The sequence below is a fragment of the Carica papaya genome, chromosome 7, assembly GCF_054855325.1.
Source record: "Carica papaya isolate Zhongbai chromosome 7, ASM5485532v1, whole genome shotgun sequence".
Lineage (NCBI taxonomy): Eukaryota > Viridiplantae > Streptophyta > Magnoliopsida > Brassicales > Caricaceae > Carica > Carica papaya.
In genome coordinates, this window is record NC_142315.1 from 25,203,335 (window position 1) to 25,267,555 (window position 64,221).

General features: G+C 37.0%; 3 protein-coding genes across 3 annotated transcripts; 1 reads left to right on the forward strand and 2 right to left on the reverse strand.

Moving 5' to 3' along the window:
* Positions 1 to 15,628: 15,628 nt before the first annotated feature.
* Positions 15,629 to 28,891, forward strand: LOC110809800 (neuronal acetylcholine receptor subunit alpha-5). Its single transcript, XM_022035728.2, has 2 exons — positions 15,629 to 15,880; positions 28,580 to 28,891. The coding sequence occupies exons 1-2, from the start codon at positions 15,713 to 15,715 to the stop codon at positions 28,625 to 28,627; spliced, it is 216 nt and encodes a 71-aa protein (XP_021891420.1). The 5' UTR covers positions 15,629 to 15,712; the 3' UTR covers positions 28,628 to 28,891.
* A 1,710-nt stretch (positions 28,892 to 30,601) lies between these two features.
* Positions 30,602 to 38,343, reverse strand: LOC148253093 (DNA-directed RNA polymerase subunit 5-like protein 1). The gene is made up of 4 exons (XM_088208534.1): positions 38,143 to 38,343; positions 34,883 to 35,062; positions 31,720 to 31,919; positions 30,602 to 30,677 (listed from the first exon to the last, which is right to left on the reverse strand). Exons 1-4 carry the CDS (start codon positions 38,341 to 38,343, stop codon positions 30,602 to 30,604), a joined length of 657 nt encoding a protein of 218 aa, XP_088064660.1.
* Positions 38,344 to 39,367: 1,024 nt separating this feature from the next.
* LOC110809819 (cation transporter HKT1;3-like) lies at positions 39,368 to 43,047 on the reverse strand. The gene is made up of 3 exons (XM_088208228.1): positions 41,622 to 43,047; positions 40,809 to 41,030; positions 39,368 to 39,830 (listed from the first exon to the last, which is right to left on the reverse strand). The coding sequence occupies exons 1-3, from the start codon at positions 42,887 to 42,889 to the stop codon at positions 39,629 to 39,631; spliced, it is 1,692 nt and encodes a 563-aa protein (XP_088064354.1). The 5' UTR covers positions 42,890 to 43,047; the 3' UTR covers positions 39,368 to 39,628.
* Between the last annotated feature and the right edge of the window lie 21,174 nt (positions 43,048 to 64,221).

The window sequence follows — 64,221 nt, forward strand, 5'->3', positions numbered from 1 at the left end:
ACACACACACACGAATACCATCGTCTCGCGTCACCAACATCGGCGACTCATGCTCAATCCTCCACCTCTCGACCTAAAAAGGCCACACACACACACAAATACCATCGTCTCGCGTCACCAACATCGACGACTCATACTCACTCCTCCATCTCTCGACCTCGTTGGGCCACGCACACACACAACATTTCCACCTCCCGTCACCACCATCCGTGACTCATGCACCCTTCTACCCCTCTCGGCCTTGCTAGGCCACACTCACATACATATCCCCTCCCTGCTCCACCAACATCGGCAACTCAACCCGCCCCTACCAACGGCCTCCAAATTCCCCCTCCCAAACCGCATGCTCCCATCTCTCCTTATACCATGCTAGTCCCAAGCATTCTAACTTGCTAACTCCTACTGACCACATTACTCCCCTTCTCCCATCCAATCCCCCTCAAATCCTGTTTCCTAGTCCCCACTGCCGTACCTTCCAGCTCCCTTCCCTCTCCCACTGCCCCCTACCCGCTACCTCCCCCATCCTCCTGCCTCCTCCCGGTTCCTATACACTTTTGCCTACCTAGGGCGATTAACCTCTCAGCTTGCACCGTTTCACACCACATACACGCTCTCACCACCGTGCATTTCGGGGAAACACATCACCGCCTATTAGCGGCTCCCTCCACATCCCCACCCACGCACACACCACGCACACACCTCTTCTGTCCTCTCGAGTTTTTATCCCACCCGCGCCCCCTAGATTATTCTCTCACATCTTCCTCACTCTGTTCTACCCGCACCACCCCCATCCTTCCCCACGGCTCCCCACACGCCTCCAACACCGCCATACTTTCTATTCCTTCCCCGATCACCTCCGTGAGCGCGCGGGACAACCCCACGCTTACGGCCTACCTTCACTGCTCCACTCCGTCGCGCCATTGCCGACGCCGCACCTTCACAAAATTCTCTACACACACACACCACACCAACAACTCAAATTTTCACCGTACCTCCCGTTTCCATCTTCCTTCTTCCTGCCGGTCGCGTCGTCCGTCCACGGCCTCCTTCCCTCTCCCTTCTCGCTCCCCTCCGCCCCGACTCTCTCCTCTCTCCTTCTGGAACTTTCCTCTTCTTCTTCGTCTCCGCTGTCCTCCTTCCCTCCTTTTCTCTTTTTCTCTTTTTCCTTTTCTTTCCCTTTTTTTTTCTTTTCTCCTTTCTTCCTTCTCCCTTTCCCGACCTCCTTTTATACTCTGCCAGCCTACCCCAAAACGACGTCGTTTTCCTACATCCCAAAACGACGTCGTTTTTCTTTCTTTCAAAACGACGTCGTTTTTCCCCTCTCTAAAACGACGTCGTTATTATTATTATTATTATTATTATTTATTTATTTATTATTATTATTTTTTTTCTACTCTTTCTACTTTCTAGTCCTTACACACCTACTCATAGCCCTCCTGCTGATTAGGATATGAATCTTGATATTCTTGATCTGAAATGGTTAATGAGGGTGAGCTATACTAACTCAATAAAAATATTACACTAATCACCGATACAAAAACTGAAGATTGGTAAAAAAAAACATAAAATGACTAATGGAACTCTTAATTTAAGTTCATTTATTATAAGAAAAACCATTTATTGGATACTTTCCGTTATTAGATTTCCAAAATCGACCTATAAAGATAATAACTCAAATAATATTATGATTTCTTATACAAGTGAGCGAGAACAACAATTTTTATTTTTATTTGCTTACTAGTACCTCTAGGGATCCATAGGAATGTCCCCCAACGCGTGAACCCAATATCTAACATTGTCAATTAACTAGTCGTTCCTATACCCTGTCTGGTATAAGTGCCAAAAATACCATCCGTCGATACCCTATCCGTTATGAGGTAACATTCATGGTAGGGTTCTCTATGTATCGGTCCATCCACCATCTCTCAGGATATACAGTAAAACAATCATTTATTAATTTACATAACCAAGCAATTTTTTATTTGTATATTAATTTCATATTTCACAAATTAACCGTAAATCACACAAAACAAACGATATATACATCAAAAAAATACAAATGAATCACTTAACTATTTCAATATATTATCATATATTTAAAGTTGTACAAATAAATAATCTATTAAATAAGATAAATAAATAACTAACCGGTTCCGACTCTATTAATGACATGTAATTATTTCTAAAAATGTTTAAATTTCACAAAATACCATATTATTGATTATTAAGCTTCAATTCTATAACAGAGAATAGGGTGATGGATTCTTACCCAAATCGGTGTCCAAAATATCGTACTTTCTACTACGTCTCCTAGCGGTCCCCAAATTTCTTGAATTTTTTTACAGAGATTAAACACGTTTCACGTACCTAAAAAATACTCTTAAAATTCAAAATCGGTGTTAAAAATTCTTTTTGGCCAATTTCAGGATTCTAGTATGGGTAGCGGTGGTTTACCTTGGTTTGGCCGTTTTCGGCCGGTTTCAGCCAACTTTACACATATCCTTGTGAAAAATATGTCAGGGAGTCTCGGTTGGTAGAAAAAATAAAAAAATTGAAACCAATTAATTGTGGGATTTCCGGGTGCCGCGGCTCTGCCGGCTCTCATTCGCGGCTGGGATTCCTCCTTTGGTCAACCTATAAAAAATAAAACGGTAAACACAACGGTAGAAAAATCGCATGAAATGAGAACCGGAAAGGGGCTCATTAGAGGAGGTTGCGGGTTTTGGGTCGCAGCGGCCCCGTTTGGCTTTGCCCGCAATTTTTGACTCACCCGCTGTTCGTTTTGCTCCGATATGGCCACATGGGTGTTTGGAATCAAATTCCAAGTCGGTAGGAGAATTTTTACATTTTTTAACGGCCAAAGATGGCTTCGGTGCGGCGACGGTCAGCTTTCTTCTTTGGCGTCTGATCCTTCTTCTCTGGCGGGGGGAGAGGGAACTAATGGCTAGGTTCGAGTTCCCTATCCTGCATTAATCTAGACTGTTTATCGCGATCGATCTCATTCGTTTGATCGCACATAAGGAGGAAACGAATATGGATCGTTCATCGCATTTGATCTTAACTGTTTGATCATACCTAAGGGAGAAACAGATCCGGACTGTCTATGCGCGCGGGATCAATTTTGAGTTGTACGATCGCGGGGCACGCGGATCACCAGTGTGGCCTCTCGTGTGGTACCGACGTCAGCATGCCTTGCCACGCAACCCGCTCTGGTTTGTTGAGGTTGCTGATTGAGTAATCTTACGTGGCCAAACTTTTTCTATTTGCACTTTAACCCTCTTGTTTCTAATTTTTCTTTTAAAAACATCCCAAAAACTCAAATTTTTACCCCTTTTTTTCAAAATTATTTTCAATCTCATTCCTAATTTATTTTTTTCTCAAATATAACAAAAATCAAATTAAATTAATTTATAAAATATTTTTTATACATTTTGAAATTATTAAAATTTATCCCGAGTCAATTTTTAGGCTTGAGTATTACAACTCTCCCCTCTTTAAGAAAAAAATTGGTATCTCAAATTTGTTACTCTCTCACTCAGTTGAACAATTAGGAGTACTGGGCCCTAAAGCTTGATTACAGTTTTCAAGTGGCCTCTTCCTGCGTATGGTTCTGCTATAAGACCTTGATCAACGAAATTTATCAGTTGCAGAATACTCTATTCTTCCGGTCTACAATGTCTACCGGTACCTCCTCATAGGATAGATCTTCTTGGAGCAAAAGGGGCTCGTGGGACAGGACGTGTGAAGGGTTCGGATTGTACTTGTATAACACAGATACGTGGTATACATTATGAATCCTGGATAGCTCTGGAGGTAGTGTTAGTCTGTAGGTAATCGTACCAATCCGGTTTAAAATCTCAAATGGTCTAATGAACTAGAGATTTAATTTTCTCCTCTTACCAAACCTAATAATCCATTTGAAAGGAGTGACCTTAAGCGGTCACTTTTCCCAAATTCCAAATCCCTCATCTGGGAGTTCGAATAGCTTTTCTGCCTGCTCTGAGTTGTTTGGATATTCTTCATGAGTTTAACTATCTTGGTTGTAGTCTCCTCTACAAGATATGTGCCGAATAATTTTCTATCACCCACATCTTCTTAACATATCGGCGATCTGCATGGTCGGTCATACAATATCTCGTACAGAGTCATGTCGATGCTTACCGAGTAGCTGTTATTATAGGCGAACTCTATCAGATGTAGGTGATCATCCCAATAGTCCCCGAAATCTAAAACACAAGCTCGAAACATATCCTTTAGTGTGCAAATCGTTATCTCTAATTGCCCATTGGTTTGAGGGTTGAATGTAGTGCTAAAGGACGGTTTCGTTCCATAACTTGCTGAAAACTAGACCAAAATCGAGAAGTGAACTTAGTGTCTCTGTCAGATACTACTGACACTAGAACTCTAAATAACATAACTATCAATCAGATATACATTTTTGCTAGCTTGTCCAAGGAGTTGATCATCTTGATAGCTAAGAAATGAGAAGACTTTGTGAGCCAGTCGACAATTACTCAAATGATATTATGTCCTGGGCGTGTTTTAGGCAACCTTGTTACGAAATTCATTATGATATATTCCTATTTCCACTCCGGGATCGGTAATGGCTAAAGTAGCCCGTCTGAATGTCGATACTCTGTCTTAACCTGTTGACATACTAGACACTTGGTAACAAAGTCAACTATTTTTTTTTATTCCACTTTACCAAAACTGGGGTTGCATACTTTGAATATATTTTAGTACTTTCAGGATTTATGGCAAACTTGGAGCTGTGAGCCTCTATCATGATGTCTCTTTTTAGTTTACTTTCATTTGGAATACACACCATGTCTTGAAACCTGAGCAATTCATCGGCAGAGACTCGAAATACTATACATACTTCCTATTCTGCATATTTCTTAAGGGCGGCTATGGTGGAATCTGTTAATTGTGCTTCTTTTATTCTCTGGATTAATTCAGATTGGACAGTCAAGTGGGCCAATCATATAACTCTCTTTAAGTCATTAAGTCGTATATGTTGTGCGGTACTTATTACCCTATATTCAGAAATTATTAGATGAGCTAACATATCTACACTGTTTTTGCTTAGTGCGTCAGTTACTACGTTACCCTTACCCAGGTGATATAAGATATTACAATTATAATTATTGAGGAGCTCTATCCAATGTCTCTGACGCATGTTTAGATCGTTATGAGTGAATATGTGATTCAAGTTCTTATAATCAGTAAAAATCTCAAAAGTTTCCTCATATAGGTAGTGGTGTCAAGTCGTCAATGTGTAGATAATGACAACAAGTTCTAAGTCATAGGTGGGGTAATTTTTCTCATGACTTTTCAATTGCCTGGACCCATAGGTTATGACATTGTCATGCTGCATCAGAGTACAACCCAACCCTAAGTAGGAAGCATCAATGTACACTGTATAACCCCATGTCCCACTCGGTAAGGCCAACACGGGTACATAGTCAATCGCTTCTTCAGTTCTGTAAAGTTCATTTCATAGTCTATGTTCCATTCAAATTTAACGTTATTCTTTGTGAGCCGGGTTGATGGAGATGCTAGACTGAAAAATCATTCAACAAACCTGCGTTAATAGCCTGCTATTCCCAGAAAGCTACGAATCTCCTTAACCAAGGTCAATTTTTTCCATCCAAGCATTGCTTCAATTTTTTTTGGGATTCATTGATACTGTATCTTTTAATATGATGTGTTCTAGAAAGGTAGTCTGCTCGATCCATAAACCATACTTACTTAATTTGGCATACAATTTCTTCCTCTTGAGAACCTGAAAAACCTAAGTCAGGTGATGAACGTGTTCCTCTATACTCTTTGAATAGATCAGGATATCATCGATAAATGTAATAACGAACTGATCCAAAAATTATCTGAAAACCCCGTTCATCAAGTCCATAAAAATGGCTGGTGCATTGGTTAGTTCAAATGGTATGACCATGAATTCATAATGTCCGTACCTGGTTCTAAAAGCTGTCTTAAGAATGTTCTTTGTGCTAATCTTTACCTGATGGTAACCCGAATACAAATCTATTTTAGAGAAGATCTGGGCACCCTGCAGCTGGTAAAAAAGATCATCAATTCTGGGGATGGGGTACTTGTTTTTGATTGTGACATTGTGACATTGTTTAATCCCCTATAGTTAATACACAATCGTAACGTTCCGTTCCCTTTTCTTATAAATATGACTCCGGCACTCCAAAGAGATACACTATATCGGATGAACCCATTGTCCTATAATTCATTGATTTATTTTCTCAGTTCTTCTATCTCGATACAGTTCATGCAGTAAGGGACCACCGAGATAGGCTAGGTGCTAGGTTGGAGATTTATGTTGAACTCATTTTTTTTATCCACCGACAGTCCGAGTAGTTTGTTAGGGAATATATCAAAGAAGTTTCGGACTACCAGAATCTCTTGAATACAGACTTCTTTTTTAGGTTTGCCTAATATAGAGAAGACGATAGAGTTAAAACACTATGAAATGAGGAAATTACATTTAAAATTTTAATTAACTTGTAAACAACTCTTCATTAGAAAGGTTGAATACAAGTTTCTTGTAGAAGCAATCTATGGTGGCTTTGTACGCTGCTAACCAGTTCATCCTCAGGATTACATCAAAGTTCCTTGTATCAATCTCTATCAGATCCACACTTAATTTCCTATTTATTATGTCTATGATACAAGCTTTATATATAACCTCCCATAGTAGTGTCATATTTCAAAGAGTAGACACAAATAACACAGAAACAAGTCTTTCTGGTGATACATTTAAATTTTATGTAAAAGTGTGTGAGACAAATGAATGTGAAATATCAGTATCAATCAAAACTTATGCAAGGTAATTACAAATAATGTATATACTCTGTATCATATCCAGGTTAGCTTCAGCATCTTGTTAAGTGAGGTTGTAAGTTCTACCATAGATAGGAAGTCTGACATGATTATGGTTCTGCAAGCACTCTCTCATGTAGTGTTAGGTACTCCCACATATGCGGCATGTATTATTGAGACGATAGTAAGGTCGGACCATATGATCCTTCCCACAGTGCTGACAAGTCCTATCGCATCCTCGTACTAGAGTTTGAGGAAGAGCTTGAGTTACTAGCCTAAGCCTCTTATTTTGTTGAGTCGGTGCAATGGGTAATGGTCTATGGTGTGAAATTGGAGGTGTGAGATTCCCCATTGCTGAAGAAAACATGTGAAAGTTCATCTCCACTAGCTGTGCCTTGGCTAGAACGGCTGAGTAGGTATTGAGCTCAAATACGTATAGCTGCTTTCTGATATCAGGGCGGAGGCCCCACTCAAACTTCTTTACATTCCTGGCTTCATTTATCATGCTCTCATGGGAATACTAGCCCAACTCTAGAAACTTTCAGGCATTTTTTGACACAATCATCTCACCCTGGACTAGGTGTTTAAACTCGATCTCTTTTAAATATCACAGGTGCTGTAGGAGGTACTCTGCATTGAAGGCCATCAGGAACTGTTCCCAAGTGACTGGAATGGGTAAGGTGGCCTGCTTAAGCCACCACCAACAACCTACATCTCCCACAACCATGTAGGTGATAAGTATAACCTTTTGTTCGGGAACCATATAGAGAGTCGCGAAGGCCTTCTCTGTCTCAGTTAACCAAAACTTGGCATCTTCAAAAGAGGATGTCCTTACAAAGATAGATGAGTTTAGTCTCTTGTACCTCTCAATGTAGTATAGGTCTATCATGGATGGAACATGGTTCTGTGGAAGAGGAACTAAATTGTGCTGGAGAGGAACTAGGTGACCATGTGGTGATGCTAGATGATATAGTAGAGGCACCAAGTTATATTGTGGTGGTACCAAAGGATGCAGTATAGGCACCATATTATATTGTGTTAGGGTCGGATAGTACGGTGGAGGAAGCAAGGTTGTACCGGAGCGACTTCGGATCTTTCTGCTGTAAGGGTGACTCAAATTATGGCAGCGAGAGAGGGTCAGATAGCTCCCTCCTTTCCTCCCAGGCCTGCTAGGCAGAGATGAGTCTCTCTAACATCTCAAAGAGTCGGTCGACATCCTCTCGAAGTGAGTCATCCTAGGCTGCTTGGTTTAGTGGTGGTCTTTCTCTCCTCATTTCTTGCACATGCATTTCATAAGAAAAGGTTGAGTGATAGTTTTGTATTTGGTATTTTTAAGTCTTTGTGTAAGGAATGGTTTCGAGGAACGCGACTCTAATACCAACTACAAAGACCCGAAACTTTGGGTAAAATAATTTTGAATTAAAGATGCAGAAGCGTATAATAACGTTAGGGTTTACATTCCTTATACATAAATTAGAATGCTCAATAGGGATACAGAAATGTCTATTTCATAGCGGTTCATAAAAAAACGAAATAAATATATAAAAATAGTATCCGGAGAACACCTACTAACAGCTCTTCTACTGATTAGGATCTGAATCTTGATATTCTTGATCTAAAATGATTAATAGAATTGAGCTACATTAGCTCAATAAAAATATCACACTACTCATCGATACAGAAACTAAAGGTTTGTAAAGAAAATATAAAACGGCTAATGAAGCTCTTAATTTAAGTAAGTTCATCTATTATAAGAAAATCATTTATTGCATACTTATTGTTACGAGATTTTTAAAATTGAGCTATAAAGACAATAACTCAAATAACATTATGATTTCTTATATAAGTGAGCAATAATAACAACTTTGATTTTTATCTGCTTACTGATACCTCTGGGGGTCTATAGGGATGTTTCCCTACGCGTGAACCCAATATCGAAACTTGTCAATTAACCAACCATCCAATACCTCATCTGATATGAGTGCTAAAAATGTCATCCCTCAATATCTCGTCCGGTATAAGGGTGAACCACATCGTCTTCATACCCTGTCTGATATAAGTGCCAAAAATACTATCTCTGGATACCCCATCTGGTATGAGATAACGTTCACGTTAGGGTTCTCTATGTACCCGGTCTATCCACTATCTCTCAGGATACACAGTAAGACAACAATTTATTAATTCACATAATCAAACAATTTTCTATTTGTATATTAATTTCATATTTCACAAATCAACAGTAAAATCATGCAAAACAAGCGATATATTCATCAACTAAACACAACTAAATCATTTAACTATTTTAATATATTATCATGTATTAAAGCTGTACAAGTAAATAATAAGTTAAACATGACAAACAAATAACTAACTGGTTCTGGTTCTATTAGTGATCTGTAATTATTTCCATAGTTTTATAAATTTCACAAAATACCATATTATTGATTTTTAAGCTTTAATTCCATAACATGGAATAAGATGAGGGATTGTTACCGAAATTAGTGTTCGAAATACCGTACTTTCTATTGCACCTCCTAGTGGTCATCGGATTTCTAGAATTTTCCTATGAAAATTAAATACGTTTCACGTACTTAAAAAATACCCCAAATTTTTAAAATTGATGTTAAAAATCATTTCCGACCAATTTCGAAATTCCAGCACGGCGGTGCCACCGTGCTACGGCGATGACATTGCTACTCATAAGGAGGTTTGCCTCGGGCTGGCCATTTTCGACCGGCTTTACACGTATTCCTGTAAAAAAATACATAAGGGAGTCTTAGTTGGTCAAAACAAATGAATGGTGATAATAATAATAATAAAGATATATATATATATATGTATGTATAGAAGATGGAGAGGGGTGAGAAGGAACCTTGCAGATTGTGAGATAGGAATGGACGACGAAGATTATTGGCAGGTGGGGTATAAATAGGATGAAGAAAAGAAAAAAAAAGAAGAAAAGGGGAAAACAGGAAAAAAAAATAGGGGATTGTCGAGAGAAGATGTGGTAGTGTGGAGGACGATGAAGACTGGAGGTATGGTGAATTTGAATTTCAAACATAGGAATGGTAAATTTGTAATGTAAACTCAAACCTTGCAAACATTGAAACAACATCTGGCATTTGATTTTATACGGTGTCGTAGAGATAGTGTATGGAATTGGAGGAGAAAATAGGTGCCTGAAGGAATATGAGAGTGAATGAAGGATTACGATTACAGGAAGGTCCGATTAGGACTGTGAGTGAAGAAGAGTAGGGGAAATCCATGGGAGGAGAAGTAAATAGGTATGGGAAGGGTGAGCCGAGAGAGAGTGATATACGTACAGGAGAGTGAAATTTAGGCGAACACCATAAGTTAAAAAAATAAGAGATGCGAGCATTAGACGGAAAGAGAGAGAGTGTGTGTGCGCTCTAGTCGGTCATCTATAAAAGGGAGAGATAGGAAAACATACCGAAATCGGATTATAGGAGGGGAAGTGAGATGCAGAGAGGGTCTGAAGAGGGTTTTGGCATGAGAAAAGAGACCGAAGGAGAGAGAGACAGAACAAAATGCAGGGAACGTGTTTTGGATGGAAGTGTGTGGGGTTACAGGGTGATTGAGGGTGATAGAGAGAAAAATGCAGTGAGGTGAGAGGAGGAAGAAACAGAGAGTAAGGGATGGTTTAGAAGAGGTGCGGGCTTGTAGGTGGTTAATAGAGGTGAGTTATTGGATGAGAGAGAAAGAGATTAAGAAGGTATAATGGAGAACAGTAACAGTGGGTGCGCGCGCGCGCGCAATACAAGTATATTTGTGTATTTAAAAATTGTATAGAGATGTTGACTACTTACAAATGTTGTAAATATAATTTAACTTGTATGTTTGATAAATATGCTTATATATGTGGTACTTGAGTATGATTGTGGAGATGATATGTTATTGGTTGTGATATTGGCTTAGAATTGGGACGCCGATATTAGTTATTGTTACTTAAAAAGGTAAGTCAATCACCGATACTAGTGACACCTGGGAGCTGCCAGACTAGTAACGAGTTGGGTCGTCGATATTGGTGACGGAAGATGTAGCGCCCGGACTGAGAAAAAAAAAAGCCACGTCAGCAGGCCCGGTCAGCAGTCCCGGCCAACCGGGACCTGCCACGTGGCAAAACCACGTCGTTCCAAAAAGAGCCACGTTGGTGATCCGCGTGGGCGCGATCGGACGGCCTAGATCAAGCGTGCGATCGGACGGCCCAGATTTAAACGCACGGACGTCCCAGATTTAATAAAAAACGGACGGCCCAGATTAAAACAAAATGGACGGCTGAGATCAAAAGGCAAGGGGTTATAAATAGAACCCCCACACCAGACCACAAACCCTAGCCGCCTGCCGCTCGCCGGAGAAGACGAACCAGAAGCCGGCCGCTGCCACCCGCAGCCGCACCGGAGGAACTTCCGACTGCCGATCGAGGTAAATTTCATACTCCCGACTCGTTTTTCCACGCTGATTCCTCCTGTGGCCAAATCGGAGCCAAAATCCCGGCCAAACGGCCGGAATGCACGGTCGAAGCCCTGCGGCGCCGCCGCGCCCTTCTCGGTTTTTGCCTCCGATGAGGCCCTTCCCGGCCTTCGTTTGATGCAATTTTTATATCACCGTGATCACCACTCTTTTCTCCACAGGTTGACTGGAGCCGAATCACCAAAACACGAACCTCGCCGGAGAGCCGCCACCGGTAAGCTCCGTTTTTCCGTGATTTTTTGGCCCCCCGAGGGCCCTAGGGTTGTTTTCTCGCAGGGACCGAAGTGAGTGTGGCCGAATTCGGCCGAAAACGGCCGAAAACAGCCAACCCGAGGCGAATCGCCGCCGCCAGCGGCGGCGCCGTCGCCGGAGCACGGCGGAGTCGCCGTGCCGGAGTTGCGATTTGGGCCGAAAGGGGCCCTGGGCCTAATTTAGGATTTTTTTGGAAACACGTGCAGGTACCAGTAGTGCGTTTCAGTTCCCCGAGAAAAATTCAGAAAAAATTAGGGACAGCCTGTAGGTGCACTGTGAAGCCGTGTTCGGACCCCAAAACGAGTAAGGACCCCTCACCCTATTTCCTATCACGGTTTTAAAGTTCAATAAATGATAAAACGGTATTTCATGAATCAACAAATGTGTGAAATTGCTTAAGGTCGCTAACGCAGCCCGAGTCTAGTATATTTGTCGGTTAACTGTTATTTGGCCTGTTTTACAGTCTTCAATGCAGCATGAGGTTCGATGTTTTCATTTTATAGTTTCGTGTGCATATTGTACTGTTTTATTGATTATGGATTGAATGACTGGGGTGTTGATACTCTATGTTGTCTGTTTGACATAAATTATCGTTTAGCTTGTTTGTATGTGATTGAAAATGCTGACTGAGGGAAAAGGCGAATGAAAGATTATGTGAATGGAAATTGTATAATGTGTTCAGCCTGACTAGATATCCTGGGAGATGGTGGACGGACCGGGTCCGTAGGGAACCCTACCGGGATTGTGGTCTCCCATACCGGATGTGGTATGGAGATCTTATGTGTTTTGGCGCCCATACCGGACGGGGTATGGGGACGACCCGTTTCACCCTCATACCGGACGGGGTAATGAGGTCTATGGTTTGGCGCCCATACCGGACGGGGTATAGGGACGGTCCTAGAATATGATCTCAAGTGTTAAGGATTAACGGGTAGCGGGACCCCTATGGATCCCCATGGATACTAGTGGGCTGGTGAATTAGGAAAATATGTTGTGAAACTATTGAATTACGAAGAGTGTGATAGGTATTATGTTATACAGTTCATATATATGTTTTCATGATGATGATGATGTTATTGCTTTCGTATATTGTTTTTATGAATTTCACCGAGGTAAGTAAATGGTAAAGGTTTTATTTTCGATAAAAGGATTTGTTGTAAATTATGCTCCATTGGTCTTTTTGTGTTTTCTACCCACATTTACCTCCGTGACGGTGAGATATCGTGATGTCTTTACTGAGCTAGTGTAGCTCATTCCTTATTTAATCATTTCAGATCAAGAGGACATCGTTCCCGAGCCGCTTCCGCAGGAGGACGACGAAGGGGACGCCTAAGGACTCCATAGTCACATTCGTAGTTTTTACTTTCAAGTTTCTCCTTTAGGTAGTTTAATCTTTTATATTTTGTGAGCACGTTTTGGTCTTAGTGTAAGGGATGTTATTCAAATTTTGACTTCGCTTCCGCATTTGACATTTATAATACAAATTCCATTATGAATTATCGAGGCTGTTACAGAAGAAAACAGTAACAGTGTGTGTGGGTAGCCAATTGGGGGTCAAATGGTGAGAAAAAGAGGTCACCGATATTGGTGACAACTGGGAGGGGGGTTTATCTTGGAGCAACAGTGTGGGTGAGTGGTCGGGTTAGGGTCGAGGGGATAGGTACATTGGTAATATTGGGAGTGGTTCAACATGGTGACTACACATAGTAAAGTTTGATAATTTTTTATTAAGAATATGTGATAATTACGGTAGAGGTAGATGTATACTGGTAGGAAAATTGGGTAGAAAAGATGGTGTGACCAATGGAACGAGGGGAAAACTAGGAGATTAGGCATTTAATTGGATTTCTATACTATATTTGCGATTTGAATTTACTGTGCTGAGTTTGTATATACTCATTTACTATCACTTATAGATGAAGTAGGACCGGCGACTAAACTAGAGTTGCGTGCTTTCAAACCTAGCGTATAGTGGAGACAAAACAGAGAGTATGACTAGTAAAACGGAATAGTTACATAGTTGGTAACAAGTAACTCATTTTTGAAATGAGAACTTGTGAATTCATAAACTACTATAATAATAGATATACAATGGAGAAATTTTAGAAATTGAATAACTTATTTCAAGTATTTTTTATGTGTATGATCGAATTTGTTTATGAAATGATGCATGTTATGTGACGTATACTAACAGGGTTGAGGTAAAGCTGCTGATGCAAAAAAAAAAGAGGGCATTATAAAAAAAATCAAGAAATTGAAACCTAATGGTGGTGGGGTTTCCAGATGCGGTGGCTCCGCCGGTTCTCTTTTGCGACTGGGATTCCTCATTCCATCAACCTACAGAAAACAGAACGATGAATACAATGGTAAAAAAATCTCACAAAACAGGAACCGAGAAGGGGCTCATCGGAGGAGGTTGCAGGTTTTGGACCGTGGCGGCTCCGCCGGGCTTTACCCGCAGTTTTTAGTTCACCTGCCATTCGTTTTGTTTTGATATGGCCACAGAGGTGCTCGAAATTGAATTCTGAGCGAGTAAGATAATTTTTACCTTTTTTTGGCGGTCGGAGGTAGCTCAAGTGCAATGACGATTGTCGGTCGGCTTCTTTTTTCGGCTCGGGGGGGGGGGGGGGGTTGAGCGGGCAAGGAGGGGCTGGCTGCTAAGGTTCGGATTCCGTGTGATGATAAATATTTATACCCATCCCACGTTAATCTGGACCGTTTATCGCGATCAATTTCGTCCATCCGATCTTGCCTAAAGAGAAAATGAATCTAAACCGTTCGATCGCGCCTGAGAGAAAAATGGATCCGGATTGTTTACGTGTACGTGATCGATTCTGGACCGTCTGATCGTAGGGCACGCGGATCGCCAGCGTGGCCTCCCATGTGGCATAGATGTCAACGTGCTTTACCACACGACTTGTTCTGCTTCGTCGAGGTTGCTGACTGGGTAGTTTTACGTAACTGAACTTTTTTTATTTGCACTTTGACTTTCTTGATTCTAATTTTTTTTTCAAAAACACCAACAAAACTCAAATTTTAATCTATTTTTTTAAAAATTATTTTCAATCTCGTTCTTAATTTATTTTTTTTTCTCAATATAACAAAAATTAAATTAAATTAAATTATAAAATATTTTTTATACATTTTTAAATTGCTAAAATTTATTCCAGATTAATTTACGAGTTCGAATATTACATGTGTTACTTATTTTATTTAGAATAATAAAAACCTAAAAAGAAAATACACACTTACAATGTTGCTTTTTAATATTTTATTTATTTTAATTAGCTGACATAGAAATGTGCGAAGATTGTCTACTACTTTTTTCTTATTTTAATTAATATATAATTATATGTAATTACTCAAATTTAGTTCATGAAGCGACATAAAGTCCCGGACAAATCAATGGTTTAGACACCGTTAATATTTTATTTTTTTAATTAAAAAACATTAGATTAAATAATTACCCGTCATCATTATTTTAATTAAAAAAATAATTATAATAATAACTCAATAATAAATGAAATAGAACTCGTGAATTTTAAATAGAAATTAAAAATTTAACCACTATGTTAATATATTAGTAATCATAATATTTTGTTAGTATTAATTCTAATAATAATTAGATATATAGATTCAATAATATTGTTATTTATTTATAGAATAAATGAACTAAATCAATAAATTAACATCTCTGACTATGCACATTTTATATTTCTACATTTCTAATAATAATAATAATAATAATAATAACAAAATATATAGTTTAAATAATATTCAGATTTATTTATTATTTTTTATATAATTTTTTAAATTATTAACTTCAATCAGTTAGTTGGTGGGTCGACCAATAATTAAGTAACTAGCCCATTTTACCAAAAATTCACATTACTGCATATCCAGCCCGCGAATCAACCTTTTGGCTGCGAGGCTCGTCTTATCAGTAAACGAAATCAGAGTAACGTATAATCCGATAAAAGGATAGTACTATATCTAGGTCCAAACAGTAAGGTTATACATAGGAGCTGCCGTTGAAACTTTTAAGCTCTACGCACACGCAGGAAAAAAGAAAATCAGCAGCAGCAGTAGCGAGAGGGAGAGATTAGTTCAAAGAGGAGAGAAAATGGGGGGAGGAATGGAAACGAATAAGAACAGATTCATTGAGGACTGGAGCACTGCGAGAGAGAACCTCGAGCACAACTTCCGATGGACTCGCCGCAATTTTGCTATCGTTGGCTTATTCGGCATCGCCATCCCGATCTTAGTCTACAAGGGCATCGTCAAAGAATTTGTATTCACATTTCCCTTTCTTCTCTATCTACGCAAGATCGAATTAATTTTGCAGTAAATTTGTTTATGGGATCTATAATTGTGCTATTTCCATTTCGTTCTGATTTGTTGAAATCTTAGGGTTTGGAGTTTAACTGCTCGCGTTGATGTTTGGGGTTTCTAATTTTATGATGTTGGGAGGGATGTGTGAGTACGTGTGTTTTATGAGCATGACCAAAATTTTGATTTCCATGTTACCTGTTTATTAATCAACATCTTAGGTTGCATTGCATTGTCGGCTATGTCTGTAGAATTAAGGACTCGTCACTGGTGCGTGAGAGTTTAAAAAATGACATAGCAGACAAGATAAGGGGAAAGATGAGGATTTATGTCTCCATGTTGAAGCGTTTCTTCTAGCTTTGAATATAAGGTCTTTCAAATAAGTTCTTCTGCGACAGGGAAGGTGGTATTGACTATTAACTACCTTCTAGGTAAAGAGTTGACAACTATCTTCTCTTTCCTGATGTTTATGAATATCAAGCAGTAACCATTAATTAGCATGTATAGTTGATTGGATAACAAATTGTCTACTGGAGGAGGAAGTGCATGAACTCCTTGTTATTTGTGTTTTATACTTGCAGACAAACGATTAATCTATTTGCTTTTTTATTCTTTATTTTGCAATAAACTTTTTGTGTCAACCATTTGTGGATTATGTTTCAAATCCGAAGTGTTTTTAGCCGACATTTCCCTTTCTGTAACTGTTTATATCGTATAGTTAGTCTATTTCCCTTTCTGCAACTGTCTTCATGTTATAGCTTTAATCGGTGCAGTGATCAATATTGTTATTTAACTTAACCCCACAAAGTAGTGAAAACATATTTCGTTATAATTATTATAGTGAATGATTGTTAGTTTAAATGGAGGAGTCGGTATTTTATATTTTAGTCTATTTTATATTGCGGGAAGTTCTCTGGAAAAAAAGGACTCTGTATTGGCCCAAGTTCGAAGTTAAGTTGATACTTAATTATTTCTTGGCATGGTCCTAGCAAGCAAACAAACAAGTCAGATCTAGGTTATTGTTTGGGAGGACAATTATATGCCAGTTTGAAGCTTTTAATTCCTCACCCAAGAGTTAAGTTACATGTTTTTCATGTAATTGGTGAGAACTTGGTTTTACATTTGGGATCCTTCTGGTGTTTGTTTATTTGAGTGCACATAATTGAAAAACCTGAGTGGTCTAGCTATTCAAAACCCAAAGACGTGTTATTAGAAACTGAAAATTTGTTCCATTGTCTGGTGGTTTGTTTTGGGGTTATGCCCAAAAATTGATCATAGTTTCAACCATGTTGCTTGAAGATGATATTTTTTAATATTTGGTTCTTCATTAATTTGTTTGAGCAATTTGGCTTCAAGTTTTTGTGTAGTTGAGCTTTTGATCTAGTTACAGGGTTAATAGAATTTCAACTTCACTGTCTGTAACTTGCAGTTATTATAAATGATGAACCTAAAGTTGGAGTTAGAGGTCAGAGAGGAATAAGGGAGACTTTCTGCTTTTCTGTTCAATTTGGTATTTGATGTCCTTAGCTATATGTCCTCAAGGACTGTTTATAAGGTTTTTGAGTGTGGTTTGCTTGTTCGGGAGGATATTATTCTCTTTTTTGCCTTGAATTGCAAATATCTTTCTTAACGTATATTGTTCTCATCGGTTTTTGTGGTTAATTTGAAGCTTATGTATTAATTTGGTAAAACTGCAAAAGCAGCTTTGCTGTTATTGCTGGGTTAACAGGGTTTACCATTTTGCATTTTTTAACCTATTAAAGCTTGCCTCTTGGGGGGTTAATCCCCATGTGAGTTCTTCTTGGAATTGTTTTTTGGTTAAGGTGTCTAAGCATCTATAGTGCTGGCAGGAAAAGGTGCTTTATTTTCTATAAGGTATTGGACCACACTTCTTCGAGTGTCTCCATCTTGTGTTCCCTTTTCTGGTCTGTATCTGTCTAGAACTTTAGAATCATGGTTTCATCTCTCTGGAGACTGGAGAAAGTTATGAGGGGTTCTTTTGGTTGTGGTAGGAGAGTCTTCTAAGGATAGATGGAGGTGTATTATCAGTTGTGAAAGGATGACATTTTTGATGTAGCATAAATTAGGGTTGATTTGCCTACTAAGAAATTCAGGAAAAGTGTCGGTATTACACCTAGGATTCTTAGGTATCACGACTAAGATTTGATTGAGCCACCCAATCAATTATGAGAAATTCTCAAATATATTATTGAATATTTGAATAATTAATAAGTGAAATTATAAAGTTATTTATAATAATCTCTAAATAGCTTTTCTTAAGTAGAATTATATTACGAAATAGTAAACTAGTAGAATTAGGGATACTAATTCTAATGAGAAACTAATACTACTAATATTCAGAATACTAATAAGAATAGAAATCCTAAATTACTAAAACTATAATAATACTTCTAAATAATATAATAGTAGACTCCTAAGTAATATAGTTGTTTTACATTTAATATAATTACAATTTCTAATTTATATAGGAAATCTAGTGCCAGCCTATTCTACATCAATTTTCCTTTTGAACCTTGTTCATGCAGAATATTTGAGCAAGTTTGTGTTCACCCAAAACTGTCAGGATGCTAAAGTTGGGTCAACCACTCCATGAAGAAATAAAAAGAAAAAGGAGGGAGAAAAAAAAGAAAGGGGAACCTGTGAGGAAGGAGAGGAAAAAACAAGGGGAGGGGTGACCAAGAGAGTTGAAGAGACTAAAATTTTCAATTAATTATGATGGTCAGAGAAAGGGGAGTAGGAGAATAGGAGGAAGTACAGTAGAAGAATAAATAATAATCGGAAAAATCATATACTGAAATGTTTGGGGAATTAATGACCGAAAGAAAAGACAAGTTATAAGGGGTTACATGAACAGGTAGCATCCTAATGTATTATGTTTGCAAGGAACAAAAATGGCGGATTTTTCGGATAAGGTGATTAGAAGCTTGTGGTGGGTTAAAGAGATTGGGTGGCAGGTCTTAGTTGCTAGGGGAATCGCGGGAGGAGTTATTGTAGTGTGGAGTGAGGAAAAATTAAGGAGGTGCCTGATTGGGAAGGTTTAAAGTAGTGTAATAAAGACAAAGCTCCAGGGCTAGATGGTTCAACATGGGATTCATTCAAGAATTTTGGCACATCATGAAGGGTGATATAATGGAGGTGTTCAAGGAATTGCATAAGAACGGAACATTTGTTAAATCACTGAATTCTTCTTTTTTGGTTCTCATAGCCAAGATGGAAGGGGCAAAAAACATGAGAGACTTCAGACCTATAAGCTTGGTTGGGTATTTATTTTTATTTTTTTTTGAAATAAAAAGTGTGAAATAATATTAACATGGTACCAAACAATCGGGGGTACCACCCTTATACAAAGCTTTACAGTGTTAGTGAATCAATGACATGCCCAAAATCCACATCACTAATCATGTCATGTTCTAATAATAAAAACCCAAAATAATGCAATCACCTATCTTTCAAACTATACAAATCATTAGCTTTACCCTCAAAAGTTCTAGAATTTCTCTCATTCCAAAGAAACCAAAACAAAGATAAAAGAATTAGATTTTTCAACTTTCTCTCAACATGCATCCCATCCCAAGCCCACAATTCCTCCCTAATAGATCCAGCCATGACCCAGTTAACATCAATCATACTAAAAATAGCATTCCACAATCCAGGGGCCACGGGACACCGCAACAGAACATGCACATAGCTTTCCTCATTAGCCATACACAAATAGCACTGGTTTGGAATGACCAACTCCCTAGTTTTAAGTTTATCAATTGTCAAGATGCATTCTCTACTTGCTTCCCATGCAAAAAAAAGCAACTCTATGGGGAACTTTCGCCTTCCAGATCTGCCTAGAGGGAAAATCAAAACTTATCATGTTGTTTTTGTCAGTTAAGTGCTTGTAATAAGATTTGACTGAAAATACAACGCTCTTATCCAACTTCCACAGCATCCTGTCCTCCCCAGCAGACAACTGTTGAGCAGCTAATAACAGTAACAAATTTTCAAATTCACTGAGTTCCCAATCCTGCAGATTTCTCGAGACATTGATCAGCCATCAGCACAACCATTATTAATCTTGTAAGTATCCTGAATCAGCATATTTTTTGTCTGAGAAATGGAAAAAATTCTGGGAAACCTCATTAAACACGTATTATCCATCCAAATATCTTTCCAAAATCTGATTTTATTGCCCCTGCCAGCCTTCCACAGCAGATTCTCCAGAAAACTGGGCCACCGCATCAAGAGTTTCCTCCATAAACTTGTACCATGGGCTCTTCTAAGCCTTGTGACCCCACTGTTGTCCCAAACGAGGTCACCCCAACGGATCCAAACAATCTGTCTCCATAATCTGTCTTCCTCAAATAAATAACGCCATAACCATTTCCCTTGGAAAGCCACATTTAAATCAACAATAGACATGATTCCTAAACCTTCACACTTGATCGGTTTTTTGATTTCCTCCCATTTAACTAGATGAAATTTATGATTCTCATCATTGTCACCCCAAGGAAATCTGCATTGTATATTTTCCATCTTTTTAACAATATGCACTGGAATCGAAATTGTAGACAAATAATAGATCGGTAAGTTAGCCATGGTGTTTTTTATTAACGTAAGTTTCCCCCCTTTGAAAAGAAATTTCCTCTTCCAACCAGCCAACCTATTCTCACACAATTCCAAAACAGGTTCCCATGGAACACTGCTTTTATACTTAGCTCCCAACGGCAAGCCAAGATATTTAATTGGTAACTTGACTTCTCTACATTCCAAAACAGCTGCAAATACTCTCCTATCCCCTTCATTGCCCAATTTAATCTATTCAGACTTTTGAAGATTAATTTTCAAACCCGACACCCCTTGAAAGCATGGTAAAATACACCTCAAATGAAGGAGGTTCCTCAAATCAGGATGACAAAAGATTAAAGTGTCATCTGCAAATAAGAGATGGGACACATCAAGGGTGCTGCTGCCACGGCCAACACAGACACCTTTAAACAGTTGTTGTTCCCGAGTCTTATTCAACAACCTGCCCAACGCTTCCATAACCAAGATAAAAAGCAAAGGAGAAAGTGGATCCCCTTGCCTTAAACCTCTAGAAGCCGTCAAGAATTCCGATGGACCCCCATCAATAAGAACAACAAAGGATGTTGTTGTCATGCAAGTATGCATCCAAAGTCTCTATTTTGGCCCAAAACCAAATCTTTCAAGCATGTAATCAACAAAACTCCAACTAACATGGTCATATGCCTTCACCATATCAAGCTTTCGAATGATTCCCTCTTTTCTATTAGTCACAATATCATCAACAATCTCATTAGCAGCCATAACAGCATCAAGGATTTTCCTTCCCTCCACAAATGCATTTTGGTTGTCACTAATAATTTCCCCAAGCACCTTAGAAAGTTTTCTAGCCTAACTTTTGCAATAATTTTGTAAACACAGCCTACCAAACTTATGGATCTGAAATCACCAAACTCCTTAACCTCCTTCTTTTTGGGAATAAGAGCAATAAGGTTAGAATTAAGAGCCCTAACAAATTTACCAGTTTTGTATAGCTCCCTAAACATCTCAATAACATCATCTTTGATCACATACTAGAATTTCTGCATAAATTTCATATTGAAACCATCCGAACCCGGAGCTTTGTCCCCATTACACAGATCCAAGCTCTCCTTAATCTCCTCAGAAAATTCTATTCAGCCTTGTTTTATTGGTCTCAGATAATCTCCTGAAATTGATATCTTCCATGGTAGGCCTTCTCAAATGTTCTTCTTGATACAACTTGGCAAAATAATCTTTGGCAGCCTTTCTAATCTCTGTATTTCCAGTGACTTTGTTACCATCAACCCAGATTTCAGGTATAAAATTGTTTCTTCTCCTATTGCTGGCCATTATATGAAAGTACTTCGTGTTACGGTCTCCTTCTTTAACCCACCTTTCTCTAGACTTTTGTTTCCAAGAAATCTCATCGGCTTTGCATAGGTTTGCTAGGTCTAACTTCAGACTCTTTCTCTTCCCAGTCATACAGTTATCCAGCACACCTTCCCCCTCCATCAGATCAATCTCATTTATTTCCTGCACTATATTATTGAATGCCTCCCCTTCCTTTAATTTTTCTTCCTTGGTCCAGACCTTGATCACATTCTTAACCTCCTTCAATTTTCTAACCGATCTAAAACTTGTGTTGCCATGAATAACAGTTTTCTTCCAAACTTTTCAATCAACAAAACAAATTTCATGTCCGATAACCATCTATTTTCAAAACAGAAAGGAACAGGCCCCTATTGGATCCCATCCGTATGAAGACAGATAGGATAATGATCAGATGTGGGCCTTTGGAGTGTCTTCTGAATAACTCTTGGTAATTGTGCCAAAAAAAGCGGGGTTAACCAGAAATCTATCAATTCTGGAACATACAGGTTGGATCCTCAAATTTGTCCAAGTCCATTTTCCACCAGAAAGAGGGAGATCAACTAATTCCAGTTTATCCACCAACTCCCTAAACTGGACAGCATCAGCCATCCTTATATTATTGTTGTTTCTGTCCTCTCCACATAGTGTCATGTTGAAATCCCCCCCAACAATCGAGAAGTCACCCCATTTCCTCCTATTATCTTCAAGTTCCTTCCTCAACTTCTCCCCCTCAATGTTGCCCCGACAGTACACACCAGTGAAAGCCCACTCACAATTTGAATGATTACTCTTAAATAAACATGATAAAGTAGTCTCCCCTTTAATCACCTCTAAACATTTCACATTTTCTTCATTCCACATGAGGATAATACCACCAACCGTACCAACCGCTGGGATACGGTGCCAACCAACCTCTTTCACCCTCCACATGCTGCAAACAGTCTCATCTAAACATCGTTCCAGTTTTGACTCCTGCAGGCAAACAATATCCAGCTTCCATTTTGCCAAACAACCTCTAATGATCAGCCTCTTGCCACGTCAATTAATACCCCTCACATTCCAAGAAATTATTTTACCAATCGCAAAATCAATAGGTTTTTTTCCCTCCCAGACTCTTCACCCTCTTCCTCTTCCCCTCATAGTTTACTGTTGATTCAAGTCTTTTTAATTCTCTTGGAGTACCCTCAACAGTTTTTTTCTTTCCTTTCGGCAGTATAAGGCTCATTTTCTTTTTTTCATTTCTTCTCTTTTCTATCTCAGAAAAAAATAGAAAAACTTGAGCTTTCATACATTCCATAGAGATCCCCGTAGCTTTACGGAACTTCTGAATATTTTGAGACACCCACAGCGAACACCTTGTCGCAATCCCGTCCTCGATTTCAATTCCATCTAAAGCTCAAAGCAAGAATTTCTTCAACTTCAGGATCCACCAATGGGACAAGCTCCATGATTTGTTCTTCGTCTTCATACAAAACCATTGCCTGACCTTGACCTTCGACCTCCTCTTCTCTGTCAGGCTCTTCCACATGGGATAGCACATTGTCGAACTTCTCTTCTTCATCTTCACTTGATTTCGCATCGCACCGCCCTGATGTTAGCACCTTCTCATCCTCCGTATCTACCACCAGCAGAGGATCTAGGGTTTCAGTCTCCGTATCTACCACCAGCATATTTTTCTCCACTTCTGTTTTCGACAATCCGGGTCCCTCACCTTTTAATTAATATAGAAAGTTTTGGTTAGGAAAATGTCCAAGGTATTGGGGTAAGTAATTGGGGAGAGTCAACATGTATTTGTGGATGGGGGGCAAATTATGGACACTGTGCTAATGGCAAATGAAGTGGTGGATGAGCTATTGTGTAGAAAGAGGAAGCGGGTTCTGTGTAAATTAGACATGGAAAAAATTTATGATCATATTTGTTAGGATTTTGTTGAGTATATGTCGAGGAGGTTGAGATTTGGTGAGAAAGGGAGATAATGGGTGCATGCTTATATGATTTCTACTTCTTTTGTCATGCTTGTAAATGGGGGTGCTTCATTTTTCTTTAGGGCAACAAGAGGGTTGAGGCTGGGGGATCCACTATTACCTTTTATTGTTCATTGTGGTTATGAAAACAGTCAATAGACTGTTACTGAGGACTTGAGAGATTGATGTAATCAAGGGAGTGATGGGGGGAAGGAATATTGATTTGACAGCAATAACCCATCTATTTTTTGTTGATGATACTCTTATCTTTTGTCAATCAGATAAGTAGATGGTACTTAATATCATGGGTATATTGTTGTGTTTTCAAGCGGTATCGGGATTGAACATCAATTTGAATAAATCAGAATTAGTGAGGTTGGGTGAAGGGAGGGATTGGGGGAGTTTGGCAAGTGTTTTGGATTGCAGAACAATGGAGCTTCTAATAAAATACCTTGGCTTTCCGTTATGTTTCTCACACAAAGATGAGAGGGTTTACAATGTTAGAGGAAGTATTTGGAGAACTGGGAAGCTGCCAGAGGAAATATCCTTACTATTGATATGTTGAAGAGGAGAGACAAGATTCTACTTAACAAATGCTATCTTTGTAGAAGTGCTGAGGAATCGTGTAATCACTTACTGAATTGCCCGACTATTTACAATATTTGGACAACTATCTATAGGATTATGACGATTAATTGAGTTATTACAGAGTCGATTGACAAGGAACTATGGACGTGGTCGCGTGTATGCAAAAAGAAAAAACTTTTATTCTTAGTTCCGCTAACCATTTTTTGGCTAGTGTGAAATAAAAGAAATATGAGAGTTTTTGAGAATATTGAAACTAATTTTGTAAAAGTTAGAAATAGATGGATTAACACTTTTTGTTCTATTTTGTTAGGTCATGACATAAAAGATTGGGAAGAGATTGGGATAGTCATCGACCACTTGACTGATATGTAATTATTTTGTATATGGGCAGTACTCCATTGGTATATTATCTATAATAATATACTTCTATTTTATTTCAAAAAAAAAAAAAGAACAAAGATGAGAGAGTTTGGGAGCTGATGATCAAGATGTTGAGAGGAGACTGACGGGGTGGAAGAGGAAGTTCTTGTCTAAAAGGGAAATATTAATACTGTTAAGGAGTACTTTACAAAATCTTCCTACTTACAATTAATCACTGTTAACAATTTTGGTGAAAGTGGCAAAAAGGTTGGAGGCAATCTAATGCAGATTCCTGTAGGGAGATGAAGAAGGGAGGAGAAAATATCGCTTGGTGAGATGAGAGGAGGTCAAAAAACCTGTTGCCTCTAGAGGGTTGTAGTTGAGATCCTTTGTTGAGTTAAATCAAGCTCTAGAAGGGTAATAGTTGTGGAGGTACTTGTGGAAAGGTAATAGGATGAGGAGAGGAGTGATTGATGCGAAGTGGGGGACTTGGGATTGGGGTGGGGTGGGGTTAATGGAGAGAGTGCTAGACCATTCAGGGCGGGGTTTTGGAGAAAGATGAGTAAGGGGAGACGAATTCTCAGGAGTGCATCCCATGGAAAGTTGGAAGAGGGAACAACATTTCGTTTTGGAAAGATGAGTGGCCCAAAGGGGGAAAGCTCAGTATTCAGTTTCCTCATATTTATGCCATTGCCCGGTGCAAAAACATCATTGTCGAGGAAGCGTACAGAGTTGGGACAACAACAGGGAATGGAACATCAGTGTTATTAGAAATCTTAATGATTGGGAAATTGAAGAATATGAGAACTTGCTTAGACTACTGGCTACCGTTTCTATGAATGAGAACAGTGATCAACCATGGTGGAAACTAAAGAAGAAAGGAAACTTCAAGGTCAAGTCCTATTATAGGCACCTGGTTAAACATAATGGAGATGTGGACAACTTTCTGGCCAGACAAATATGGAGGGTGAATGTCCCTCATAGAGTTGCATTTTTTGCTTGAGAAGCGGGTAGAGAATATGTATTGACCATTGATAAATTAATAAGGAGGGCTAAAATTCTAATGAATGGATGTTTTATGTGTAAAACGGATGCGGAGTCCTGTAATCATATTCTTTTATGGTGTTCGGTGGTCTACAATTTATGATCCATGGTTTATGGCTTTTTGGCATTAACTGGGTTATAATAGGCACCGTTTGAGATGGATTATGGGCTTGGGGAATGAATTAGTAGGGGGAGGGAATTTGTGAATCTCATTCCACTTTCTATCTTTTGGATCGTGTAGAAAGAGAGAAATCAAAGGGCTTTTGAGGGGGTTGAAGATGAATTTGACAGGATTAGGGATAGACGGCTACACTATATGAGATCTTTGTGGTTAGATCATGATATTAATAGGGAGGAGGATTTTGGGATTTTTATAGATATATTGACTGAATTATAAATAATTTTTATACATGGGTAGCATCCCTTGGTGCTATTGTATTAATATACTCGTTATACTTTTTATTTCAGAAAAAAAGTTGATAGATTCTTTCATCTATTCTGTTCAATATTGGGGAATGGTTCTTTTTTCTTTTTCTTTGTAGAAGGACCACTGACTGGGGGATCCTATCAGGAGTTCTAGACATGGACTCTGATATGTCAATGGTATTTTAGTTTTATGATTGGGATAGGTGAGAAAAGAAGTTGAGGAGATGAGAAGAGAGAGAACAGAGCTAGGTCGAGAGGAGAAAGAGAGAGAGTGTACTGTGCTATTAAGTCTGCAAAAAAAGAGTGTACTGTGCTATTAAGTCTGCAAAAATTACTTTCGATCGTCGCCTACAGCTTATTTATAGTTGACTTATTACACTTAACAACTTGCTAAATAGTCCCAACAGATCTGTTCAACTACTAACTGATGCCATTCAACTGCCATAACTGTAACAGTTTCAGCAGATTCTGTTCAACAACAAACTGATACCATTCTTCTTCCCACATTGACAGTTAACCTTTAAAATTTTACTGACAATACCCGCCCCCCAAAATTGCTGTTGGAGGAATTCAAAATCTTCCCAAGTCCGGTCTTCTGCTGTACACCTACTCCATTGAACTAAGACAATCTTTTTCCTTACCATCGTTGATAACTTGCCTGCGTTACAAGATGTGAGCAAGCTGGACAATTGTAGTTCCAGTAGAATCATAACCAGAAAGGTCTTCAAAGAAATCATGCTTTCTTGGAAATTTTTTTTTCAACAGGGATACATGAAAGACCGGATGAATCGTTGAAGTGTCTGGAAATTTCAACTTGTAGGTGACATCACCAATCTTTTGAACAACTTCAAAGGGCCCGTAGAAATATGGAGAGAGCTTGGAGTTGCGAGGACCCATAACAGAGATTGCTGAAAAGATTGGAGTTTCAATTTAGTCCTTTTCATGAAACTGTCTTTCAGTCTGATGCATATCTGCAAACTTTTTCATTCTATTCTAAGCTTCTATCAACTTCTGCCTTATCATTTGGCTCATCAGCTGCTTTTCAGCCATCAATTGCTCTACAACCTCCAAGGAAGTTGTGAATTCCATAACATATGTAAAATGAGGAGCCATATGCCCACTTGAAATGGGGTGAGTTTCAACCTAGAGTGGTTGGTAAGTTGTGTTGTACCATCATTCAGCCAAGGCCAACCATTTAGTTCAAACTTCAGGTTTTTGATGAGTCATGCACCATATATGCATGTCAATACACTAATTGAGGCGCTCAATCTAACTATCTGTTTTAGGGTGGTAAGTAGGTGAAAGATGAAGAGCAGTTCCTGTTAACTTAATAAATTTATGCCAAAAGAGACTTATAAAAATTTTGTCACGATCTGACACCAGCACTTGTGGAGTGTCATGCAGTCGACAAGCATGCTCCAAAAAGAGCCTAGCAATCCCTCGAGCTGTGAAAGGGTGGGGTGTTTTAGGCCAATAAAATTTTATCACATCTGACAGTCACTTGTTTTTTCGTGGTTAGGTGGCTTAAAGTGTTTGCTCTGGGTTGTTTTTTTTCTTCTTTTGCCATTTTTGGGTGTGCTTTGGGTTCGTCTCCCTAACCTAGATATCTTTATATCCAATACTTGGTGTGGTTTTGGGAGGAATAAGGTGCAATAAGGTGTTCTGCTGGGGTATATGTCTTAAGGTTAGAATGTAATGGTAGAGTATTCAAGCAATGAAATGATCATACTTTGGGCAAAATGTTGTCTTATTGCTTCACACAAGAACTTAGGCCACTCAAGGTTTATTTTGGGTCTGTCTTTGTCCACTTTGCAAAAAGGATCATTGTTAGTTTGTCTCAATCTCTTTATTTAGTCTCTTTTTGTTTCATTTTTGTTTCTTGAGTTTTGGCTTGTTCGTGTAACCTGGATATCTTTGTGTGGTTTTGGGAGGAAAGAGGGTAAGGTGTTGCTCTGGGATATAGGTCATAAGGTTAAAATGTAATCCTGGAATACTCAAGCAATGGTTTCATCCAATGAACATGCTGGAGAGAGTAATTTTATTTTTGCTGCCGTTTAGATTAAGGCTTTTGGTTTGTTTTTCAAGGCTGCCATTATCCACTTTGCAAAAAGGTTTTTTTATTTCTTTTGCTGGAGGATACCTTCTCTTCTGTATCTCGTTAAAAGGCTTTCTCTTATTTTAATGGTAATATTTATTCTTTTACAAAAATCAACCTTTTATACCTTGTCTTAAATTCAGTTTAAGAAAATGAGTTTCCTTTTAATTTAGTTGGGGGCCTATTATATAGGCTTCATAACGATTTTCCTTTGTTTTTATTTCCAACTTGCTAAATGAAACATTGGTTACTGTATCGACAGCATATGCAAGATGAAGATGCTGGCAGGCCATACAGGAAGTTCCTATGAGTTTTCTGCTGCCGAATGTGTACCGCAATAATTTTGAGCAAAGTGAAAGTGGGCTTTCCTTGGGACCACAAAAGTTTATCATTTTCTGCCAAATTAGGTGCTTGCTTTCATTGATCTCTAGCTTACAGTTATGTACTTTGGATTCTGCTTATTTTCTAATAATTTCGCCGTTGTTAATGTTGCAAGTTTCTGTTGCATTGCATTAGTTTGATTGTGCTAATACTTTGTTGGGTTTGCTTTCAATGAACTTCTGGAGCTTAATCACGAGTTCTTTCTCTGTGGCTGTCTGCACCTATTGACATGCAGATTTTGGTTATGTTTGGAAGAATTTCAGAATTTTTTTCAACTTATTTGTAAATATACACTCAGACTATGTCGGGAACAAAATGAAGATTTTGTGGAACCATTTGCAATTTAAGATATGGTTCAACTAATTACAAAATTGATTGATTTGTTAAGAAGTGAGATGGTAGAACTTAAAATATATTACTCTAATTTTTACTTGAATTTTCACAAGATTTCAATGGTTACCATCTTTGATCGTTTTAATTTTTATTAAGTGTAAATTTGTAAATGAAATTTATGTTCTTTTTTATTTATTTCAAACATAACCTTTAGAACAAATATGATTGAATGATCCAAGTCAGAAACTTATAGACATTGAGTTGATCCTTTTAATTTTGGGTTAAAAACTAATCTGAAGGGTTTGGTAGAATACTTAACACACAGTAGACGTTCAGAGTAGATTATGTTCATAAACTCCTGGTATGTCGCGATGACCTAATTATCTAGAACCAGAACCAGTGCTACTATTAGATTCATGTTTTTGATCAGTTCAGAATCAGCATGTGTAGATGAAGCTCTCTTTGCCTTCAATCTCCAAATGGGTGTATATTGCTGACCCATAGGATCAATGGTGTGTGTACAAAGATGTATCTATAGGCCCGATGGACCAAGCATTTGTGCCCCACTAGGCATGTCCACCATCTAGAGCCCTATTATTTTGAGTTCGGTCTGACGTGGTGCACCAAAGTTGGTATTAATAAACATTATTAAAATGTAAAAACTGAATTTGAAAGATGAAAGTAAATTAACAACTTATACACAATTTGATTTATATATATATTTTGGTTATAGTTTGGTTATTAGTTTCTTTATATTAGTTTCAAATTTTTAATTTTTTATTATTTTTTAACAAAAAAAATTAAAACAAGTACACTTTAAAAAATAGTTTATATAAATTTCAAAACAATTTAAATATAAAAAATTATATGAAATTTGATAAAAGTTTTTTTTGATTTGTTAAATTATTTAGACATTTAAAATGAATATTTCAAATTTTTTCTTCAAGAAATGAATAAAAATTACTTTTTTGAAATATATATAAAATGTCAAAGAAAAAATTATAGTGAAGGAAAATATTAAGAACTAAAAATACGTATCAAATTTTATAACTAATTTATTAAGTTATTGTGAAATAGATTTATAATGTTAAAAATTTGATAATTTACTAAAAACATAAAAAGAAATCTGTTTGGAACTTCAATATGGTCAGAGGTTTGTTTGTGGAGGAAGAAGCTGACCTCATTTTGAGCATCTCGTAGAGCTTAAAAAGTAGGGAGGGATGGGTGTGTTTGGAGTCACTCGGGAGACAGAAAATATACAATAAAATCGGCATACCAGCATCTGACGGACTTCTATGCAAGTCATGTGGGGATATTTGTGGAATGCGAAAATCCCACCCGAAGTTCAGAACATCATGCGGTGCCAACTGAATAACTTCATTCTGGTGAAAATTAAATCGAATAAGAAAGAAATTGAAATTGCAAAAGAGTGCAGTAGATGCGACAAGGAGGAATCTATCCAACATGTTTTCTTTAAATGCGAATAAAGCCCAAGGCTATTGGGAGAAACTGAGTATGAATCCACAGGCACTACTTACAAGTAATGTATTCGGATGAATAGAACACCAGGCTAAAACACTGTCGGAGCGGATAGTGGAGGGATATTCTGCTGCCTATGGCGCATATGGCTTGAGAGGAATGAGACCCTGTGGATTGCAAAAATATTCGTTGATCAGAACTCCATCTTCCTATTGAAAAAATACATGCAAAAATGGAGACAGGCTCAGGAGATCAAAAGCACTGCCCCAAGTTTTACGCAGTGGCAAACACCCCCCTTCATGAGGTCTGAAAATGTAATGTGGATAGTACAATTTTTCATGCCTGCTTTGAGGCGGGATACAGAACAATTGTAAGAGACTCCATATGAAGAATTCTCAAGCAGGCTACAAGGTTATTGCTCTCCATATCTTGCCGAACTACTTGACTACCGCAACGCATTGCAATACATAAGTTCTAATACCGCTGGGTCGGACATCGTTGAGATGGACGCAGAGAGTCAGAAATACACTAACAACCATCGGAGAAAATTGTTGGAAATTTGGATTCATTATTAATAACTGTAAGTTTTTATTATCATTTAGGCCTAATATTTCTATAAGCTGGCCTGGCAGACAAGTTAATGGGGTAGCCCATAACGCTGCACGGGCAGTTCGTTCTCGTCTTTGTTTTCATGTAGGAGAGAACTTAACTCCCGATATTGCTATAATGTTTATTTACGATTTTGATTATTATTATTTTTTTTTGAAAAAATAATATCGTCGTGTTGACAAATTTTAAAATATAGATGCGACTTTCTTGGTACATGTAAAATAATTTTTTTAAAACAAATAAAAAACATGTTTTTTTTTTACTAATACTCAATAGAAATGTTATATCTTGATTTGAGGAAAAAGAAATTAAAGACTCAAACAAGTATAAACGTCAACAAAATATTTAAAAGAAAAAAAAAAATCAAATTACAAAGACTGAATTGTCCCAAAAAAAATGTTACAGTTTTGTGTAAAACAAATAAAAAAACTTGAACTGTCCAAGAGAATTACCATTTGAAATTAAATAAGATTATTTTCCCAATAAAATACAAGAGCCTAATGGGAACAGAGAGCCTAAGAAGGAAAAATCTCATACAGCATAATCTATATCTAACATACTTCTCACAGGTTACACTTCCTCTTTATAAGCCCAAAATACCTGGCTACCGGCTCACTTGCAAGAATCCTCGGCAGCAGTCCAAGAGAAAAAAGTAAAGAAGAAACCAGAATATGTAAAAAATTGATGATTGACACTGACCCTGTGTTTCTTTCACCATGTAAGTACTTGTCCAGCACTTCCTTCTTTTCTTGCTTAGTAACCTTTGAATGTGCTGTAATATGAAACAACACCTTCCCTTCCTGCTCAACATGTACCAGCAAACACCATTCGTGTTTATTCTTTCGGCAATAACAGGTTTTCATGCAAAACAATAGTAATAATATTAATCATAATAATAGTAATAATAAAGTGCTAAAGCCAAAATTTTTTTTAGAAAAGTCTAGTTAGCATCTGTGCATGTTTTTATTCATGAAAAATATGTTAGAGTGAATGAAGGTAAATTTTTTAGAAAATAAAATTATATTTAGGAAATTATTTTTAAGCATTCGTATTGTCTACGTTCATGTTTTCGTAAATAAACATGTCTTCATCTATCAAAAACCCATAACTTATATATTTTTTTGTAATTTTTGTTCATTTTAAGATGAAAATGTGTAATTTATTCAGTAAGAGTCTGACTAATTTAAACTGATAAAAACTGTCACAGAACAAATGACGGCATTTTTGATCTAGAAGATGCTAAATTACAAAGAGATGAACCTGTACGCTTTAAAATAGTGAAAGGTCACTAGAAGCAGATACTACCTTATATAACCAAATGAATGTTTGGTAGAAGATATATGTATGTATATATATATATATATTATTATATTTATTGTAACGGCCTCGGAATTTTTAAATGAAATATGTGTATTAAAAAGGTAAAATGCGGAAGCGTAATAAAAATTTTGATTAACATCCCTTACACTAAAACCAAAAACGTGTCCAAAGTATAAAAGAACAAACTAACTAAAAGAGAAACTCGAAAATAAAAGCTATAAATATAACTACGGAGTCTTCAGGCGTCCCCTTCGCCGTCTTCCTGCGGAACGGGCTCGGGAACAATGTCTTCCTGATATGAAATGATTAAATAAGAAATGAGCTACACCAGCCCAGTAAAGATATCACACTATCTCACCGTCACAGAGGTAAAGGTTGGTAGAAAACACAAAAAGACCAATGGAGCATAATTTACAACAAATTTTTTTATCAATAATAAAATCCTTTACTATCCACTTACCTCGGTGAAGTTCATAAAATAACATACGAAAGCAATAACATTATCATCATCATGAAATTATATGAACTGTATAACATAATACTTATCATGCCTTTTGCATTTCAATCGTTACACAACATATTTTTCCTCATTTACTAGCCTACTAGTATCCATGGGGATCCATAGGGGTCCCGCTACCCGTGAACCCTTAACACTTGTAATCAGATTCCAGGGCCGTCCCCATACCCCGTCCGGTATGGGCGCCAAAACTATAAACCTCAATACCCCGTCCGGTATGAGGGTGAAACGGGCCGTCCCCACACCCCGTCCGGTATGGGCGCCAAAACACATAAGGTCTCCATACCCCGTCCGGTATGGGCGCCAAAACTATAAACCTCAATACCCCATCCGGTATGAGGGTGAAACGGGCCGTCCCCACACACCGTCCGGTATGGGCGCCAAAACACATAAGGTCTCCATACCCCTTCCGGTATGAGAGACCACAATCCCGGTAGGGTTCCCTACGGACCCGGTCCGTCTACCATCTCCCAGGATATCTAGTCAGGCTGACCACATTATACAATTATCAATTTACTTAACATTTCATTCCCATTTTTCCTCAATCAGCATCATCAAATCATACACAAATAAGCAAACCAGTAATTTATGCCAAACAAGACAACATACAACATCGGGTTCTCAGTCATTCAACCCATAATCAATAAAACAGTGATATATGCACACGAAACTATGAAATGAAAACATCAGACCTCATACTGCATTTAAAAACTGTAAAATAGGCCAAACAACAGCTGACCGACAAACACACCAGACTCGGGCTCCGTTAGCGACCTTAAATAATTTCACACATCTATTGATTCATGAAATACTGTTTTATCATTTATTGAACTTTAATACCGTGATAGAAAATAGGGTGAGGGGTCCTTACTTGTTTCGGGGTCCGAATACGGCTCAACAGTGCGCCTACAGGCTGTCTCTAATTTTTTCTAAATTTTTTTCGGGGAACTGAAATGCACTACTAGTACCTGCACGTGTCCCAAAAAATCCCAAATTAGACCCAGGGCCCCTTTCGGCCAATATCGCAATTCCGGTACGGCGGCTCCGCCGCTTGTGGCGGCGATTCGCCTCGGGTTGGCCGTTTTCGGCCACACTTGCATCGGTCCTTGCGATAAAACAACCCTAGGACTCTCGGGGGGCCAAAAAATTCTGAAAAACCGAAGCTTACCGACGGCGGTGCTCCCCGGTGCGGCGGCGGGTGGCGGCGGCCGGCTCCTCCGGCATCTGGTTCGTCTTCTCCGGCGAGGGCAGGCGGCTAGGGTTTTTGTGGTCAGGTGTGGGGGTTTTATTTATACCCTTTTGCCTTTTGATCACAACCGTCCATTTTGATTAAATATGGGCCGTCTGTGCTTGATTGAATCTGGGCCGTCTGTGCGCTTGCATCTGAGCCGTCCGTGCGCACGCTTGATCTGGGCCGTCCGTGCGCGCGGGGACGCATCTGGGCCGTCCGATCGCGCACGCGGATCGCCCACGTGGCCCGTTTCCGGGTCGACGTGGTGTTGCCACGCGGCAGGTCCTGGTTGGCCAGGGCTGCTGACTGGGCCGCTGATGTGGCTGCTGACGTGGCGCTGACGGAGCGCAATTTTTCTAAATTGCGTTTGACCCCCAGTTTCTGATTTTCTTTTCAAAAATACCCCCAGAATCCTAATTTTCACCCCTTTTTCCCAAAATCAATTTCAATTAAATCCAAATAATATTTTTACACAATTTTACAATTATTGTTGTTTTTATTTTTATTAACTTAAATTAAAATAAACTAAATAAATAAAATAAATAATAATAACAATAAAATTCTAAAATTGTTGGGCGTTACATTTATAGTCAACAGCAATCAGCAGAGACTAGTACAAAAAAAAAAAAGACACCTAAATGCCTGCATGGATATCAGCAAAGTAGCCAACATGAAGGGTATGATTGAGTGTTCACCTCAAAAATTTCCATGCGGAAACATGAATTAATCTGAGCTACGGCTGCTTTGGCTGGGGCAGTCATAGGCACTGGAATGACCAAAATTGCACAGAGGACATTATCTTGTCTCATACGGTTTGCACAACTCTTCATTACTGGAACACCAACCTTCCATCCCTCCGGGAAAAATACATAGATCTGTTTTTCCAATTAACCAAAAACTATAAACTGAAAATCAAATCGAAGGAAAATAAAAAAAACTAGTTGTAGTACATTATTAGATTAATATATAAGCACAACAGAGAGTAATGCGGTTGTTAATCCCATTTCGGGATTACACAAAGCACAAAGTATATAGCATTAATAGTGTGTTTGAGGTTCAGGTTATGATAAAAATTTACCTCCATTTTCTTCTTTCCTGATTACAGGACAAATTTCTGCACGTACTATACGATGTATTATACAAAAAAGTGCATAAAACTAAAGCTCTCAATTGTCTTCATGAGATCACGAGAAGAAAAAACCATTATAGATAGTTTGGTATTCGTTTTTGAAAGATTTAGGACTGGAATTCCCCAAACCATTTTTCTTGATTGCAAGATGCATTTCTGGCCATATTATACTATAAACGACACAAAAAAAAAAGTGCATAAAACCAAAGCTCACGCTTGTCTCTATGAGATTACAAGAGAGTACATTTTATAGACAGTTTAAAATTCTTTTTTAAAAAATTTAAGAATGGAATTCCCTAAATCTCTTTTCTTGGTTACGAGATAAATTTTTGTCCATATTATACAATAAAATATACAAATAAATGCATACAATTAAAGCTCTCAATTATTTCCATAAGATTTATCTAAACTCACGCTTGTCTCCATGAGATGACAAGAGAACACATTATTATATACAGTTTGAAATTCTTTTGTGAAAGATTTAAGAATGAAATTTCCTAAATTTTCTTTCTTGATTATAAGACTCATTTCTATCTATATTATACAATAAAATATACAAACAAATACGTAAAACTAAAGCTCTCAATTGCTTTCATAAGATTTATTTAAGCTCATGCTTGTTTCCATGAGATTACAAGAGAGCACATTATTGTAGACAGTTTGAAATTATTTTTTGAAAGATTTAAGAATGGAATTTCCTAAATCTTCTTTTTTGATTATAAGACTCATTTCTATCCATATTATACAATAAAATATACAAATAAATACATAAAACTAAAGCTCTCAATTGTTTTCATAAGATTTATTTAAGCTCATGCTTGTCTCCATGAGATTATAAGAGATCACATTATTGTAGACAGTTTGAAATTATTTTTTGAAAGATTTAAGAATGGAGTTTTCTAAATCTTCTTTCTTGATTACAAGACTCGTTTCTGTCCATATTATACAATAAAATATACAAATAAATACATAAAACTAAAGCTCTCAATTGTTTTCATAAGATTTATTTAAGCTCATGCTTGTTTCCATGAGATTACAAGAGAGCACATTATTGTAGACAGTTTGAAATTATTTTTTGAAAGATTTAAGAATGGAATTTCCTAAATCTTCTTTTTTGATTATAAGACTCATTTCTATCCATATTATACAATAAAATATACAAATAAATACATAAAACTAAAGCTCTCAATTGTTTTCATAAGATTTATTTAAGCTCATGCTTGTTTCCATGAGATTATAAGAGATCACATTATTGTAGACAGTTTGAAATTATTTTTTGAAAGATTTAAGAATGGAGTTTTCTAAATCTTCTTTCTTGATTACAAGACTCGTTTCGTGATTGATGATTTACTGTTATTTGGCATGTTTTACAGCTTTAAATGCATTATGGGGTTTGATGTGTTCATTTTATAGTTTCGAATGCATATATTACTGTTTTATTAATTATGGGTTGAATGACTGAAGAACTGATACTGTATGTTGTCTGTTCGGCATGAATTACGATTTGCTTGTTTAAATGTGAATTGATGATGCTTATTGAGGAAAAGGGAAATGAAACATTGTGTAGACTGATAATTGTATGATGGGGTCAGCCTGACTAGATATCCTGGGAGATGGTGGACGGACCGGGTCCGTAGGGAACCCTACCGGGATTGTGGTCTCACATGCCGGACGGGGTATGGAGATCTTATGGTTTTGGCGCCCATACCGGACGGGGTATGGGGACGGCCCGTTTCACCCTCATACCGGACGGGGTATTGAGGTTTATGGTTTTGGCGCCCATACCGGACGGGTATGGGGACGGCCCTGGAAACTGATTATGAATGTTAAAGGTTAACGGGTAGCGGGACCCCTAGGGACCCCCATGGATACTAGTAGGCTGGTAAATGAGAAAAGGATATGTTGTATAATGATTGAATTACAAAAAGCGTGATAAGTGCTATGTTTTACAGCTTATATTATTCCATGATTGTGATAATGTTATTATTTTTCTTATATTGTTTTCATAAATTCCACCGAGGTAAGTGGATGGTAAAGGTTTTCATGTTAATAAACGAGTTTATTGTAAATTATACTCCATTGGTCTTTTTGTGTTTTTCTACCCACCTTTACCTCCGTGACGGTGAGATATCGTGATGTTCTTACTGGGCTAGTGTAGCTCACTCCTTATTTAACAATTTCAGATCAGGAAGACATGGTTCCCGAGCCCGTTCCGCAGGAGGACGACGAAGGGGATGCCTAGAGACTCTGTAGTCATACTCATAGTTTTATTTTCGAGTTTCTCTCTTAGTTAGTTTAATCTTTTATATTTTAAGTACGTTTTTTGGTTTTTCGTGTAAGGGATGTTAACTGAAATTTTGATCTCGCTTCCGCATTTGATATATTTAAATACTCATTTCATTTTAAATATTTCCGGGGACGTTACAAGTGAAAATAATAATTCAGTTAAAAAATTTTAAATATCATATATATATATTTAAATTACTTCATCTATTGCTTGATTATTCATAAACACACACTTTTACAAATAAAAATATGCAAAAATATATAAAAATTAGAAAAAATAAAAATAGAAAAACATTGTCACTGCGAAAAGGAACCAACATCCTTTAGTAAGTATAAATTTACAATTAAATTTTAAAAAAAATAACCCAATTTGATCCAAACATGATGAATGTAGAAGTAACTTAAGCAGGGCATGCAATTTTAGACAATCTAATACTCTATTTTGAAAGATTAAAAAAATAAAATGCTTAGAACTTGAATATAATTGAAAAATATGATTTAATAACTTGAATACAAATGAGAATTCAACAAGAGGTGTACCTGGTCAATGGGATTTTCTCCCCTCTTTCTATGTATGAAAAGATCATCCTTCTTGATGATTTTAACAAATTTCTCAACGAACTGTTCTATACTCATATTGACATCGCAGTCCTCCACAGTGTAACCACGATCCCTCAGCATCTGGAACACTATTCTTCGAACCTTTAATAGCTTCGTGATTTCTTCCTCAAGCACATACATTTTCTTCTTCTCACTTCACTAGCAAGATCACAGAATCCCATGTCATATATTGATTTCAACATCATTGAAATAAAAGAAATCTACATAAAATCTTCTTAAAGAATTACTAGAATCCTATGAAGCTTGAATCTGTTCTCGTGATTTCACAATCAAAATGGAAGAAAAAACTAAAGAATATGCAACCAACAGAAAAATACTCCATTGATGAATCAAATCCAATATGAGCCAGCAGAAAATGTTGTGTCTTAATTTATATTTTTCGATATCAGAACTCAAAATATGAGAAATCACAGGGTTATTCAGCCAACAACAATACTTCACTGACGGATCAAATTCAATATGACTAATCACAAAGACACGCATAACATCTATTAATACTTGTCAATTAAAAAATCATCTTGGTATTTCTCTCCGTGCATTTGATTAATATCGCGTATAAAAACTTATACTCTACACGCATTGCTTGTATCATAAATCAACGCAATAAATTCACCAAAGTTCATCGATCAAGAAAATAAAGTGGGTAGTCCATGTGATCATTCGATATAAAACTTGGGTGGTGATCAGTACCTCAAGTTAGATCAGAGAAACTAAGCCTGAGATCGAATTACAGAGGAATGATAGATTAAAGAGAATTCTCGACAAATAAGCTTGTAGGAAATAGGGAGAGGCGCAAATATGCGTGGGGTTTAGGGTTTTAGATAGTGTCGAGATCGGTTTTTCTCACGATGATATATTAATATAATCATTTACAATTTTGTTTTAAATTAAACAATATTAAAATGTATTTAAAATTTAAAAATAAATTTGATTTATCATTGACTAATATTATTATTTAAATGTATTTTAAATTACATTAAATTTTGGTATGGTTTGAAAATAAAATTTTATAATTCAACAAGCTCTATAATATCCCTCATGTTCATAGCTAAAATATTACAATAGAGTATATATTTATATACATGACTTTTATTTTTTAAATAACATTTAAGATAAAATTTAAGTTCGAACCATAATAAAAATATTATATTACTCAAATTTATATGTCATTGTTATATAATTTATTTATTTTTTTACAAATCATTAAATGACAACTCTCTCTTTTCCAATAAAAAGAGGAAGATAAATATGGAATTAAAATTTTCTCCATTTTGGGTAGGAAAATTTATGAGTATTTACATTTGTTTTGTTATAAAATGGAGAAATAATTAACATTATCTTAAAAAAAAAAAAGAAAAGAAAAAATTAGGCCACATAATGCGAAGATTAGTTTAATTAATTGAGATTAAGAGAGATTCCTCCAAGCTTTGCCTCCATTCATATTGAATTTCTTAAGCCTTCCGAAAATCATGACCAATATTAAAATTATCTTTCCGTCATCACTCCATCTTCCGGCAAATCCATACCATTTATCCTCGCAATAACCGTCTGGATTTAACCGCCGTTTGCAACTGTAACCTGCCGTGAATCCTACGTTTCCATAAGCGCTGCAAATATAATAAAAAAATATTTTTTATTAGATTTTGATTAAAAAATTAATTAATATTTAAATCAATATAAATCCTTGAATACTTCTTGTAATGGTAAAATTTTCAATTATATGCAAATTTAATTTATTAAAGTCTAATGTAAATCTCTGTATTTATTTACTTCAATGTGTATATATATATATATATATATTATTTATTGGATGATATTTAAATAGTATATTTTAAAGACAACATAATCTTGTAAACTACACCTGATATGCCTCGGAAAGCTACTCGTCTAAAAAATATATACATACATATGTTCTATGTAGTACGATGCTTTTAGTACTATCTCAAATAAATATTAATATATATATTATATATATAAATTCTATATTTTTTAATTATGTAAAACTTTAATGCATAAAAAAATATTATACTAAAATTTCTGGATACTTGAATTTAAAATCAGATTGCATTATTGAGAAGGTGGTGAAAGTTATTTGTTATAATTATGAATTAGCATGGTTAATTAATCACGTTTAAACTTATCTTTAATAAATAATAAAAATATAGTAATTTTTTTAAAAATAATATTAGAATAATTTTTCATTGATTAATGATCTATTCTTTTGCCACGTGTCATGTCTTTTCTTTTGATTAGAAATCAAATAATTTAATTTCAATTAATTACTCGTATTATTTGTCAGAGGTTATAATATTCAATATCAGTGCTCATGATGTCTACAAATTTGCCATGCAATAATTGTTTACGTCCAAATTTAATTTTAGTAATTATGCCCTAACACTAAAGTAGCACGTATATATATGTATATACATACATACATATTATTTTTCATCTAATATTAAAGATAAATTCCGTTTAGCACTTAAGAAATGTACGTATAGTACATAAATACACGTATATATGGACGTTAGTAAGTATGAGATGTAAGTAAATTATATATGTATATAAGAATATGGATAAATATTTACCTGATAACTTCAAGTGTAATGTTGAAGACGTTAAAGTTTAAAGGATCTTTTTTAATCTTCTCTCGTTCCGTAATACAGATGAGGATGATGAAGATGACGAGATAAGAAAGCTGTGAGAAAATCAGATTCTTCACAATCTTGCCTTTTCTTTTTCTTCTTTTTTCTTGATTCTTTTCTTCCTCCTTCTTTACTGGAAAAAATGAGAAATACGGAGGAAGATACCTGCAGTATTATTATTATAAAATCAAAATTATTAGAAATAATTATATGTATATGTATATGTATACGTTATATGTGACTACTTGGAAATTTCCTTTGACTATTTAAATTATATTTTTATGGTGATTTGGAGGATAATCATGGCGTAATCTATAAATTAAATAATTAATATCAGTCATTTAACACGATGGATTTACCGTTTAGAATTTATTATTATTATTATCACCATCATCATGGATGTAAAAAAGTGACGAATTTCTAGTTCAAGTTATTTTCACACTTCTTCTTTTTTGCTTTTTAACTACTTTAAGCATTTACTTACGTGTTAATTAAACATCTAGTATATATAATTAAATTATTTATTAAAAAATTATTAAAGTTCGGTTGGTATCAACAATATGAAAGGGGTACCCATTAAATAAATTTATATTTGCAAATAGAAAAAAATAAATTATATTGTTTAAAAAAATTAGTTAATCAAATTATAAATTAGTTAAAAAATTAAGGACTTTTTTGTAATTTAATATTTTATATTGAGATATAAAAGAAAAAAAAAAAGAGAGAAGGGAGAAGCAGAGGGAGAGAAATACTTACATTGTCACGACGAACAAAACCAGAATAGCGGGAGAGATTACAGAGATATCCATAATGGTTTCTCCGGAATGTCTCGAATTTACGCTCTGAAAAATCCCGCCGATAATCTTCTGATAAGAATTTAAACCACCGAAAGCTGCAGAGCTCCACTCCATTACCACCAACATTGCCCATTGAATCACCACTAACCCCACCATAGTTTCTACCAGAAACCACGACTGCCGGCTCGGAAACAAATGCAAGTACCCGATTTCTTTCGTGTTCTCCAGCAAGAAATCGACGTAATAACGACTTTTCGGCGACTTCACGGCCAATTTTCCGACCAACCATGTGAAAACCCGAAGGCATGGAGGGAACAGAGTGTTGCCTACCAGAGCTTGGGGGATGAGTATGAGGAGCAGACCGGAGTTCTTGCTGAAAACCATCATGTTTTCGTTCGTTGGGATGAATCCGCAGTTGACGAACGTGGAGACCGTCGTGAAGGCGGAGAATGTGAGTAGGTTTAGATTCTTGTTTCTCAGAACGTCTCTTGCACTTGACACAACCGCCATGTAAACATAAACCAGAGCTGTACCGGCGGTTTGAACCACCATTAAATATCCCAACACTACGTATGATAGCAGCTTTTTGGAATTGTAAACCAAGTTGGGATCTCTAACATCTGATGACCACATGTTTTTTCGGCAAGGAAAAGACATATTCTCTGATTCTGGATTTGCAGAAACAGAGTTATTGGTTCCTCTTGCTGTTACTGTTACTGAAACCTCACCTAACTCTATATCATTATTAGTTGAGGAACTTCGGCTGCTAAGAACCGAAGCTACCTTCTCTTCAACATTGGGAAGCATCTTTGCCCTAAACCGGCTGAGGAACAGACCGGCCATGGAAGTGAACACCTCGCCTCCAATGAACATCAAGACGGTCAAAACTATAAGTTGGGAGTTGGAGAAAACCTCCATTTCCACTGTAGACATACTAGAAACAGTAGTTGCAGAAACAGAGGTGAAGAAAAAGTCTAAATCTCTAGGCTTAAAAGATGGGTAAGTTTTCGGCTTCAAAGCCTTGAGAAACCCGAAACCCAGAAACGAAACAGACACGAAATAAACAAGTTCGACCTGAAATGAGTTGACCCGACACAGCAGAACCCGAAACCAACAGGCCATTCGACAGTAGATGGAGCTGCTTAAGCAGCCTAGTCTGTGACAGGAACAAGAAAAAAGGTGTTGCAGGGTTTTGGGCAAACGAGAAAAGTAGTACTTCACCTCCATTATTGTGATAGGTAGAGGCTGAAGACGATGATTAGTGTTACAGCTCGTTTATGTTGCAAATATGATTTGGTTAATGGTGGGTTTTATAGAAACATCAATGGCAAGTTTGTGGTTTACGAGATAACAAAGAGGTCTTTCTGGGCTCATTATCATTTTCTTTTTGAATTTTTTTTCCCCAATAATTGGAATGCTTGCCCCTTCCGATACTGTTATTAAAGGAAAGTTATTATTCACACGAGATTAAATTTGACTGATACATTTTAAATATTTTATAAGAATTGAAATAAAAATAAATAATTATTATTTGTTTATGAAATAAATTAGATTATTTTCATTATGATTCTTAATTCTAATTTTTTGTGAAGAGATGGAATATTAGATGTAAAGCAAGAATCCATAAGGGTCAGTTTTGATAGTTCGAATCATTGCCTAAAGAACAAATAAAAGCACAAATTAAAAAATATGTATATAAAATTTCGACATAAAATCTGATAAACACATGTTTGATTCACAATTTTGGGTTACTAATTAAGTTGTTAGACATAATAAAATATATTATATGCTTCAGTTAACAAATACAAAATATCTTTAAGATTGATTATTTCTTTCATTCTCTCATATAATGTTTATCAATAAAATTAAAACTTATAAAATGAATACAAAGGATGAACATTATCTATAAAGAACTTAGATTAATCATTCTTTTAGTAAAAATTTATACATTTATTAATAAGTGATACATTAACATCAATCATAATATAATAAAAAGAACTTTCAAATAAAAATACATTTAAATAAATTTTGATTCGAACTTACAATGTTGTACAAAGTAAGAAATCAACTATTGAATTAAATATTGATCGGTCTCTAATTAATCAATTTACGAACGAATAATCATCAACTTGCAAGTTAGGTTTATAATTTGAACTTTTTTACAAAGTAATCTTCTAGTCTCAATATGGATGACTTATTATTAATCAAATTAATGAAAGACCTAATTTCAATACATGAAAACTATTATGAAAGTATTTGACAGTTAAACTAAAGAAAAAATCATAAGGAAAAAAGTAGATACACAAAAAGGGTAAAAAAATAATCTTATTCCTAGGTATCAAAATATAAATAATAAAGAAACTTTTGTTTGTTACTTTTAAATTATAATCATTTACATATCTATGAACTCAATTGAGATGTAAAATGATTTATAAGAAATGATAGTTCTATTTGAGTATAAGGAGTGTCCTTAAAAAAGTAACAAGGGCCTAACGCGCTCCATGTACAACCATCCTAAACTATGCTTGTGCACTTGATCTAGCAACCACCTTTTTTTTCTTACTCATCTAATCACAATATTGTCTTTAAGAAAGAAAAATAACTCATAGTAGGCCATGTACCAACTAAGGAGGCTATATAATTTGCATCTATGTAGTGATTCAATTACTAATCCAATATTTTTTTAACAAAATTTTATGTCATGATTAGCTTATAGTTTGTAACACCCCAAGTGTTATTATTATTTTTTTTAATTTTTTTATTTTGTAATTAATTTAATTTGATTTAATTTAGCATAATTTTATGAAAATAATAATAATAATAATGATAAAATTGGGTAAAAATATTATTTGGATTTAATTGAAATTGATTTTGGGAAAAAGGGGTGAAAATTTGGATTCTGGGGGTGTTTTTGAAAAGAAAATCAGAAACCAGGGGTCAAAATGCAATTTTAAAAAGTTGTGCCACGTTAGCAGCCATGTCAGCGGCCCGGTCAGCAGCCCCAGCCAACCAGGATGCCCCGCGTGGCAAGGAAACGCTGACCAGGGGACGGGCCACGTGGGCGATCCGCGTGCGCGCGATCGGACGGCCCAGATCCGTTCCCGCGCACACGGATGTCCCATATCAAATGTGCGCACGGACGACCCAGATTCACGCGCACGGATGACCCAGATTCAATCAGGCATGGACGACCCAGATTTAATCCTAATTAAATCGCGATCGAACAGTTCATATTTAATCTTGATGAACGGCTGAGATTAAAAGGAAAAGGGTATAAATAACCCCACCCACACCTGACCAAAAAACCCTAGCCGCCAGTGTATCGCCGAAACCCAGCGGCGCCGCCGCGCCCCTCCTCGATTTTTGCCTCCGATGAGGCCCTTCCCGGCATCCATTTGATGCAAATTTTATACCACCGTGATCATCGTTCTTTTCTCTACAGGTTGATCAGAGCCAAATATCAAAACGCGACTCACACCGGAGGAGCCACCGCACCCGAGAGCACTGCCTCCAATGAGTTTCGATTTTTCGGCCCACCGAGGGCCCTAGGGTTGTTTTATCGCAGGGACCGATGCAAGCATGGCCGAATTCGGCCGAAAACGACCAACCCGAGGCGAATCGCCGGAGCACGGCGGAGCCGCCGTGCCGGAATTGCAATATTGGCCGAAAGGGGCCCTAGGTCTAATTTGGAATTTTTTGGGACACGTGCAGGTACCAGTAATGCGTTTCAGTTTTCTGGAAAAAAAATTAGGAAAAATTAGGGACAACCTGTAGGCGCACTGTAGAGTCGAATTCAGACCCCGAAACAGGTAAGGACCCCTCACCCTGTTTCCTATCACGATATTAAAGCTAAATAAATAATTAAACTGTATTGTGTGACTTTATAGATGTATAATTGATTAAGGTTGTCAATGGAGCCCGAGTCTGATACTGGGTTAGTCTGTTATTGTTTGATTTAATTTTCAGTATTAAATGCAGCAAGATGTTTGATGTAATTATATTATGGTCTCGTATGCATGAATCATGGTTTCTTTTATTATAGTTGGTATTATGCTTAACCCGATACTGTGTTGTCTTGTTTGGTGTCCATTACTGGTTTACATGTTATGTGTGTTTGGATGATTGAAACCAAGAAAAATGGCAAAAAGGTTATGTGAATTGATAAATGGATAATGTGGACAGCCTAACTAGATATCCTGGGAGATGGTGGATGGACCAGGTCTGTAGGGAACCCTACCGGGAACGTGGTCTCTCATACCGGACGGGGTATGGAGATCTTATGTGTTTTGGCGCCCATACCGGACGGGGTATGGGGACGGCCCGTTTCACCCTCATATCGAACGAGGTATTGAGGTTCATGGTTTTGGCGCCCATACCGGACGGGGTATGGGGACGGCTCTGGAATCAGGTTGTAAATGTTAATGGTTCACGTGTAGCGGGGACCCTCTATGAATCCCCAGGGATACTAGTAGGCTGGTAAAAGAGGAAATCTATTTTCTGATGATTGAAATGTAAAGGTATGATATGTGTTATGTTATAAAGTGTATATGATTTCATGATATTATAAGGTTATTATTTTCATATGTTGTTTTCATGGATCTCACTGAGGTAAGTGGACAGTAAAGGTTTTTATATTAATAAACGAATTTGTTATAAATTATGCTCAATTGGTCATTTTTGTTTTCTACCCATCTTTATTTCCGTAGCGGTGAGATAGTGTGATGTCTTTACTGGGCTGGTGTAGCTCATTCCTTATTTAACCATTTCAGATCAGGAAGACATTGTTCCCGAGCCCGTTCCGCAGGAAGACGACAAAGGGGACGCCTAAAGACTTCATAGTTATATTTATAGTTCATATCTCGAGTATCTCTTTTAGTTAGTTTGTTATTTCATGTTTTGAGTACGTTTTGGTTATTGTGTAAGGGATGTTAATCAAAATTTTTATTACGTTTCCGCATTTGACATTTTTAATACATATATCTCATTTAAATTTTCGGGGTCGTTACATTGTTAATGTTGTAACCTATATACTGTATAAGAATGAACTTCTATTAGGTTATACATAAATTGATTGCCCACTCTGTAACACCCTAATTATTTTATTATTATTATTTTATTTTATTTTAATTTTTCTTTTATTTATTTATTTAAGTAATAATATAATTATTTTAATTTAGTTTAATTTAATTTAATGGAAATAAAAATAATAATAATGATAAAAATGAGTAAAATTATTTTTGGGGTTTAATTGAAAATAATTTTGAGAAAAAATGGTGAAAATTCATATTATGGGGGTGTTTTTGAAAAGAAAATCAGAAACCGGGGGTCAAAACGCAATTTAGAAAAATTGTGCCACGTCAACAGCCACGTCAGCAGCCCGGTCAGCGGCTCCGGCCAACCAGGACACGCCGCGTGGCAGAGGCGCTGACGCGGGAAGGCCACGTGGAACGGGCCACATGGGCGATCTGCGTGCGCAAGATCGGACGGCTGAGATCCATTCCTGCACGCACGGACGGCCCAAATTGCACGTGTGCGGACAGCCCATATTGAATCACGCACGGACAGCCCAGATTGCATCGCGATGGACGGTCCAGATTCATTTCTAATTTAATCACAATCGGACGGCTCGGATTAAAAGGGGAAGGTTATAAATAATCTCATCCATACCCAACCCCAAACCCTAGCCGCCAGAGCCCTCACCGGAGAAGACAGCCCAGCCACCGGAGGAACCGACTGCTGCCACCTGCCGCCGCACCTGAGCACTTTCCGGCCGCCAAACGAGGTAAAATATCTCCCCTTGGCTCGGATTTCGATGCTGAACCCCCCTGTGGTCAAATCGGAGCCAAACCACCAGCCAATTGGCCGAAAAATGTTGCCGAAGCCCAGCGGTGTCGCCGCAGGTTTTCTCAATTTTTGCCTCCGATGAGGCACTTCCCGATTCCCGTTCGATATAATTTTTACACTACTGTGACCATCATCATTTCCTCTACAGGTTGACCGGAGCAAAACGCCAAATCGTGACTCGTGCCAGAGGAGCCGCCGCACCCGAGAGCTCCGCTGCTGGTAAGTCTCATTTTTTGAGTTTTTTCGGCCCATCGAGGGCCTTACATGTGTTTTATCACAGGAACCAATGCAAATTTGGCTGAATTCGGCCAAAAACGGCCAATCCGAGGCAGATTGCCGACGCCAGAGCACGGCGGAGCCGCCATGCCGGAATTTCAAAATTGGCTGAGGAGGCCCTGGGTCTGATTTGGAGTTTTTTGGGGATATGTGCAGGTATTGGAAGTGTGTTTCAGTTCTCGTAAAAAAATTCAGGGAATCTAGGGACTGCCCGTAGGCACAGTGAAAAAAACCGATTTTAGACTTTGAATCAAGTAAGGATCTCTCGCCCTATTTCCTATCACGGTATTAAAGTCTAATAAATGATAAAACGGTATTTTATGAATTCATGGATATGTATAATTAATTAAGGTTGCTAATGGAGCCCGAATCTGATATGTTTTTCGGTCAGTTCCTGTTTGATTTATTTTACAGTCTAAATGCAATGTAGTATCTGATTTGTTTATTTTGTGACTTCGTATGCATGATTCACTGTTTAATTTATTATGGTTTGATTATTGTGAACTCGATGTTATGTTTGCCTGGTTTGGTGTTCGTTACTGGTTTACGTATTCATGTTTGATTGGGTAATTGAGACTAAGAACAAATAAGAATGGGATTCAGTTGATAAATGGATAGGTTAACAGCCTCACTAGACATCCTGGGAGATGGTGGACGGACCGGGTCCATAGGGGACCCTACCGGGAATGTTGTCTCTCATACCGGACGGGGTATCGAGACTTTAAATGTTTTGACGCTCATACCGGACGGGGTATGGGGACGACCCACTTCACCCTCATACAGGACAGGGTATTGAGGTTTATTATTTTGGCGCCCATACAGGATGGGGTATGGGAACGACCCTAGAATTAAGTTGTTAACATGAATGGTTCACGTATGACGGGAATTCATATGGATCCCCATGGATACTGGTAGGCTGGTAAAAGAGGAAATTTGTTGCTTGATGATTGAAATATTAAAAGTATGACATGTGTTATGTTACAGAGTGCGTATGATTTTATAATATTATAATGTTATTGTTTTCATAAGTTGTTTTCATGAATCTCACCGAGGTAAGTGGACAGTAAAAGGGTTTTATTATGGATAAATGAAATTGTTATAAATTATGCTCCATTGGTCGTTTTTATTTTCTACCAACCTTTACTTCTGTGACAGTGAGATAGTGTGACATCTTTACAGGGATAGTGTAGCTCATTTCTTACTTAACCATTTCAGATCAGGAGGACTTGGTTGCCGAGACCGTTCCGCAGGAAGACGACGAGTAGATGCCTAAAAGATTTTATAATTTTCCTTATAGTATTCATTTATAGTATTTACTTTAGTTAGCTTATTTTTTCGTACATTTAATACGTTTTGGTTATTGTGTAAGGGATGTTAATCATAATATTTTATTTCGCTTCCGCACTTAAAATTTTTATATATACGTTTTCTTTTAATTTTCAGGGCTGTTACAGTTGGTATCAGAGCCACGTTCCTCGGACTCGTCCCTTACACAATAATATTTAGACAAATACCAACCAATTAATCGTTACTCAAACATTCCTTGTGAAATGCAAGTACAGAGAGATGAGGAGATGAAGACCTCCACTAAACTGAGCAGCCCGTGATGATTCGCTTTGGGAAGATGTGGACAGAATATTTGAGATGCTAGAAAGGATCATTGCTGCCCAGTAAGGCCGAGAGGAGAGAAGGGAGTTACCCGACCCTCCCCCACTACCACAGGTTGAGCCACCGCTACAGCGAGCGGATCCCAAGCCACCCTGGCATTAGCCTGCTCCTCCACAGTACCCCCCAACACCACCGCCGCAGTATAATCCGGTGCCCCAGCCACAGTACTGCCCGGCACCGCCACAATACAATCCAGTGCCCCCATTATATTAGCAGGTGCCACCACAGGGTCCCCCAATCTATCCTCAGCCCGGCTGAGTCCCTCTTCCACGGGACCCAGCTCATTCCTTGATTGACCCGGGCTATGTAGAGAGGTACAAAAGACTGAAGCTTTCCACTTTTGCAGGGGAGTCCTATTTCAAATATGCCCAATATTGGTTGGTGGAGATAAAGAAGGCTTTCAAGACCTTAGGAGCGGTTCCTGAGCATAGGGTTACCCTTACTTCCTACATGCTGGTGGGGGAAGCAGGTCGTTGGTGGGAGCTCAAGCAGACCATCCTGCCTACACCAGTCACTTGGGAGCAGTTCTTAGCAACTTTTCATGCAGAGTACCTCCTCGAGAACATCCGACATCTGAAGGAGATGGAGTTTGTCCAGCTGGTCCAGGGAAACATAATGGTATCAGAATATGCTCGTAAGTTCCTAGAGCTGGGCCGATACTCCCCTGAGACATTGATAGATGAGGGCAGGAATGCTAGGAGGTTCTAGTGGGGCCTCTGCCCAGAGATCAAACAACACTTATTGGTACTAGAACTCAAGACATATTCAGCCGTTCTGGCAAAGGCGCAGATAGTGGAAAGGAGTTTCAACACCCTTCCTCAGTCAGTAGGGAGTCACAGACCCTCAGCTCCACCTCGCAGACCAGCACCTACTGCGCCTGTCCAACAAAATAAGAGGCCCAGACCGGCGATCCAGGCTCCCCCTCAGGCTCCAGGGGCAGCATGTGGCAAGATCTGTCAGCACTGCAGCAGGGATCACGAGGACCGACCATGCTATCGCTTCAACAACACCTGTTGCATATGTGGTAGTGCTCAGCACTATGTGAGAGAGTGCCCGAGGAACCAGAACTAAGGAAGACCTCCTATTCAGGGTAGGGTTTACAACCTCACACATCAGGATACCGATGCCGACCCGGATCTGGTACATGGTATGTACACTATCTGTAACCATATTGCTCATATTTTATTTGACACTGGTGCATCGCATTCATATTTTATAATGTTATTATTTTAATAAGTTGTCTTCATAAATCTCATCGAGGTAAGTAGACAGTAAAAGAGTTTTATTATGGATAAATGAAATTGTTATAAATTATACTCCATTGGTCGTTTTTGTTTTCTACCAACCTTTACTTATGTGACAGTAAGATAGTGTGACATCTTTACTGGGCTAGTGTAGCTCATTTTTTACTTAACCATTTCAGATCAAGAGGATTTGGTTCCCGAGCCCGTTTCGCAGGAAGACGGCTAGTAGATACCTAAAAGATTCTGATTATATATTTGATGAGGAAAAACTAAATATTCAAACATTTGTATGAAACTTAAAGAAAAACAAAATTTATAATATTTTTGTGCCACAAATATAATAGATTATCTTAGATCTAACTCAAATTAATGTAGTGATAAAAATACGATAATCAAGTTGGGTTAGATCTCAGATAATCTATTATGATATTTTGTGAAGGATGAATTCTTTTAATTAAGGTAATTACAATTGATTAAAATAATGTTTTATATTGGTATATATTCACATGGCATCGCATACAGTTAACCAATATCAAACATACATGAACTAAATTAAGTCAGCAAGAGCGCCAACCTAGGTCAAGGGGCATCAATATTTACTCAAAGAATCTCCTATATTTATTATATACCACATAATATAAATACATATATAAATATATATATATCCACAGTGTGTATAATTATACATATATAAATATATAAATATTTATTTGAGGACAAAAAGGTAATAGTAGTACACATTACATTGAAAATGAAACGAAAAGAAATTTCACCATGGTCGGCGCGATGCGATTACTGTTAAGGACAGATCAGGACATAACATGTGGACGAATCAACAAGCTTTGAAATGTCATGTGGCATTTACTTTTTGGTGCCAACCCCAACCGCCCACTTTCATGCCTTCAATTCACCGGAATGAAAAGTCAATTTAACAATTTTTATTATTTTAAAAACAGATTAATTACTCAATTTGGTCTAATTTTAGTACTATTTAAGTGAATTACTACTACCTCCAATTTTTTATTTATCATTATATATGTATTTACATGTCGCCTATAATCAAGTAAAGTATATATATATATATAGTCAAATAGACGACTGAAAATGGGTTGTCATGAAGATCATTTTAAAAAAAAAAGATTCATTTCATCATAATTTTTCAAAATTTAGAAAGTTAACTGTAACATTCCCTACATAGTTAGTGCTTAATTAATTTAAAAAAAATTATTTATTCTGACTTTTGGTTTTATTAAATCTATTTAAATTATTTATCGTAATTTATAAATTTAATTAATTTTTAATTATGTTATTTTTATTATTTAATTTGTATTTGATTTTAATTTAATTTTAAAAAATTTGAAAAAAAATTGAAAAAACTACAAAAGGGGAAGAAATCCCACAGGAAAGCAAAGCCGCCTGCACGAGATACCGCACACGGAGCAGGGACAAGTCCTGTGTGCATCTTGTCGTGCGCAGGCGGGCTGTTCGCACATCACCCTGTGCGGACAGATGCTGCCCACTGTGTGTGCGACGTTCGCATAGTACGCCTGTAGAGATTCAGAATTTAAAAAGAAATAAAATTATAAATTGAATATGGAAGCAGAATAATAGAGTTAGAGTTTATATTTCTTTCACAATAGTTTAAAATACCCAATGGGTTACGAGAATGTATTTTTTAAAAGAACAAATGAAAAGTAAACAACTGAAAATCATAAGACGATCTTCACTAGCTTGTGAAAGAATTTGGGTGGTGAACTATTCACAACTCACTTATTAATCGGGATTTGAATCTTGATTCTCCTAATCTAAAATAGTTAATGAAGGAGTGAGCTACACTACCCGAGTAAGAATATCACACTCCTCAGCGATACAGAAAATGAAGGTTGGTAAAAATCATAAAAACAACCAATGGAGCTCTTAATTTAAGTGAATTCATTTATTATAAGTAAAACTATTTATTGCATACTTACCGTTGCGAGATTTTTAAAATCAACATATAGAGACAATAGTTCAACAACATCATAATCTCATATTCAAGTAAGCAAGAATAATAACTTTCCTTTTTTATTTGCCTATTGGTATCCATGGGGATCCATAGGGATGTCTCACTATGCGTGGACCAACATCCAACCTTGTCAACTAACTAGCCGTCCCCATACCCCATCTAGTATGAACGCCAAAAATACCATCCCTCAATACCTCGTGCAGTATGAGGGTGAAACGAACCATCCACATACCCTGTCCGGTATGAGCGTCAAAAATACTAATTCTCGATACTCCGTCCTGTATAAGGCGACGTTCACAGTATGATTCCCTATGTAATCGGTCCGTTCACCATCTTCTAGTATATCCAGTAAGGCTACCATTCATTCACTTAACCAATCAATTTTTTATTTATATTTAATTTTCAGTTTTACAATTTAACCGTACATTAACACAAGAAAAATAATACATGCATCAAGGAAACACAATTGAATCATTTTACCAATTCTAATATATTATCATGCATTTAAACCTGTAAAATTAAACAATCGGTTAAACAGGACAACAATAATAAATAATCGGTTTTGCCTCCATTAGTAACCTGTAATTAATTCTCGAAACTTTCTAAATTATATAGATAATTAAACTTTAATTTTATAACAGAGAATAAGGTGATAAATTCTTAGCTGAATCGGTGTCCAAACTACCAAATTTTTTACTGTGCCTACTAGCGGGCCCTGAATTTTCTGAATTTTTCTATGGAGATTAAAACACGCTTCACGTACCTAAAAATATCTTAAAAAATCTAAAATTGGTGTTAAAAATCTTTTTCAACCAATTTTAGAATTTTAGCACGGTGACACCACCGTGCTCCGATGATGGCATTGTCACCGTGCTCCGGCGACAGCGTCACCGCCTGCGGCGGCGGTTGCCTTGGTCTGGCCATTTTCGGCCAGTTTTATACTTATATCTGCGAGAAAATATGTTAGGGAGCCTTGGTTGGGCGAAAAAAATTAAAAAATAAAAACTTACTAGCGATGAAATTTTTCGATGCGGCGGCTCTGTCGGCTCACATTCGCGACTGGACATTTTTAATTAATCAACTTGTAAAAAATAGAACGGTGAACACAATAGTAAAAAAATCGTACGAAACGGGAAACAAAAAACGGGAAGGGATTCATCGGAGGTAGTTTTAGGTTTTTCCCGCGGCAGTGCTGCCAGACTTTACCCGTAGTTTTCAACTCATCCGTCATTCTTTTCACTTTGATTTGGCTATGAAGGTGCTCTAAATTAAATTCCGAGCGGATAGGAGAATTTTTACCTTTTTTAGCAGTCGGAGGTGGCTTTGGCACGGCGGCGGACAACGGTCGACTCTCTTCTCCGGTGACTGGTTCTTCTTCTTCGACGGGAGGCTGGTAGCTAGGATTTGAATTCAGTATAAGACGAGATATTTATACCCGTCTCCCTTAAATCTGGACTGTTTATCGCATTTGATCTCAACTGTTCGATCGCGTTTAAAGAGAAAATAAATCTGGACCGTTCATCACGATTGAATCTCGACTGTACGATTGCATTTAAAGAGAGAACGAATCTAGACTGTTCATTGGGTTTAATCGCGATCGTCCGATTGCATCAGATGAGGGAATGAATCTGGACCGTCCACGAGCGCGGAAATGCTTCCGGACCATCTGATCGCAGGCACGCGGATTGCCAGTGTGGCCTCCTGCGTGGCACCGAGTCAGCATGCCTTGCCACGCGGCGTGATCTGGTTCATCGGGTCTGCTGACTGGGCAGTCCTACATGACAATTTTTTTTTAATTATATTTTGACCCATAGTTTCTGATTTTTCTTTTAAAAATACCATCCGAACTCAAATTTTCACTCTTTTTTTTTAAAATTATTTTCAATTTCATCATCAACCTATTTTTTTCCTAATTTTACATTAAACAAAATTTATAAATTTAAAAATTATATTTTTATATATTTTTTTAAACTTTAAAATTAATCTCGGATCAAATTCCAGGTCCGGGTATTATAAGGCCTGTATGGATAGGCCCTGCCGCCTCGGGCAGTGCACCATTATCGTCACCACCGGTGGAGGAGGCCCTCCTCCCTCATTTTCTGTGTCGAGCATCTTTTTCTCCTCTCTCTTTACCGTAGTTCACCACTTAGCGCGAATCCGATGGTTTCAAAATTCTATAAATAAGTCTTCCCATCTTATTCTTCCCTACACTTCCATTCTTCCATTTTTCTAGACTTAGAGGGAGAAAATGAGAGAGAGTAATCTAGTGGGAGAAAGAGGAAATAAAAAAGAGGAACGGTGAAGGAAAAAACATAAAGGTTTCAATAAGAAATTTAGTATTTCTTTTGATGTCTTAAAGGGTATTTTAAGATAAAATAAAATTATTAAACATGATGATTATGACTTTGCCTATTTTGTATGCTTTTGTATTTATAGTTTAGATAAGTCAAATTATTCTTGTTTTCAAGTATGCTATATGAATTATAGACACTTGATGAATTGCATGTAGTAAATATAATATGTAGTTGGTATTATTTCCTGGTAAAAAAAAAAGAAAAAAAAAAGAGATAAAAGTGAAATGAAGCATGAATGGTTTGAAGTATATCTATATTAATATGCATATTACATTAAATATCTTGTTAAACATTTTATCTCTGAGGGGTACATGTTCCCTTAACCCTTCGGGGATCTGTCTCCAACTCCCCTATCTGGTCTGCAAAGACATAAGAGAACCGCTCTCAGTGAATGACGACGTATCCTCTGATGAGAGTCGTGACACGAATATCTATTAAGGTTCACCGTTTGCTAAGTACTATCGTGACTGTAGATATTTGATAGGATCATTAGGGTTGGTATGACCGTGGTTGTTGATCGTACCATACTTTGGCCAATCAAAAATTAGCCTGAGCAAATTATTGTATTTGTATCTGATCTGGTCATTCCATATGGGTAGTTGAAAATGTGTATCTGCCTTCATAGATGAAAGTTGTAACAACTTCACAAAGTATGATATAAAAATCTGAGCATTTTATGATTTATTTAATTTTTTTAATTATTTGGCATGATGTATGTTTGATTGTTTATATTAATGTATTATTTTCATAATGTAGGATATTTTTACAAGGTGACCAAATGGTAAGCTTTTAAGTTAAAATAATTCACCTTTAAAATTTTACGGTATTAATTTAATACTGTTTTCCTTACTGAGCATATGAAACTCACTCTTTCCATGCCTCTCCTCCCTCCCCCAGATGAGGAAGAAAATGATGAATCGCAGGCTGACCTACCATTGGAAGCCTATGAGGATCCAGTGGATCCACAAAATTTGAGTGCATGATTGTTTCGACATTCTGATGAGTCCAATAGCATAGTGAAATAAGTAACACTTTTTTTGTGTTTTGTGTTTTTGTATTTTATAGCCATTTCAGGTCTTAGTTATGTGTATGTAATTGAAACTCATATACATATTTGTAAAAGATTTGTATTAATTGTTCTGTTGTTTAAAATTTTATTATGCACTCGTTATTTTATATCTATATCTAACATCCATTTATCTTAATTAACACTTGGTATGTCACAATAACTAATTACAGTTTAGTTCTATTAATTATTGTTATTCCTATTTTTAGAGTAAAATCCACATCAAACTTGATATATATATTAGAAATAATAATTTAGGTTTAATATAACAGCGTAATTAGTCAGAATTTTGACTAATCATATGATTAGTTATTTTTAATATAAAAATAGTCTAACATTAATCTATTTTGCAATATGTATTCCACAAATCATTATAATTATGACATGATAGAAATAATGCAAAATTGAAGTTAATGTAATAATTTTCAAGATTTAAAATTATAAGATACAATATATATATATATATATATATATAAATGTATATGGATATGTAGGATATAATATAAAAGGCTGGTGTGGGTACATCATGAATAATAATACGATAGACGACGAATTATCATTTCTGTCATTAAATTTGGGTAGCCACATTCATTATAAGCATGTTTCTTCTCAATTCTTGATGCGGGTATGTCACTGTAGACGACGAATTATCATTGCTGGCATTAAAGTTGACGAGCCAATCAACAATACCCTTTTGCTTATTTTAAATAATTTCTTAATAACATTATATACTTAATTTAATTAAAATATTATGAAAAAATTTCACATAGTTACATATACAATTTGTATGTAATTGTAATGTTATAGTTACATATACTATACCATACCATACTATTATAGTTACACATACATAATATCTGTATTGTACTTTTTTCTTGAGCTATTGTACGTTATAGTCCAGGGTCGGTGTCAATTGTCAACAGAAAAAATAATAATAATTAATTCATAATAATTGTACTAAATTATATACCCATAATGTCAACCAAATTTTTTTTGTTTATTTGTTTCGTAAATTAGGACGTATAGATGTATACATATATATATATATATATAATGATACAATATATGTTCAAACATATTAAATCGTGTCTTATGTTGTTATAAACCTTAATCATGTTTTAGTATAATGTTTCTAATCTTTTATTGACATTATTGGACACTAAGTTCATGGATCTTGATCAACTATGTCAACGTACATATAAGTACATAAATATATAAAATGATACTTGTATGTATATATGTAATTTACATCATTAGAAAACTTTCAAAGAAAAAAGATGAATTATTTATAAACATTATTATTGAGAATTATCTTGATTATTTTTATCGAAATTATTTGGGTCACCAAATTAATGACCCTTCTATCCAATTATATGTATATATGCATACGATTGCTAAAAATAATGCATTAAAGTTTATCTCTATAACTAAAATTTATATTTGTATTTGAATTTGAAAATTTTATATATAATTTATTCAATCATATATGTAATGTGTTTACCCTTATGATGATACTTATATGACTATAATTTATGGTAATTATCTCCTTTAATTTCAAATCTTAATTGGGTTAGATTATGTTTATAATACTTGAGTTTTATTCTTGAAATTTACTTAAAAATTTCAGCTTTTCTTTCATTCATGGTGATATCTTTAATTTTTATTTTCTAAATTCATAAGTATTAATTATATCATATCTATTGATTAAAATACATAAGATATGTAACTTTGTATACTAATCATGCACAATAAAAAAAATAAAACTTTAGAAAAATATACTAAAACAACATTTAAATAAATCTAACTTTATTATTACTTCCATTGTCAATGTAATATTCATTAATAACACATATATAATATTATTTTAGACAAATCACAAATGTACGTACTACTATACTATATATATATATATACTAATTGACTAAGAATATGGAATATAACTAAATTAGATATATAATGTCATTCCGTGTATAAGCCGTGGCTGACAAATCTATTAATTAAAACAATAATTTGTTTTTTTTTTTTTTTTGAAAATTGAAGTAATCATTTTGCAGTTTGGTTCTCGATTCGAATTAAAAATATTTAATTTAATTTTTTAAAAAATAAAAAATAATTTTAGAAATTTTAGTAGTATGAATGTTGTAGATAATAATAATTACAAATGCAAGAAAATAACATTGAGTTATTGTAATTGAATTTATATAATTAATTTATTGTGGATTAATTAAAATTTGGACTAACAATTAAACATTAATTAAATTGAATTAACATTTGAGATAATTTTGATTTAAGTATAAAATAAAAGTGATTGTATAATTGAGACAATAGGAAACAAAAGATACACAAAGAAGAAAAGTATAAAAGAGAAATAGAAAACAAAAGACCCTATAACATATTTTCCTTACAAAAAGTAAACAAATGAGAACTACCGAGGCAAGAAAACAATGAAAACAAAAAGGTTCAAAAAGAAAAAAAGATAACAAGCTCCAATGACTCGAAGTTGAAATCCAAAAAGAACGAGAGAAATTTAAGACAAAATATCTTATAGCAGTAATAAGATTCAATAACATATACATATAATTATACCAAAGCATATTAGAATAACATCATAAATTGCCACAATTTTGATAAAAGGAAAAACATCAAATACATCAATGAAAACAACTAATAATCGAATCAATAGAGAACAGCTTCCCCACAAACACAAAACTAACATCATTCCCATATTGATACCATTTTCATCACACCCTTTCTCTTTTATTTTTTATTTTTTAAGTGTCCCATTCCCACATAATTAAGATGAATCTTAATTCTAGTATTTATGTTTATACCAATTATTGATTTTGTAACAATCTAAAACTTGAGAAAATGGAAATATCGAATTATATAAACGATGAGCGAAAGCAATTTAGAATTTAACGCTTACATTCCTTACACAGTAAATCATGATACTCAATAGGGATACGCGAATGTCCCTTTATAGGGGTTCAAATAACAGAATAATTTAAACAGAATATAATAAAAAAATTCTATAGGGTTAACCTCCGCTGGGCAACTCTGATGAGATTCGGGAGGTAACTTTTATTCACAACCCTCTTACTGTTCAAGATCTAGATCTTGGTCTTCCTAATATGAAATTGTTAAATAAAAGAAATGAGTTACACTAACCCAGTAAGAATTAACACTGATACGAAAATTTAAAGGTTGAAAAAAAATGTCAAACAACCAATGGAGCCATTGTTTCTATTTTAATAAATTCATTTAACTTAAAAAGTGTTATTTTATACTTACCCTTATGAGTTTCTAAAACCATCCTATGAAAATAATAACCCGAATAGTATTATGATTATATACTTAAAATGAGCAATAACAATAAACTTACCTTCTTAACTGATTATCAGTATCTCTGGGGGTCTATAGGTGTAATGACTAGAAACAAAAAAAAAGAAAAAAAATATATATATAGAAAGTAGGAAACGACGCCGTTTTAAAGAGGGAAAAAATGACGTTGTTTTGGGATGGAGGAAAACGACATCGTTTTGGGTAAGCTAGTAGGGTATAGAGGGAGGTCGGGAAAGGGAGAAGAGGGAAGAAAGAAAAGAGAAAAGGAGGGAAAGAAGAGAGCGGAGAAGAAGAAGGGAAGGAAAGTTCCAGAAGGAGAGAGGAGAGGGTCGGAGCATAGGGGAGCGAGAAGGGAGAGGGAAGGAGGCCGTGGACGGACGACGATACCGGCAGAAGGAAGGAATATGGAAACGGGAGGTACGATGAAAATCTCAGTTGCTTTAGTGTGGTGTGAGTTGTGATTTTTTTTGCAGGTTGTGGAGTCCGTAGTTGGGGTGACGAAGCTGAGAGGTGGAGGTAGGCAGTAAAGTGTGGGACTATTCTGCACATTCGTGGAGGAGGCCGGGGGAAGCAGAAGTATGGCGATTTTTGGGGCGTACGGGGAACTGTGGGGGAAAATGGAGGTTGTGCGTGTAGTACAGAGGGAGGACTAGTGGGAGGAAGAGTGAGTGAACAATCTAGTGAGTGCGGGGGGGGGGGGGGGGGGGGAGGAGGGGGGGGGGGGGGGGGGGAACCCGAGATGACAGAAAGAGGTGTGTGCGTGGGTGGAGGCACGAAGGGAGTCGCGAACAGGAGGCGACGTATTCACTAAGGGTACAGTGGGAGGGGTGAGTGTATGGATTGAGACGGTGCGAGTCGAGAGGTTTTTTTTTACTGCCCTAGGGAAGGAAAGCAAAAGTATAGAGGAAGCGGGATGAGGCAGAAGGATAGGGGAAGTGGAGCGTGAGGGCGGTGGGTGAGGGAAGAGTACTGGATGGTACGGTGGAGAGGACTAGGATGTAGGAACCAGGGATTGATGGGGTTCGGATGAGGGAAGAGGTGTAATATAACAGTAGGGGCTGGTAAGTTAAAGTGGGGGGGGGGGGGCGAAGAGTGTAGTTGGTTGGGATTAGAATGGCGCGAGGGTAGATGGTAGCGTGCGGTTTAGGATGGGAGATTAGGAGCACGTTGGTGAGGTGTAGTGTGAGTCGCCGATGTTGGTGACGTGAGTTGATGATACCTGTGTGTGTGTGTGGCCTAATAAGGTCGAAAGGTGGAGAAGAGAGTGTGAGTCACCGGTTTTGGTGACGTGAGGTGATGATACCTATGTGTGTGTGTGGCCTAGTAAGGTCGAGAGGTGGAGGAGAGAGTATGAGTCGCCGGTGTTGGTGACGTGAGGTGATGATACCTGTGTGTGTGTGTGGCCTAGTAAGGTCGAGAGGTGGATGAGAGAGTATGAGTCGCCGGTGTTGGTGACAGGAGGTGATAATACTTGTGTGTGTGCGTGGCCTAACGAGGTCGAGAGTTGGAGGAGTGAGTATGAGTCGCCGATGTTGGTGACGTGAGATGATGGTACTTGTGTGTGTGCGTGGCCTATTTAGGTTGAGAGGTGGAGGAGTGGATGTGGGTCGCCGATATTGGTGACGTGAAATGAAGGTGCTTGTGTGTGTGTGTGTGGCCTCATGAGGTCGAGCGGTGGAGGAGAGAGTATGAGTCGCCGAGGTTGGTGACGTGAGCTAATGGATTGTTGTTGTATGTGTGCTATTGATTGCCCGAATTGTTCCTTTGGAGCAGGATCTTGATGGTTAGTTGTAGGGGGGTGTTATGAATTGTTTTGGGTTGGGTAGGATAACTGCATGTAGACATTTCTGAATTTCTTGTCACTGCATACTGCACCTACAACTTGATTTTTATCGTATTGAGTTATGTGAACTCACTTCTCATCATTTACAGATGGAGTAAGAACGGAGTCGGGATCTGAGCTGCTGGTAACGGAACCCAGTCTGTAGTGCCCTAGGGCACGAGTTTTGTTTGTGGCATAAAGTAGTTTGTAAAAGGTGTCTTAGTATGGTATTGAATTTCTGGAAATGTATGATAATGTGTTACCATGTGATGTAGAGGTGGAGGTGTATGTACAATTAATTTGGAATAATGAATGTGGACAAGTTTCTCTTATGCATAATTGGAATGATATGGGATTTGCATGTCGAGTCGTAGGAGTGCTTTATCTTATACCATTAGGAGGAAGAAAAAAAAAACGGGGTGTTACAATAGGGATCCCCTCTATGCGTGGACCTAATATCTAATTTATCGGTTAATCGGCCGTCCCCATACTCCGTCCAGAAATGGGCACCAAACGTGTCACTGCCTCAATAACTCATCCGGTATAAAAGTGAACTATACCTCCCAACCCCTTCCGGGATGAGACTTCTCAGTCCTGTTCGACTAAAGTAACGTTTACAGTAAAAATTTTCCTATGCACCGGATCTGTACACCCTTCCCCAGGGTACCCAATAACCCTTTTATATTTTTCATACCACCAACCAATTACCAGTCACATACCAACACCTCAATTTTACCAATCAACAATAACTCGTACAAATAAATCTATAAATAAAAGTATATGCGGCAAGCCAACAAATATACTTAGCAATAGAAAAACAATATAGACAAATAGATAATTTTTGTACTGACTGGTTACCGGCTCTATTGCTGATCTGTAATTAATTTTGGAATTTTTAATATTTACAAATACACCGTTGTCATTTATTAAACATTAATTTACCGTAACGGAAGAAAAAAGTAAGAAATTTCTAACTCGGATCGGTGTTCGAAACATCATTTTTTTTGCTGTGCCTCCTGATAGTTTTCGGATTTCTTAAGTTTATCCTGCGAAAATAAAAAATACACGTCACGTATCCATAAATACTCCAAAAAGACCAAAATAAGTATTTTTGAACTTTTTCGGTCGATTTAGGGTTCTAACATGGCGACGCTGCCATGCTCCGGTGCCGACTTCACCGCCCAGGGGGGTGATTCCTCTCGGCCTAGCCATTTTCGGCCGATTTTGCATGGAAATCTGCAAAAAATAAGGTTAGGGGGCCTCCGTCGATCGAAAAAAGGGAAAACTGAGACTTTACCAGTGGAGGGGTCTCTGGGTGCGGCACCAGAAAAAAATAAAGAACATGATAGTAAGAAAATCGAGGGAAATGAAAAATAGGAAGGGGGTCATCGAAGAGTTTTTCGGGTTACTGTTGCAGTTGCGACGACTGGCTGAGCTTTGCTCACAATTTTCAGCTCACTTGCTGCCCTTTTTGCTCTGATATGGGTGTGGGGAGGTTCGAAATTCAAGTATGAGTTGAAGGAGAAAAATTTTACCTTTTTCGACATTAGCAGTGGCCTCGATTTGGCGATGATAGTGTCCCTCCAGCAGCTGAGCTTCCCTTCGGCCGCCCTCATTCTTCTTCTTCGGTCAGGGTTGTCGGCTAGGAATTTGGGAGTCGACTAAATCCTAATCCTGGCCATTCATTCGCGTCGACGTAGAGTGAGGAGGACCGTTTGATTTAAAGCTCGTTTAGGCTGGTCCATGTGCAAATCTGGGTTGTGTATTATGATCAAATCCAGTCGTCCGATCGCATCTAAAGAAAAAATATATCTAGGACCTTTATGCGCGAGGGATGCGATCTGGGCCGTTAGATCGCCCATGCATGCAGATCGCCTGCGTGTCTCCTGCGTGGAACCGGTGTCAGTGTGTCCGCCACGCGGTGCGTTCTGACTCATCATTGCTACTGACGTGGCCATATTTCTTCCTTTTGCAATTTGACCCTTAGTTTTAAAATTTTCCTTCAAACACTCCCCTTATTCACAGTTTCACCATGTTTTTCCAAAATTAATGTCAATTTAATCCCAAATCCATATTTCTCCCAAAAATTAATAAAAAATAGAAAAATTAAATCATATTTGTAACACCCAGGCCCGGGATAAATTTTTCCAACTTAAATAATATATATAAATATAATTAAATTTTATTCTAATTTAGTTTTTATTAAAATTTTGAGAAAAAATAAATTAAGGATAAAATTGAAAACAATTCTGGAAAAATATAGGTGAAATTGTAAATAGGGGGTGTTTTTAAAAGAAAATTTGAAAAAAAGTGGCTGAAATCGTAAAAAAAATATATAGCCACGTAGGATTGCCACGTCAGCAGCCATGGCGAACCAGAATATGCCATGTAACGGAGACACTAACATTAGCTCCGCGCGGGTGATCCACATTCCTGGGCGATCCCACGGTTCAGATCACATCTCGTGTGCACGAATGGCTCATGTATGTTTCCCCTTCAAGCATGATCGAACGGTCAGATTCAATCCGATCGTGCAGCTCAAATTCATTCTTTGAATAAGAAGGATCCAACGAATGGGAGAGGGTGACGTGTCTCCGTACAAATGACTCAGATTGACTCAGAGAGGATATTTAACCATCGTGTTCTAGGGAACCCTAACCCTAGCCGCACTAGTCCTCATTGGAGAAGAAGAAGAAGGGCCGTCAGAAAAGAAATTGATTGTCATTGGCGCCGTACCAGAACCACCGTTGACACTGAAACAAGTAATATTTTTCTCTTTCTCGCTCGAAATTTGATCCTGAGTCTCCTCATGCTCATATCAAAGCCAAAGAGTTGACAGGTGAGCCGAAAATTATGGACAAAGCTCGGCCGAGCCGTCGCACCCAAAAACCAAAACCCTCTCTGATGACCTCCTTTCTGTTTTTCGTTTCGCATGATT

What these genes read in the sequence shown, in the direction of transcription:
- LOC110809800 (XM_022035728.2), top strand. Translation starts at nt 15,713, where the DNA reads ATGGGGGGAGGAATGGAAACGAATAAGAACAGATTCATTGAGGACTGG. An exon ending in AGGGCATCGTCAAAGAATTT is followed by an intron (nt 15,881 to 28,579) that starts GTATTCACATTT and finishes CTGTATCGACAG; the next exon opens with CATATGCAAGATGAAGATGC.
- LOC148253093 (XM_088208534.1), bottom strand. Translation starts at nt 38,343, where the DNA reads ATGTATGTGCTTGAGGAAGAAATCACGAAGCTATTAAAGGTTCGAAGA. An exon ending in GAGAAAATCCCATTGACCAG is followed by an intron (nt 35,063 to 38,142) that starts GTACACCTCTTG and finishes TTGGAAAAACAG; the next exon opens with ATCTATGTATTTTTCCCGGA. An exon ending in GCAAGTGAGCCGGTAGCCAG is followed by an intron (nt 30,678 to 31,719) that starts GTATTTTGGGCT and finishes TGCAATCCACAG; the next exon opens with GGTCTCATTCCTCTCAAGCC.
- LOC110809819 (XM_088208228.1), bottom strand. Translation starts at nt 42,889, where the DNA reads ATGGAGGTGAAGTACTACTTTTCTCGTTTGCCCAAAACCCTGCAACAC. An exon ending in GTTTTGTTCGTCGTGACAAT is followed by an intron (nt 41,031 to 41,621) that starts GTAAGTATTTCT and finishes ATAATACTGCAG; the next exon opens with GTATCTTCCTCCGTATTTCT. An exon ending in ATTACACTTGAAGTTATCAG is followed by an intron (nt 39,831 to 40,808) that starts GTAAATATTTAT and finishes TTATATTTGCAG; the next exon opens with CGCTTATGGAAACGTAGGAT.